Source organism: Zingiber officinale, chromosome 10A (genome assembly GCF_018446385.1).
Source record: "Zingiber officinale cultivar Zhangliang chromosome 10A, Zo_v1.1, whole genome shotgun sequence".
Lineage (NCBI taxonomy): Eukaryota > Viridiplantae > Streptophyta > Magnoliopsida > Zingiberales > Zingiberaceae > Zingiber > Zingiber officinale.
The window spans coordinates 40,152,704-40,207,361 of NC_056004.1; the positions used below are offsets into that span (position 1 = coordinate 40,152,704).

Here is a 54,658-nt window from a genome sequence, read left to right on the forward strand (position 1 = left end):
AACTTCCAAGCAAAATAAGCACGGTGCTAATTCGAATGATTTTACTTAGTATCTATCTCCTTAAGGCAACTAATCCCAGAGTCCACTCTTTAATGTTCACTTCCACTAAACCTTCTCCTTCTTAGACAAAACCCGAAGGTAGAGAAACCTTCTTACACTAAGATTACAAAGCTCTGCAGATGAAATAGCAACAATGAGAAGAAAATAAGAGATTACTATAGGAACAGTTGGATCAATAGAGGGGGGGGGGGGGGGGATATCGACTGTTATTTCTCATGCACTTTTATTCGTTCTATCAAAGTTGTTAGTATGCAGCGGAATATAATAAATCGAAAAAAAACAAAAATATGTAGGATTTACTCGGTTCCCAACCCCCAAGATCAGTATGTCTAAGGCCTATGCACTCAAGCGTGAGTCTACTAATGATCTCCTTTCTGAAAGTTTTCCAAAGGCAGAGAAACCTGTCTTATTGTTTATCAAGCACAAGCATAAAAGAATGATAAAATAAATACAACCTGTTATAATAAAAGTATAAACAAATACTTTGCTGAGCCAATATGGAAGTCTTAAGCGTAGTTCACCCTTTCTAGATCTTCCCCAATCGTAAAGCTTCGCGTCGTAGCTTTCCCTTTGACTACACGGAGAATGAGTAGTAGTAGAATTGATTTTATTGAAGTTCTGATTGTAGTCCCTTTTATAAAGTGTTTCCGGGCGCTTGGATCAACCTCAAGTGCCTGATCTCGACCTCATCCGATCTGAATTTGTCGTACGTTATCCTTTTTCGATAAGATTTTGGTCTAGGCCCCCGGACGCTCCCCAGGCACCTAGAGCAATCCAGGGCACCTAGACTCTAGGCACCTGGATCTACCCAGTCCAGGCTTTCACGCTGGTTGCCTTCAATTTGCTTATGTTTGCTCCTCCAGTCTTGCTTCCAGCTCCAAGTTCCTATAAGACAAGCATACAACAACAAACAAGCAATCTAAGCCTTAATCTTGTAAGTCTACTTGACGTACTAAGCTTACCTTTTACTTGGAGGTCTCTCCTCCACGTCTATCACCTAAAGATCAATCCCTTAGGATCAAACTGTACTCCTATAAGTATACCCAATCTATTAGGCTTCCTTTTTGCTTGGAGGTTCTTCCTCCAAGTCTACTACCTAAGGATCAATCCCTTAAGATCAAGTCGTACTCCTGTAAGTCTACCTGACCTACTAGGCTTTATGCTTGGAGTTCACTTCTCCAAGGCTTCTCATTACCTAAGGTTACCACCTCTAAGATTTTCCACTACCTATCTTCACTCACTAGGGCTTCCACCACCTAGCTTCACTCACTAGGATTTTGCTTCACTCACCAAGACTTTCACTATCTAGCTTCACTCACTAGGGCTTAGTTTCACTCACTAGGACTTTCACTACCTAGCTTCAGTCACCAGGACTTTCCCTTACCTAACTTCAAGTTAGGACTAGTTACTCAGTAGACTTCTCATCTACATAACCTTTAGTTAGTACTTGTCCTTGCTTAACCTCCAGTTAGGACTTTCCTTGCTAGTCATCTAGTCCTGACTAGACTTTTCTCTTCTAAACATCAAGTCTTGTTTGGATTAACTCTTAGTCAAACTGACCAGACTTAGGTACATTGTCAAACATCGAAACCCTAGAGGCTGATTGTACCAACAATCTCCCCCTTTTTGATATTTGATAATTTTTTTAAGTTAAGTATTTAGGGTTCCATACCAAAGTTGGGAGATTCACAATATTTCTAACTTAAGGTCACTCTCTCCCTTTGATATACATAAAAAAAATATATAAAATACCTAAGGTTGAACTTGGGCTTTACACCAACAATACCCTTTTTAAAAATACTTAGAATATTTTTGGTAAAGCATTATTTTTAAAAATAAATCTTTTAAGTAGTTTTAAGGTTTAAATGCTAAAAAAATGCTAAGTATTTGAGAACATTGTTTTCAAACTTTTTCAAATAATTTTTTTTTAAAAATAATTTTCAAGATTTTTCTAAGTATTTGCAATAATTTTTAAAATATTTATGTTGGTGCAGGGAGCATAAAATGATCAAACCTAAGTTTTGATTATGGCAAAGGGTCCAAAGTTAAGGTTACTTATTGTCTAATAAGTGTGATTGAGTTTGCAGGAAAATCCTAAGTATTCTTAAGCAAAAGTCTTAGTGGATTCTAGGCAAGTGAAAAATCCTAAGGGGAGGTAGCCCTAGGTCCTAGGGAGAGGTAACTCTAAGTAAAGGAAAGTTCTAACTGTGGTTAGGCAATGAAGTCTTGACGGGTCAAACACTTTGGGTGAAGTCCTAGAGTCGGAGACTCTAGGTGAAGATTCTGGTCTGATTCGTGACGACTTCAATAAGTCCAAGTCATGTCTCCACTTTGGTACTAGTTAAAGGTAGGAGACGGTTCGATCCGAGAGAGGGATCACGGTCTGATTTGTGTTCGGGGCCGAAGCAACCTGACAACACAATACATGATGAATGGAAACAACTATTGTTGCTATTCGGAGGCAAAGACTTCGCTGCCGGCAAGCGGCACTAAGTCTGGCAAGGGCTGAGTTCCAACAGCAACAATTGTTGGGCGGGACAGGGCTATTTGACGGCCATTAACTTATCAGGAATAGAACTTCCAGCGGCACAACAGCATGGCTAGGTGGAGCAACCCATCACCGGTGGCACAGCTCATCTACGGAGGTTCAGTAACCTCATACTAGCGGCAAAGACTCTTGGTTGGAACAGAACATGTTGGGCGGCACAACCCCTTGGGCGGAACAATTTCTGCAGGAGAGCAGCAACGCAAAGCTTCTACCAGCGAGAGCATCACCTTGGATGGAGGCAGCAACTTGGATGGCGGAAGCAACCTCAGACAACAACATCAACAATTGCTGGCATCGACAGTAGCCTTAGGTGACGCCCCTTTAGCCAGAGCAGCAACAGACGCTGAGGGTTGGCCGACGTTCAGTGGACAACAGTGACAACAAGAAAGCTTGGGCAGTGGCAACACAAAAGGCGAAACCCTTTTGTTGTGTTCTATTATGTTTGACTATAGAAAAAACAGAGGGGAGAAGAGAAAATGAGAGGCATAAAATAAAACCTAAGTTCAATTCCTCTTTATTCTATCTCTCAATATATATATATATATATATATGAGAGAGAGAGAGAGAGAGAATTAATATGCTAAGCAATTCTTCGTGCGCGACGATGAACAAAATCCGACATGGGCTATCTGACATGGCAAAAATCTAATTTTTGTAATCCCTCTCTCTCATCTACATGCAACAACTTATCTCTCTTTACTCTTAAATTAAAATAAAATTTTATCTTTTCTCTTCTATTATTACATGCAACAATTATTGTGGTACTGATGTTACAACGTTATAGTAGCTACGACAGTAGCTGCTACAACTTGTAGCAATTTCTATGCAGTAACTGCTACAAGTACAGTTACTATGCATTAGCTGCTACAACTTATAGTAGTTACTATACAGTAACTGCTACAACAGTGCAGTAGCTATTACAACGGTACAGTAGTTGCTATAACGTAGTATCTACACAATAACTGTTGCACGTTATTGCAGCTACAATACAATAGTTGCTACCATGCAGTAGTTATATAATAACTGTTACTCATTGTAGCAATTACTACATTGTAGCAGTTACTATGTTATAATGTGTAGCAGTTATTGTGTAGTAGCTACTACAACATTATAGCTGCTATACCACTTTTAAAAATCAGTACTATAGTAATTATTACATGCAATTATATGAGAGAGAAATGTTATTTATTTTAATTTAATAGGAAAGAGATAAAAGTTGTTGTATCTAGATGAGAGAGAGATTAAAAAATTATATATATATATATATATATATAACCAAATTTCTTTTAATTAAAACCAAACAAATTTGGTTTATAATTAAACCAAAGAGAGTTCAACTCATCTTTGAAAGACATGACTCATCTGCGCTTCCATTGCATCACTCTGATTACATATTTGTCTTTTGTCTATTCCAACTAGACTCAATCTCTCTCGATCTAAGAATCTAATTCTTAAACTCGTTTTATATCTCTTAGATAAACTCGTAGTGAGTGTGACCTTATAGGTTCCTAGTTATATTGGTCATCCATAATTATCCATTAATTATAGAACGATCATGAGTGACATCTAGTAGTACATCATGATTCTCAATTAACCAAAAAATCATAGGTTGATCTCGGAACCACTTTCAAACCTTTCAATAGGTACAGTAAGTTGTGTCTTGTTTCTTTCATTCGTCTTATACCCACTTGGTTCAAGACATGGTCTATGTGTCAGTTTCCGCTAGACTGACTATGTCACACCTAGCCTAAGTAATATTTTTTCGTTCTGTAAATTCAAATTACTCTGACATATGTTTAAGAATCTCATACTCTTAGCATATGATGCTTTGGCTAAAGACTTTTGAGTAATAAATCATAACGAGTGGCCACAGGCTATATGTCTCCTCGCAAAGAGCAGTGAATCCTCTATGAGCTTTCCAAACACCTTCGGGCACTTCGACTTATACCAATCATCCCGGATCCATATCTCTAAGGAGATGCTTGCTTAAGATGTCAAAGTATAAGTCTCCATGACCAAGGTGACTTGTATACCTCAAGTCAAAGGAAACTTGCACTCGAACTGTAGTAAAAGCTTCATAAACATATTTATATATATGTCGAGAACTATATGAAGTCTTACAGCAGATCACTTCCAATGAACTAGTTACCATAACTAGCATCCACGTTGAACTCTTGATATCCCAATGTCTCCGGCTAGTGAGAAACAGCTAGTTGGTTAGATCAAGGAGTATAACCCGTGCTAGTCTATCAGAATCGATGATGTTTGAACTCATCAATTCATCGACTAGGGAATATTTTAATACATTCATAATTACACATGTAGAGATACTCACAAGTTGTGATCCAATCACAAGTTTTCTCATGCTATGAATTGTATTGTGAATATTCAATACGTGAGTTTTTTTAAGATCCAATCATACACATAGAAAATGTGCACCCAAATAGTGAATCTATATTTATCAAATAAATAGTAAATCATAAGGCGATTGCCTTAGGACATCCTTCAAAAACTAACAAACTTTTGGTGTAGTTAGCATCAATGTGTAGTTGTTTTGATACAATTCTAGTTTGTAAAGAATGATCATTTAAAATGGGATGATATGAGTTTATACTTTATATTGCTACAGTTTATTTGTATATATGTTTTCTATAATTTTTGAGGTTGTATGATGTATATTAAAAACACAACAATAGTAAATTATTGTATAAACATAGTTTATTGTTCTCTAGTATGTGTTGAGAAACGATAACGATTAAAAATACAATGGTTAAAATGATAAAATGACAACGGTTAAAATTGTTGTCTATGACTAAAAAAATCATAGTAAATTAACGCATTGAAAAAGATAGAGTGCTTAAAGACAATAGTTATAACCCGTTGCCTTTGAACTTGAAACAAAACAGTTAAAAATCGTTGTCTAAGACCCAAAAATTATGATAAATAGATGCATTGAGAAAGATAGGGGAGCTCAAAGATAACGGTTAAAAATCATTATTTTTTAACATGTAGCACAACGGTGAAAAACCTTTATCATTTTAAGAAAATAATCATTGTCTTTTCACTTGAGATACAACGGTTCACTTGAAACATAATGGTTTTTCACAGTTGTATTTCAAGTTAGAAAATAATAATTTTTAACTATTATTCTTTAGCACTCTTATATTTCTCAATGCGTCAATTTACCATAGTTTTTTTTAGTTTTCAACAATGATTTTTAACTCTTGTCTTTTAGTATTTTTGTTGTAATGAAGGTTTTCCCCAAAAGGGGAAACTCTAGGAGCACCATCAAGGAGCCATCACAATGATCCGTCGACTATCAAAGCATGGAGATTCTTCCGGAGACATTGGCACCATCTCGCTAAGCTTTCTCTTCTCCTTCTTACTATCTAGAGTTGTTAAATGCTTCCCTTTTTCTAAATTCTAGGAGTAGGAAGTAACTACAATATAATTATTAATGTAAGAACTAAGTATTTGTTAAATTTCTCTATTACATGACATGCTTATTCCTTATTCTTGGTTTTATTGTGTATGCTATAAATACCATAGGACATGGAGAATTGGTTCTCATGTAGAGGTGATAATCTAGATGAACCTCCGTGGAGACAAGAGTAGTTCCGTAAAGTGGATTTTACCATTATCATTTTGAATGTAAACTGACTTGCCATGAGGGGATAACTATCATATGGCTTAATGGATTTGTCCCAATTTGATGTCAAGTAGTAAAGGGGGACAATCTAGATGTACAATAGAGCCCTAGTGACAGGAGTAGTCCTGCAAAATGAACATTCTAGCATTATCATCTTGTCAAGAGGCATCGAGTTTGGGTAGGCACACCGATATAATCTTCCCAAGTCCATATCGATAATTTGGGAATTGGGATGTGAGGAGAAAATAAGAAAGGAAGGAACCAAGTCTATTGTTATTGCAGAGAGAGGGTTGTGGTTGGGAGGTGAGGAGAAAATAAAGAGGAGAAAAAGTGAAAGGCAGGAAGCAGCGGAGGAAAGAAGAGTTTTGATACCAGTGTTAAGATAATCAAATCAGACAAGAGAAAAGAGGTAACCAAAATAAACTTCTTGATTGATAGTCTATCTTTGAGGTATACAATTTATAGATGCACTATGGTGCTTGATCAATTGGTAGATTAATAAAGAAATTGACAGATTAATAAGGACAGATCTAATCTAATAATTAATTAAAGTGTCCTTATACATTTGATCCGGTGTTATTGAATAGTTCTCTTATATAAAGCAAATGTGATAAAAGGTAATTCGCTTGCCCCAATGTTCCTTTTAAATCGTCCCTAAGTCAACACTAAGAAAGTAAATTATGGATGACTATCAACTATTAGTGCAAGTGGCGAAGGCATGGGGAAAGATATGCTCGAATGCGCCGAATTTCAATTCGAAGATCTCATATAGCAACACCTCGTGCTTCAATCATCGGACCGTCTCGGGAGACTCTTTAATACAGTACATGGACATTGAATGAGAGGCATATTACAGTTCTATATTCTATAACTTATATATAAACGGGACACAACAGGGAAATAATAGTTTAAGCCCCTCAATTAACCTCAATCCCATCAAAAGGAGAAGTTCGTTTGAGGGCCCCAAAACAGTTGAGTTGGCTCTGTATTGACGTTGTTGTTAGCAGCTGACAATGCAGATACATCAAAATGCCCACTGCGCTGGACTAAATCTGGGGCTGCATCATAGCAACCATTTTGCTCCACAATCTGTGAATAGTTACATAAATAAATAAATAAAGAGGAAAAATCAAATTTTAACTCGCATTTGTTTCTGTCTTTCTGATGATTGATATATATGGAAATTAACTAGCTAGATACCTGCTCTTGAAGAAACTCATTGGTGGCCCTCAATATACCCTCCTGCGTAATGAATTGGATTTTCGTCGAGTTAGTACATGAAAACCATTAATGTATAAAGGAGAGACACACCTTGTTCTTCAGGGATTGAATCTCTTGGAACATGATTTGCATCTGGAGTAAAAGAGTGAGACAGAGAGAGATTCATTGGGAAGATCAGTAAACCGCATATTATAAGAAACATTTATCATGAACATAAAGCTTGCTCACCTTTTTCGTCCGGATGTGACCGACCCAGATCTCAAGGTGCCTCTCTAATATGTACAATTCCTCAAGGCTCATTTGCCCATGCCCAAAACTAATTTCTCCGAGCATGTAGCTGCATGCACAGCACGATCGGTCATAATAAATTAAAGCCGTTCGTTGTTTAATTAACCACAAACAAATTAACTACTGTCTGATTATTTTTTCACTGGTTTAATTTGTAGCTTCGTTTTGCAACAATTTCAATTTATATCTGATTTGAATGATTTACCTTTTATAAAATATCGGCTTAATTTGTATATATATTACCTCAGACTCTTCTGCAGAACATTAATCTCTTTCTTCAACATAGAAATGTCTCGTTCATACTCCTAGTGAAGTGAAAAGAATGTTAATTAACCAATGAGAGAAATATTAATTACTATTACAAAATACAAGCTGGACAATGAGTTAAAATTTAGTACAACTGACCATTATCGACTAGCTATAGGTGTTTTTTTCTATTTAGATTTAGAGCTCGATCGATCGACTTCAGCTCTAGATTTGATTCTGATTTCTGATCGATTTGGTCAATTCAGTTAAATTTTAAGTAACTGAGAACTTCATTAATACTTTTGATGCTTGTCTAGATTCATTGGAAGATAGAAGAAGAAAATCTATAGAAAAAGACAGATGCCTTAGTACGTAATTAATTCTATGCTCTCTAAAAGCACATCACATGATATCTTACCTGAGGAGGATTCTGGTCATCACCGAGACACTTGTGAGCTCCTTCGGATGTCATCAGCTTGTACCTCTCGATCAAGCCCTTCATTGTCCTTGCAGGATATATATGCTAATTAGAAGCTAGCATATATATATAGAGAGTTAATCAAGGCCAAGGAATTGTGGTGTGTCCATGATGAACCTACCCCTTTGTGGCCAGCTCGTAGAGCTTGCCGTGGTTGGAGAAGACGATGATGCCGACGTCTGCATCGCACAGCACCGATATCTCCCGAGCTTTCTTCAGAAGCCCTGCGCGGCGCTTGCAAAAGGTGACCTGCCGGTGCACCGGGTTCTCGATAAGCTTGAGTTGTACCTTGCCTCGCACCATCGATCCTAATTAACACACGACCGACCACCCTCCCACTAGTTTAGACTAGCTTCGTACGTGGTGGTTGCAGTACCGTCGACCTCGGCTCGATCGCTCTGCCCAACCAACCAGGGCTGCCCTTTTATAGCACCATCTCTGCACTGAATGGCGGTGGGAATCTTTGTGACCACATTTCGTTTTCCTCCATGGGGCCTGCTCTGTGTGTTGACTGATATTCGAATGCGCAGGGAGAGAGAGATGTGAGAAAGCTATAGAGCTTTTGACTAAACAAATAGGAGTTTGGGAGTTACATTTCATTCCATCGATCGCTAGCTCTCGTGCACGCTTTGGCAGGAATCAATTCCTGCCACTTTTTTCATTATAAAATGTAAAGCCTTGAGCTGGAAGGAAGTTCATCGGACAGAAAATTAAATTAAAGGAGCCCGAGCTTTCAATTTTTCGGAGAATAAGACATTTGGTTTTGAAAATCAATCTCTCTCTCTCTCTCACACAGACAGACACAGACAATGGTACAAAACTGACTGAGACTAAGAAACAAATACTTAGACACTAATCTTTGTCCTCTTTTTTTGCTGATTGTTGGCATAAATTCTCAAAGAACTTAGTTGAGCTGAAGGTACACATCCAAATCATTTTCTACCTCTCTCTAATCAACAGATCGAACACCTGAGTGATTCTAATCTTTGATTAATTTTAAGGTGGACTATTATTTTTTCTGGCAACGAATCATAAAGCTCTCCCAGTTTAGATTAGATTTGTGGGCTACCCAAATATCTAAGTTCCATCATATCTGATCCTATGCCATTTCTGAGGACTCTAATAAACAATTAAGCTCGATTATCAGTGCGCTAGCTCAAGTTCTGCCTAGGAATGTTTTTTTATATCAGATGTAAAATGACTAATGGAGCTAGCCTCCTTGATGTAATGATAAAATTGTTATCTTGTGATATTGAGATCACAGGTTTGAGTTATAGAAATACTCTCTTATAAAATATAAGATAAGGCTATATAGATCCAATATGATCCGATACTTTTCCTATGTATCAAACTATTTTTTTTTTCAATAATTGGATGCACTTGAAATTACAGATTCCCAATAGGGCACGTCTAACTTTTAGGTTTTTAATAACGCACTAATTTTTTATTCTATTCCTCCCGTTAATCATTGCCCAGCCCCGGCTCAAGGCATAGGCCATTAAGGCCTATGCCTAGGCCCTAATTTTATTGGGGTCCATTGATTAATTAATTAAAGATATTGAAAAAATTAAATTAACATCATTAATATTAATTAATTATAAATGTCTTGCTAATTCATTAATGACACCTTATCAATTAATTCATTATCGATTCCACTTCCTATTTATACCTTGTACTTATCTTTATTTCCTCATTAATTGCTTACCATAATTTTATATGAGATTTTATTCTACCTTATTAATTGCCTACCATAATTTTATATGAGATTTTATTCTACCTTAAATATAATTCATTTTTAAATTGACACATTTCTTTCTTTTTTTATTATTACTCCGATTCCATTTTATTTTGCAATTAGTAATACTATTCTTATAAAACCTAATGAATTTTTTTCTCCTCAATATTTTTTAAAGAAAAATGATATGTTCAAAGAAAAAAACTCAAAGAAAAGCTCAAGGATAGACACATAAAGTGATGGGGCCCACAAAAAGTGAAATGGTGGGTCATGACTTTATGTGTCTATCCTTGAGCTTTTCCTTGAGTTTTTTTCCTTAAGCATATCATTGCTCTTTTTTAAAAGTCCTAATAGTTCTCTCATCAGTGCATTGTGCCCTTTTCTTTTTTCATCAGCGATTTTGCTTGTTTCTCCTTCCTCACCGATGATACTCATAGAGAATGTATTTCTCTTCCTTTGCCAATAATATTTCTTTCTTGCTCTTTCTTTTTATTTCTCGATAATAATATGAATTAGAGATTTTTTTTTATCATAAAATATAAAGTAAAATGCATTAGCAAAAATAAATTTTTTAAAATTAAAATTAATAAAGTCTTATTTGACATTCTAACTAAAAAGATTAAATAATTTTATTAATAAAAAATAAATTTATTATCAAAATATCCGTTAGAAAACTAAATTTTATATCAAAAATTAGTTTTTTTAAAAAAATAATATTTAATTCTTTTTAATAACTAATTTTAAAAATATTTTTTTTAAAATTATTATTTTCGGTCTCAAATCTAAATGAAAAATGTTAAAAAATTAAAAATATATTAAAAAATTTTGTTTTTTAATTTTTGGCCTAGGGCCTTAAGGAATCTTGAGACGGCCCTGTCATTGCCCATCAAAGAATAATTGATATCACTGTGGTATTAAATTTTAAATTACAATATCACTGTGGTGTTGATTTTAAGATTTATACAACATCAAAATGATATTAATTTTTAAAATAAAATACCATTATGATGTTGATTTTTAAAATACAACATTATTACAATAATGTTGTTCTTTCAAATCCAACACCGGGATGGTATTGATTTTTTAAATCCAGTACAACCGTGGTATTGTTATTTGAATGCATTGGCAAAAAGATAAAAGGAAAAATAAGTACGAAATTTAAAAATTAAGTGTGTAAACGAAAATTTATGTAACTTTTAAGTATGATTAAATTTTTTTTAATGTAAAACGATCCTTCACCACGAAAGTGTTGGGAGTTGGAGAAAAGCTCCAAAGTGGCGTGGGTATTAATTGCTCCGAGGACAAGGAACCAAATTCTCAAGCACTTCCGCCGATCCCATCAATCACAAAAGTTATTGAGTATATCACATAATGTTGATGTTCTCTGATCGAAATTGATTTGATGTACTCATTAAATTCGATTAGTTAAACGATCTGCTCTTTTTCTCTCAATTTGAAAGTTTGCACTATTCCTGTGATTTATTGTTGATTAGTTATTTTGATTGGTTTGCCTTGTCTGTTCGATTGCATAACGAAAGAAAAAGAATTTATTTATTCGTATCTTTTCCCAACATATTAATTCTGTGGAGAAGGATTGTTCTCCCTACTTTGGTTTGGTTTAGTCAATGAGAGATGAGACATGTTCGTTTTGAAGTTTTATCTTTTTTTTATTCTTTTATAATTTATAAATTATCTAAACTATAAAGAGATCTCATTTTGATCTTTCATCAAAGTGATGCTGTCCCTATTCCTAGGTTTCCCTTTCTATCATCTATCCCTTATTTTTATTCTTACGTATGTTTGTTTGTTTCCCCCTCGCTATCAATGTATATGTTTATTCAACTCTTATTGGGGGTAGCCATAAACTACTTCAAGTTTTATGATCTGACTATTCTTAAAAAAAAAATTGTATCGACTAAAAATACAAGTAACGGTTCCCACAATGATCCAACAATCCAATAGGATGATTGTGCTAATTTGAACAAAAAAGGGATGGGGAAATTTGGCATGTAACGAAAAAGAATAGGAAAATTTGACATTTATTAGTCTGTTTGGGAGGAGGTAAGGGAAGAGTAAGTAAAAGAAAGATAAATTTTAACTTTGTTTGGAAATGAGATGAGGGAAGAGGGTGAGGAGCTCAAAAATGACCTATTTTCCTTATATCCTAATTTAGAGGATAAGAAAGTTAACCTCTCTTTCTTTCTCTTCCTTTTCTTTTATATTAATGAACTTCCTTTCATTCCATTCAAATAGAGTTAGGGGGTATTTGGTTGATGGATTTGAAAATAAGAGAATAGAATAATTGGTAGGTTTGAAAATGACAATTTAGAAATGATTTCTAGATTTATAGGAATCAATCAAACTCATATAACTAAATGAGTTTCATTTTCATTTTACCTTATTATCAAACCTATACCCATAGTCATTCTCATCATTTAACCAAACGTCATATAAAAGTGATAATTTTGAAATAGAGAAACCTCTTTGATGTGAAATTAACCAAGATGTCTTTTGATATTTTAGATAAAAGGATGGTCTTTTACAATTTGTTTTTTTCTCCCTCGTTAATAATGATTTTTTTCCCCATTTCATCCGCTACCTACAATTGTGACAATAAATTGAGCGTATAAATATTTGACAAATCAAGTTTAAATAATCGAATTAATTGGGTAGATTAGTAAATTTCATCTCAGATGTTGCCATCATTCAGCTCATCGACAAGTTATGAAAATCCACTAAAATTTCGAAAACAAATACATGTCCACTAAATTTATGCTTCATCTTAACCTTAACGGTTTCTCTCATAGTCATACGGAACCGTTCGAAGGAAATAAATTATTGGGACTTATTCAAATTTAGCCGAGTGTTCTTAGGTGATACCATAGATTTTAAAAAGAGATAAATCATATAGGCTTATTCAACTTTAGCTAAGCGGTCTTCTTAAATATAGGGCATGCATGAGATGATCCGAAGTAATTTTTGCACTCGTCGGGTCTCTTTGATAGCAAACTCTGTCAGAATACCAACTCAGCTACACTGGTCGAATAATTTATACTTCATTAATTTATTGGAGTAAAAGAAGAAAATGTCATCTTAGTGGCCCTTATAAGGTGGTCCCACACTCTCTAAGGGAGTAAATCATGAAAATATTTGCCATAACTCAACAACCCTTAGCATGTAGGATGTTAGAGCAACTCCAATCGGTGCCCTTTTCATACCATTTTAATATAAAAGGGACATCATATTTTCTCCAATGGATATCCTAAAACTTGTACCAAAATGGTGCAAGCGAACAGTGCAGCACCAAAATGGCGCTGCATTGTTCACTTGCACCATTTTTGTGCAAGTACGGATTTTTTATTATAATATATTATATTCTTAAATTTATATTTAAAATATTCTTAAATATTATAAATTAATATTATTTAATTTATTATGTAAATTTTATATATTATAAATTTATATTAGTTATTAACTTAAATAATTAATATTTAAAATATTTGTTATATTACTAAGATTATCAATATATTAAAATTTATAATATTGATAATTTCATAACAAACACACAATTAAACATTTAAAATTTCAAAATACATAACACATAGTCCATCATACAATTTAAAGATACAACAAACAATAAAGTAAATATACATTTAAATAACTACAATAACATTGCAATACTAAACAAACAATGTTTAATATTATTGAAAATTACCTCCTAATAGATCACCTCAGTAATTGATCCTGTCCGAATGCTGAATCAACGGACGCTGGGCACGTGGCGCTCTCCGGGTTGCTGATGTAGATCTCCGGCTAGTCACACGAAGCTCCGGCGAACCTGCACAGAAGTCGGGCCGGGAAGGGGTTCCCGGCGGCGACCCTCCGACGCTCAAGTCAGGTAAGCAAGTGGTGGAAAAAGTAGCTCCAAAGCTTGTAGAACGCGTACCTCCGGCGAAGTCTGAGGCCCTTTATATAGAGCGGTGAAAGAGCTTCTACACGCCCACCAAGGCGCGTACGTGTCCGTAGCCCATACCTCGGTATATGTTTGTCAGAAAGCTTACCTGACGCCATACTGCAACAGTCTCATCGCGCCTTCGATGGGACAACAGGACACCCCGTTATCAGACTAGGAGTATGGCTTAGCCATACGACTTGACGGCTGTCAGCAGATGTTCCTGTCCCTATTTACCCACCGCCGGCTAGGATGTCCGTCCGGCCGGCTAGACGAAGAGCGCCGTCCGGACGGCCCTAATTCCCTGCGCCGGCCGGGCGGCGCGCCCATTACGTCCTGCCTTTTCTTAGGCCTTCCGCTCGGTCATTATTTACTGTTTCATTGAGCGTCGGAACCCTGATCCTTGTCAGGGCGCCTTTTACTATCAGATGTTTACTGGCAGACCGATCGGCTTGCTCTTTTCTCATGAGTCCGGTCGGCTCACCCTTCTTCGACGGACCACCTGGCCTTTTGACCTCCACGTGGCGTTGACCCCTCATTAGGGGGTCCCGGGCTCTTACCACCGGATCAGTAATAATAAAATTTATCGGAACCATTCAAAGGATCTTGGGATCCTTGTTCTTCTTCTTGAGACGAATTGATCCTAGATCCTTCTCCTTGATGTGGAGTTGATTGAGATTTTTGATTTTCAGTCCTCTTTTACATAATTTTAACTTGTTCATCGCGAATAAATTCACGCATTATCGGATCAACAATGATATTCAAATCTTTGAATAAAATTTTATTCTCTTCCTTGAATATAGCAACATTAGTATTCAAAATGTTTATGATTATGTATTATCTTTAAATATTAAATATTAAATATTAAATATTAGTATGTTTATTAAATTATTTATAACAAAATTACAAAATACTAACTTTAATTTTCTTGTAACTAAAAACATAATATCATAAAAATTAGTTATAATGTACAATAATTTTTTTAAATTTTAATAGTAATTATTATCGTAATAAAAATATTTAACAAATTAATATGTATGTTGATAATAAATTATAAGATGGAAAAATAGAATATTCTAAAGAATATTCCTTTTAGTGTAGGAAATAGTGTGTATTCATTGGAGTTGGAAAAATTTTTAGTGCTCAAATAACACCAAATTGATGTTGAAAGTGTACCAAAATAAGTTTTGTGGTTGGAGATGGTCTTAGACACCTAGCAAAATATTATGCACAATTGAGAATTGATTCTAAGATTTATTAGAGTAATTACTTATATAGATATTAACCGCGTCAATTCGTGAGAATAATTTATTATGTTTCATTATTTTTTTAATATTAAAAGATAATTACGTTCATTTCAAACATTCTTTCAACTTTATATGAAAAAAAATAAATTATGAAGTTTTATAATTAACTGTCAAATGATAAAAGGGTAATTTTTTTTTTTTTAAGACATGCGCCAACCTTAAATTAATATCTATTCTATTATAATAAATATATTATTCTTGAATTAACTAATCACTGTGGACAATTAATTGAAGGAGAGATACAGGTCTTGTGACCTTAAGGTCTTGTCTAGGTTGTAAATGGGCCGAGTCAAGCTCGAATTTGGGTGGACTCAAGCTCGAGTTTGAAAAAATTAAAGAGGTTTGACTCGCTGAGATTTGAACCCTCGATATTATGAAACACTTTAGTCATAAATACCTCCCCAACTTATTATTTAATTTTAAAATAATAATTATTTTAAATATTAAAACATTAAATTAATCTGACGAACCTCTGAGTCAGTATTAAATTGGCTCGAGATCGACTCAAATACTAAACAAGTAGGTTCGAACTCAGTCAACTCCGAACTCAGTTAACTCTGAACTCGAGTCGAATTTTGATTGAGTGATTCGCAAACGATTTAATTCATTTCCATCCCTGGTCCTGTCTCGATTTCTATTCTAGGTGAGAGACAATCGGGCATTGGAGAAATTTGGAGTCGGATCTGGAACCGAACCCGGTATGAACCCGAAACCCATTATCTTCTCTAACCCTAGCCCTAGCCCTAGCCACCGCCGCCGCCGCCGCGAGAGCTGGGAGATGATGACCGTGTCGCTAGAAGCCTCTCCTCAGCGTAGACTCCTTCCGTTGCCGCCAGGTTACGAACTCTCGTGGTGGATTAGAAGGGAGATCCTCTTTGTTGCGCCATCTTCTGCGTCTCTGGAGCAAGAACACCAGTGCCGGCGACAACAATCCTTCCCGTCCCGCAACCGTCATTTGGTCCTTCCCCTTCCCACGGTCATCCTCTTGGCTCGGACAAGCCCCGTTCGTCCAGGTGCTCAGGCCCGAAGAAGCAAATAAGCTTAGCACCTTGGTTAGTTACAAATATGTTTAAGCACTTTGTTTTATGGTGGTTTGCTAATGCCAACGACTCTAATTTTTCTTTGTATGCTTCTCATTTTGTAGGGAGAATGTTTTACCTCAGCCTAATCGAGCATAACTTGCGTTTGCCTCCTCACTTGCTTAACCGTCCGCTTGTTGATGCAATCAAGGATGAACTTGAGAGGCTGTACTTAGACAAGGTGCAGTTCATCTATACCTAATAGTTTTATTGATTCCGACACACATCAATTTGATGGTCAGGCTGCCATATGCCAGGTTATCACAAATTTGGGTCTCTGCATCTCTGTCTATGACATTCGGTCATTGGAAGGTGGTTTTATCTACCCTGGAGAAGGTTCCTCCACGTATAAGGTTTTCACATTGTCTTACTTTTCAGTTCCTACACTATTTTCTTTTTTTAAAGATTTTCTAATTGATATAAAACATATCTATTGTCAAACTGGTGCAAGCATAAATTGTATTTTCGGATCATGGATCTAGATCGAATTGATCTTGCTTGATTAGAGGTTTGTCAAGAAATTGGATGGATCACTAAGGGTTGTAATAACATGGTTGAGAATGATTGAAACTTTCCCTCATTGTTTTGAGTGTTTTACGCTTTAGGTATCAATTTTATGATGTTACTTATGTTTATGATTTGCATTACATTGTCAAATTGTATAAATTATCAATATGTTATATGTTATGTGTTGAAAGGTCACATGCATCTTCTTATCTGGAATTATGGATTGAATAGGTTTATAAATATACTTTGTTCTATATATTAAGCATTTTTATCAATATAGATTGTTTTAGTATTGTTTTAATATAAACCACATATTTGTCCTTGTACCAAATAGGTCATAGACAATTGGTTAACGCATACCACGTGCATGCATTTTTTAAACCCTTGCATTAACTCTATTTTGTTCATTGTCTACAACTTTAGTATTTGTCTCTGGTTTGATGCATGGTATTGAGATGTTGATAATCTCAATTCATTGAGTTAATAGTTGTTTCTTTTTCTAATAGGTTGTGTTTAGGTTACTTATCTTTCGACCATTTATTGGGGAGGTTATTTGTGCAAAGCTTAAAGCATCCGACGCCACTGGTTTGCATTGTATGTTGCACAACCTAATTTCTCTATTGGACGATGTAAAATAATATATCTTTATTCTCCTATATTGATCTTTTGATATTACAACAACTTGATTGTGATATAGGACATGGAGAATATTTATTTGTTTTTCTTTTTTGTAATATTCATAGACTTATCTTTCATCTTTGTTATTTTAGAGGAATCTTTTACATTTGTCACATTGCGAAACATATTTATTCACAATTATCTCAAACAAAGCCAGAACTATGAATTGCCCTTTTCTTAATTTTTAAAAAATATTTTTTAGAAAAAAAGACTTGATTATGAGAGTGAAAACCTAGACGGATTAATTGAAGCATTTGCTATAAAAATAGGAGTACATTAAGGATTAACTCATCGATGAACTCACAGGACTTATCCAAAACACTTTAACATTGTGAAGGTTGTTTGCATATATTATTTTAATAGATGATACGCGTGAAAGAGTAAATGCTAGGATCGATTCTTGGCGGGAAACTTTGGAAGTGGAAGTGAAAGATTTTGAGTTTATTATAGAAAATAAAGTGTTAGATGTAGTAAGACAATTGTTAAGATAGGAGAGTGTTAGGTTTTTGTTGTGATCGTAAAGTATCTCTAAAACTTAAATGAAAGTTATATAAAATGACGGTTAGATCTATTATATTATATTGAATTGAATGTTGGGCTATGACTTGAGCACATGAGCAGAAGATGAGAGTTACAGAGATGTGAATGTTAAAGTGGATATACAGACATACGAGGATGTACATTATAAGAAATGAGAATATTAGAGAGAAAGTCGGTTGTACCTATTGAGAGAAAACTCTAAGAGGTCTTTAAGGTGATATGAACATATATTTAGTCAACTAATAAATGCTCCAGTTGGGCAATGTGAACAAATACACACATTAAATTAAGAAGAGGAAGACAAAAAAAACTTAGTTAGGAATGGTAAAACAAGATAAAGTTTATTTAAATATAGATGATGATATAGAAGGAGATAAAGTTCAATGGTATAGGTGGATCCATATAACCGACCCTACCTAGTGGGATAATACTTTATTGTTGTAAAAAAAAAGACTTGATTGTAAACCCACAACCAATAACTCATGTTGCCACTCACACCATATTGCATGTAAGACTATAGGTCAGAAGTAAATGGAACTGCCTCGATCCAACCTATGATCCAACTATCTTACTCTGTTATCTTTTTAGTTAATCTAATAACATGGGACAGCTGCTTTTTGAAATGGATATCTACCTAATAATTTAATACTAGAGAAGTCACAGGAAAATATGAAAGCAAAGGCTCAGATGCAAAGATCACACACAGATGGAAAGATCTTAAAGTTTTATATTTTATAAATAGGATTATTTTTTCCTGGTTACATATGAAGATAGAAAAACTTATATATGCATTTTGTGACATTATTGCTGGCAAAGTATGATGTCTTATATGAATTATTTTTGTTGCAGTAACTCTTGGCTTTTTCAGTGACATACATGTTCCTGTGCATCTATTGCCAAAAGAAAGCGAAATGTAAGGATTTTAAATATCATTTAAATTTTTTGTTTACATTTTTTTATTTGTCTTTTCGACTTCTATCTCAAGTTTTTGTCTATCTTGATATTTTGATTGATAAAAAAACTGTTAGTACAATTGACATTTTGGTCTTTGATGATAAAAAGTGGTATTGTATGATGAACTATTTCTATTTTAAGGGGATTTTTTTCTTTGGCGGACACAGGGGGGAAGATGGCATATGGGTGTGGAAGCATGAATTTGGAGACTTAGCTATGGATTTGGATGAGGAGGTATATCTTTTGTTTTGATCTTTCAAGTTCTTAGACTTTTGCTTTCTAAGGAATACATAAGAAGCCTTCTCAATCATCCTGCAGGTGAACGTCCGAGTGACAAAAATTAACTATCCTTCCATCCCTGTGGAGCAAGATGCCAATGCACAACCTTTTGCTCCTATGCAGATCATAGTAAGCTATGCTTCCTCAAATACCCCTAAGCTATACTTCCTCAACTACCCCTGGATATAAAAAATAGTTGTTTATAACTTTATATGCTTTCTATGCTCGTGATGGTATAATCCTCAAATATTTTATAGTTTATATTCATTCATTAACTTCATTTGTACATTGATCCGTGGCACCTCGTTTTGATTGCAACTTCTCAGAAGTAAATGAAAGTCAAGAGATGATATTACACAATATATGACATTTTCAATTTTCATTATGTTACCTTGAGAATATCTTCTAGTTTTTTATATATTATTTTGAACCATCATTTTATGGAATAATTATTTTTGGCAAAGTTGTTTTGTTAGTGCGAATCACTTTATTGTTATCTGTTTATTGTCAAAATATATTCTTAAATTTGTATTTATTTTCTCATAGGCCTCCTGGGCTAAAATAGGAAAATAATGATATTATATTGAATAGGAACTGGACACGTGTAGAAAAGCTATTGTTTGTCTCATGATACTTGTCTTGGAGGAACGTGAAATGGAACATCATCTTTCTTTGCAAATATTACCCACAAAAAATAGGATAATGTGAAAACTGAAAAGTTGAATCCTTTCAACACGATTGAAGTTGGTGGAATGGAGAATACTAGTATGCCTAGCTAGCTCTATCAAAGATCAGCCAACTTGGTGTACGACATTGAGTCACTGTTTCTAGTAGAATTAAAATAGTTCCAATATTTTTCTATTGTATTTTTGTTTTCATCATTGATTTCAAGAACAAGAAATATTTAAAGATATTATGTTGATAATATCTAAGAAATATCTTTTTACGGAGATAGAGGTTGTTATAAGAGTTAACCTACTTTTTTTTTTGTTCCTTTCGATTTTCAATAACTACGTTATCTGGTGCTTATCTGCTGGCATCTTTCAGGGTGAGATCTATGGAGATGGCTTGGGTCTGATTTCATGGTGGGCAGATTAATGTTCAAGATAATCACTCGTACCATTGCCAACATTAGTTCAACCAAAATCTTACTTTCCTTGAACAGTGTGTGCCCCTTTTGTTTTCATAGTTTATGTATGCACTAGCAATTAAATCCTGTGCTATTGGGAACTTGCAGAACCTGTATTTTAAGGGATCTTGTTTTCATTGGCATATGTAATCGTTTGATCTAATTGTAATTTGAGCAGTTCCCATTAATTGAAAACAGATTGCTTTTTGTAGCTTGTATATTAACTACTTATTGAATTTTAAAAGAATCGATCATGCTGAAAAAGTTCCTTTCCCTTAGTTACTGTGATTAGTCTTGTGATATTTGTTCAGATTAGATTTGTTGAGCGAGTTTTTCTTAGATACTCTGATGTTGATTTCATGGTTTATTTTACGAAGCCAACTTGTTTGCTTAAGCTTGCCAATGAATGTAGTCGAATCCACCAAACAAAACTACAACGATCGCTAAACTAATGATATAGTCTTATCGATCAACTCGACTCTTTTTGGGGTCACTTGATCTATTTTTTCTGTGGCCTGTTGTGCTTACATATATAGCTAGCGTTTATTGGTGGAACCCCTCTAAAATCATCCAATTTTACAGCGTATCAAAGCATAAAATTTAGAATTGATGTTAGCTAAGGATTCAATGAAGGGCCTAGAGGAGAATGCACTCAATGTCATGGCTGTCGCATGGACATTTAACCGAGTAGAGAACAAGTTTCGTGAAAGTATTCTCTATAGACAAAAATATGATGAGGCAATATGGATGACCGAGTAAGAGGAGATGATAATAATAAAATATCAAAATTGTATAATTAAGCGTGATGTTCTTGTCAAATATGCCAAAGAATATGTAATTGAAACATTGAGTTAGTTTCAAATGGGTCGAAAATGGAAGCATTGGAGATGCTATATTCTTATATTCTCAACTTTGATTCAATGTTGCCCGGCTTGCAGTGCACCAATGGTGATTCAAGAATCAAAGTGGGCGGTAGCAAAGGAAAAAGGAGGGAACAAGTGCGGCGCGCCCTTCTCGTCCATCGATGTATTCTTCCGCAGCACCTCGTCCCTCGGATGCACTGAGTCCATTGGCTCCCTTCCCGTGCCATCCTTCTCTCTAGCTGCATCTTCTGCTCGACTTCTTATGTTCCTAAGCCCCTGTACACTTAGACACAATAATTAAATATTAACAGGACTTAACTTGACTTGGTTGATCACATCAAAACTATTATGATATACTAACAAAAACTCATTCTTCATAACTTGAGTAATATTGTATACGACGAGAAATCATTGTTATTTGAGTTTATCGATGGAGTAATAGAAGTAGTTGGATTTAGTTGAAAAATCTTATCAATTGAAATGAATTTTCCCCTAATAGGTTAAGTATCAAACTACTGAAATTATGTGAAAAGACCCACCAAATGCATGTAAAATTTGATTTGGGTATCTAAAAGAATTCGGAGCATAAAACAAAATGACAAAGAGGTAGTTAAAAAAGCAGAACTATGCATATGAATTGAATGATTTTTTTTATATAAAATTTTAATTTATTCAAATTTAGGTATGAATAATTCAAATCAAATTTAAATTTAAATCGCTTTAAATTATATTTTGATTTTGTTCGAATCAAGGTTCGAACAAATAAATCGAGCTCGAGTCAAAATTAGTTATGTTTTTTAATTAAATTTGAATATGACATATTTTTTGAATTAGAATTTAAATATTAATATTTTCATATTATGTGACTAGATTTGATTCTTTTGTACCCTTAAGTTTTTTTCCAACATTCAAACTTTCGATATCTGTCGTGAAGTCAAACTGATTGAGTACAACTTTTACAATTCTTACTTGTGTAACATTGGCAGAGGTACGAGGTTCAAGTCTTCGGTTGTTGTCCCTTAGATGTTCGTCGAGGAATCAAATTGAGAAGCGTCTGGCAATAATCACCTTTTATTACCAGGAGGACTCCGATATATTTTCCCTGCCCATCAAATTTTATTAATATTTTAATTCCTTTCATTCGATTCTCTGATATTGTTTAACTGAATAATCAGTTCCTTGATTCGTACTTGGAGTTGCGCTATCTTTTCTCTATTGTTCATCCTCAGATTTGTTAGTTAGATTCGGAGAATGTCTCACCTTGCTAACTTTACTTCCGAGGTACCTTGGTGAAGTTCTAAAAACTTCTCCCAGAGATCTTTGGCGGAGTCGTAACTGCCGATTCGATTAACCTCCTGGGTTGGAAGAATGTTGAATAGATGGAATCCTGCTTTACCGTTCGCCACGAAGTCGGCTTGTTCTTTCTTTGTCCACTGGTATTCTTCTTTGTCTTTTGGAACTATAAAACCATATTTCATTATTAATAGAATTTCGAAATCTGTTTTGAATAATACCTCCATCCGACGTTTCCATTTGCGAAGTCTCACTCGAACTTTGGTGGATGAATGCTTGTACCGGCCATTGTCTTAATCTTGATGCTTTAGTCGGCGATTAGTCCTTCTGAGACGGTTGGACTCTGATACCACTTGTTGGCACAGCGGGGTCAGTAAGAGGGCGCAACGTCTGAGAAAAAAAATATAACCTTTCTCTATTTTTCCAACTAAGATTAGTATCACTATCACAATAATTATAAACTGAAATGAACAACTAATACAATTAAAAGAGGCTAATAGGTTTTTAACTTGATTACAACCTAGGTGGTTGTTAATCCAAGGCGGTTACAAAGCTCCACTAGAAATTCCTCTTTCGTGTAGGCGGAGAAGCTTCTTACAATCTATGAAAGCTCAGAAAAGACTAAGAAATTAATTACAACAGTTGTTATTCTATTTCCTAGCTCCAGATGTCTTTTTATAGCTCCTGAAAATCATATCCGTAGATTGAGGACGCCTCCAAGATGGATGGAGGGCGCCTCCAGCAAGACAGCAGCGGATAAAGCTTTATCCGCTGCCAACGACTACTTTGGCCAGGTCAAGGGCACCCTCCATAGGCATGGAGGGTGCCTCCCTTGCTTATGGAGGGCTCCCTCCATGCTTATGGAGGGAGCCCTCCATGCTTATGGAGGGCGCTCTCCGCCTGAAGATGGCGGAGGCGCATGGGGCGCCTCGGAGGCGCCTTCAACCTCTGTTGAGGGCGCCTCCAGCAGGTTTGCTCAGCTCCTTCCGCTCTCCTGCTACTCCGATCATTTGGGTGATTGCGGCCAACCGACATAGAGCTCACCCGAACCCAATTTCTAACATTCTCCTCGAGCAGGCTTCCACTCCAACTTCTCGTCCCTCGAATGTCGCATACGTTCTTATCGTCTATCGGTGTACTCTTCTGCAGTCCTTTCGTCCCTTAGATGCACCGAGCCCATCGGCTCCCTTCCTGTGTCATCTTTCTCGCTAGCTGGGTCTTCTGCTCGACTTCCTGTGCTCCTAAGCTCTTGCACACTTAGACACAGGGATCAAAATCAAACAGTACCTAACTTAACTTGGTTGATCACATCAAAACAATCACGGGGTCTAACACTTCCAGCCCATGGAAGGCGCCTTTGACCAGGCAGATTTTACCGTTGGCAGTGGATAAACTTTTATCCACTGCACCTCGCTGGAGGCGCCTTCCAGCTACGGATAAGATTTTTCAGGGGCTATAACGAACCTAGGAAATAGATAACAATTGTTGGATTCATTTCCTAGCTACTTTTTGAGCTTCCAACGAGTGTAAGAGGATTCTCCACCTTCAAAAAATGAGATCTTTAGTGCGTTTACTTACCTTGGATTAACAACCTCCATGGTTGTAATCAAGTAGCTCTTTTGACGTTGTCTTTTTTGGTTGTTCATTTATTCTGTCTCTTTTTACTAATTTGAGTTAAAAGTTGAGAAAGTTTTTTTTACAGCTAGTTCACCTTCCCTCCCTCCGGCCTACCTTGGTCATGGAAGGCGCCTTCCGCAGGATAAACTTGGATGTCGTTGTAGATAAGAGCCGAGCTGTTCGGGATAGAGTTTGACTAGTTGAAGGCACCTTCCACGCCTATGGAAGGCGCCTTCCACAGCCTATATAAGGTAGGCTCGACCAAGAAACCTTCAACAACTGATATACGAGCTACTACGCATTCTTTTGAGGTTCCGATTGCTCTGGGCTCCTGCTGCAAAGCTGCTGCGCCCGATGACTACTCTGAGGACTTCTGATCGCAGCCAGCAGACCGACATTGACACAAGCACTCCCACTTTGATCTTTAAGTGTCGGTAATTTTTCTTTTTTAATTAATTACTACAAAAGGACAAATGCAGTGTGTTGCACTTGTTCAACCTTCTTGTACTCGATTTCTTCTTCCGGATGTACCAGAAGAGGCCTTTAGTCGATTACCCATAGATAGGTCTGAGGGACCTGTGTCTTGGAGTAGGAGTTGCCAAAGGCTCCGAACTAAGTAAACCGTCAGTGTCTTCTTGTGTTCTCATTCTTTTAGTTTTTCCATTGCGTTCGTATACTTTGATTTCAAACAGATAAGATGAGTTTTTGAAAACCACGTGATTCACCTCCCCTCTCACGTGCGATTGATCCAACACGAAGCACACGAGATAGCTGGATCAAGCATCTATCCACCGAAGTTCGAGGGGGATTTCGCCAACTGGAAGAAGAAGATGGAGGTATTTTTCAAAACTGATTTCGATTAACTGTTAATAATGAAATTTGATTTTGTAGCACACGAAGGCAAAAAAAAAAAAAAATACCACTGGACAAAAAAAGGAGAAGGTCGATTTCATGACAAACGGTAAAGCAGAGTTATATCTGCTACGTATCTTACCACCACAAGAAGTTAACCGGATCGGGGCCTACGAGTCTGCAAAAGAGCTCTGGGAAAAATTCTTGGAACTACACGAAGGAACCTCGGACGCGAAACTTACGAGATGGGATCTGCTCAGAAACTAAATCAGCAACATCAAACTGGAAGAAGGTGAAACCGTTGCACACCTTCACTCAAAGATCAAGGAGCGCTCATCACTGGACTCATGAATCTCAGAGAAAAGGTAAGTAACCGAGATTCGCTAAGGTATGCTCTTAACACATTCCCTAGAAATACTGAATGTGCATCATTAGTATATGCTTATTATATATCTAAGGATCTAAATTCAACTACTTTAGAAGAATTATTTTAAACTTTTGAAGTCCATGAAACGAGATGTGCAAGTCTGAAGTATTGAAACCCCAAGGTTGTTTTGATGTGATCAACAAGTTAAGTTAGGTCCTATGGTGTTTTAACCTTGTGTCTAAGTGTGCAGAAGCTTAGGAGCACAGGGAGTCGTGCAAAAGACACAGCTAGCGAGAAGAACGGCACGGGAAAGAGCCGACGGGCCGGTACATCTGAGGTACGAGGTGCTATGGAAGAGTACGCGGGCGGACGAGAAGGAGGCGCGCAACGTTTCTGAATGATGAGAAGTCGGAGCGGAAGGTAGCTCGAGAAGGCCGAAATTGGGTGCGGGCGAGCCTTATTTCGGTTGAATGAAGTCACCCAAGCGAGCGGAGTCGGAGTGGAAGACCCGGACCGAGGCGAGCAGCACTGGAGCAGAGGGCCCGGACTAAAAGTCAACTAGGTTGACTTTAGTGGTCCGGGCACCCGAAACCTGGTTTTTGACCGGATCGCATTTGACCGCGATCCATTGCGAAGGGGATAAAATTTTATCTCCTCCTAGGTGCCTGGAACCTTCCAGGCGCCCCGACCAAGGCTATAAATAAAGCCTTGGTCCAGAAGTTTTTCATTCATTCAAGCAATTAGCAAACCAACACTTGTGCGCTTCCATTTTTAGTACAGCTTCTATTTTTTGTACGTCATTGCTGTAAGAGGCTTCTCCGCCTGAAGGAGATACTAGTGCGGTTCATTCCTTGGATTAACAGCCCCCCCCGGTTATAACTAAGTCAAAAGTCTGGTGCCTCTACCTTTTTAGTTATTTCTTTAATTAATGCAAGTGTTCTTTTGAAAGTCCGAGAAAAGTAATTTTGTTTTTATTTGTGTAGGCTATTCAACCCCCCTTTTAACCGACCAACACGGTCCAACAAGTGGTATCAGAGTCAAGACACTTCAGGAGGACTAACCGTTGACCGATGCACCGAATCAATGGTCGAACCAAGCATATACCCGCCAAAATTCGAAGGGTAATTTGCTAGCTAGAAAAAGCGAATGCAGGTATTTTTCAAAACTGACTTTGATTTACTCTTAATTATGGAATTTGGTGTTGTAGTACCGGAGGTCAAAGAAAAATACCAGTGGACAAAAAAGGAGCAGACCGACTACGTGGCAAATGACAAAACAGAATTCCATCTGCTGAGCGTCCTTCCACCATAAGAAGTCAACTGGATTGGCAACTATGACTCAGCAAAGGAACTGTGGGAAAAGTTCTTTGAGCTGCACAAAGGGGCGTCCGAAGCCAAGCTCGTAAGATGAGATTTATTTCGCAACCAGCTCACCAGCCTGAGACTTGAAGAAGATGAAACAGTTACGCATCTGCACTCGAGAATTAAGGAGCTTATCACCAAACTTTCGAATCTATGAGAAAAGGTAAGTAACCGAGATTCGCTAAGGTACACACTCAATTCTTTTCCTAGAAATAATAAATGAGTATCACTAGTAGATGTTTTTTATATATCTAAGGACTTAGAAACTATTTCCTTAGAAGAATTATTTTCCATATTTGAAGTGTATGAATCGAGATGTGCAAGTACAAAGGAGCCGAAGCACAACATCACCCTAAAGGCATCGAGAGACGAACAAGAGTCAGAATCCTCTCTCGACGATGAAGAAATGGTAATGATAGTAAGGCATTTTAAGAAATTATGTAAATCTAGGAAAACTAACCATCCGCAGGGTAGAATGAAAAGGACGATCCACTGCTACCACTGCAATGAAGAAAGGCACATCAAGGACAACTGCCCCAAGCTAAGAAACAAGGACAAAGGAAAGAAGTCTGTCCAAAAGAATAAACACAAGATTCTGAAGGCGATGTGGGACGATACGTTGTCTGAATCGGAAGTCGAGACCTTCTCCGGACTTGCATTAATGGCAAGTCATCAAGACGAGGACTACGATTCAAGCTCGTCCGAAATGAGCATCGAGAGCATCAATGAAGGGGGAGCTACGTCGGAAGAAAACAGCAGCTCAGGGGAAGATACGGATAACGAGATCAACAAGGTAAGTCAGGTACGATCTCTTCCTCCGGATAAATTATTTAAGTTTGTTAAATTATTAACTAAGGATTGCTGTAAGTTAGAAAAAGAGATTAAAAATTTAAAAATAATTCTAGTTAAGTCTTGTCCATTAGAAGAATTAGACAAAGTAAAATCAGAAAATATAAATTTGAAAAGACAAGTAGATAACTTGAAAAATCATACATGTTCATCAAATACAAATTTTAGAAAATACAACAATCTAAATTGGTATTATAGATTTTATAAGGGACAAATTAGGAATATTTCAAAGAAGTATTTTCCTAAGAAATTCTTAGTTAATCCAGTTGGTTGGAACCTATATTGGGTTCCAAAGTCTTGTTTAACCTAAATTTAAATTAGACTTAGCGCTTTCAGTAAGAAAATTAAACAGCTAATTTATGTATGAGGCTTTGTCTAAGAAAGTGGTTGTTGCTCCAATAACCAAGAAGGCCTAGTGCCTCGCCACTGCTTGGAAGCTAAAATATTGAAATACAATATTTAATTAACTTTTTGATAAAGCATTAAAATTAAAATTAAATAATGCTTTAAAAAGTTTTTTAAACATTATGAAAATTTCTCAAAAAATATATATTTTTTAAATTGACTAAGGTTAGATTTTTTTTAAAATTTTTTTACTTGTTTTCAAAAATAAATTACTTACAAAATTCTCTAACTTGGAATTTTCTTTTACTTAAAGAATTCTTACTTAGATTTTTTTAAAAATTATTGCAAATTTTTAGTAATATCGAAATAATTTTTCAAAGTTTTCCAAATTATTCTCTTAGAGCCTTCTTAGAACCCCAATTTTTTATGTGATCAAAGGGGGAGAAGGAAAAATATAAGTCTAGGGAGAGGTAGACTATAATTTTCTATTTTTTTATACTTTATTGCAATATTATGTGTTTTTATTTTATGTCTATTTACCCTAACTTAGGTTACTCACATCAAAAAGGGGGAGATTATTGGAACCCCAAGGTTGTTTTGATGTAATCAACAAGTTAAGTTAAGTCCTGTGGTATTTTAACCTTGTGTCTAAGTGTGCATGAGCTTAAGAACACAGGGAGTCGAGCAAAAGACGCAGCTAGCTAGCGAGAAGGACGACACGGGAGAGAGCCAACGAGCTCGGTGCGTCTGAGGTACGAGGTGCTACGGAAGAGTACGCGGGCGGACGAGAAGGAGGCGCGCGACGTTTTCGAGGGACGAGAAGTCAGAGCGGAAGGTTACGCGAGAAGACCGAAATTGGGTTCGAGTGAGCCTTATTTCGGTTGAATGAAGTCACCCAAGCGAGCGGAGCCGGAGCGGAAGACCCGGACCGAGGCGAGCAACACCGGAGCAGAGGGCCTGGACTAAAAGTCAACTAGGTTGACTTTAGTGGTCCGGGCGCCCGGAGCGATTCCGGGCGCTCGGAACCCGGTTTTTGATCGAATCACGTTTGACCGCGATCTGTTGCGAAGGGGATAAAATTTTATCCCCTCCAGGTGCCCCAACCAAGGCTATAAATACAACCTTGGTCCAGAAGCTTTTCATTCATTCAAGCAATTAGCAAACCAACACTTGTGCGCTTCCATTTTTAGTATAGCTTCTCTTTTTTGTACGTCATTGCTGTAAGAGGCTTCTCCACCTGAAGGAGATACTAGTGCGGTTCATTCATTGGATTAACAATCTCCCCGGTTGTAACCAAGTCAAAAGTCTGGTGTCTCTACCTTTTTAGTTATTTCTTTAATTAATGCAAGTGTTCTTTTGAAAATCCAAGAAGGGTAGTTTTATTTTTATTTGTGTAGGCTATTCAACCCCCCTTCTAGTCGGCCAACGCGGTCCAACACGAAGAAGGAGCATAACATTGCCTTAAAGGTAAAGGAAGGCGAACAAGATTTAGAATCTTCTCTCGATGATAGTGAAATAGCACTGATAATACATAGCTTTAAAAAGTTATTTAAAACTAAAAGATTTAATCAAGTGCAGGATAGAAAAAGAAGGATAAGATGCTACCATTGCAATGAAGAAGGGCATATGAAAGATAACTGCCCTAAATTGAAAGACAAGGACAAGAGCAAGAACAAGAAGCTGACCCAAGTGAATAAGTACAAGAATATGAAGGCATTGTGGGACGAAACATCATCTGAATCGAAAATTAAAGCCATCACCGGACTTGCGCTAGTGGTAAGTCACCAAGAAGAAGGAGATGAAGCAAGCTCATCCGAAATGAGCATCGAAAGCATCGATGAAGGGGGAGCGACATCGGAAGAAAGCAATACTTTAGGGGGAGCTTTAGATCAAGGGATCGACAAGGTAAGTCAGGTACGATCTCTTCCTCCTGACAAATTATTTCAATTTATTAAATTATTAACAAAAAATTACTATAAATTAGAAAAAGAAGTTAAGAAATTAAAATCAATGCTAGCTAAATCTTGTCGATCAGAAGACTTTGATAAAGTTAAAATTGAGAATGAAAAATAGCAAAAAGAGATAAAAACTTTGAAAAATCACACATGCTTAAATATTCAACATATTAGAAAATATAGTGGATGAATTGGTACCTTAAATACCATAAGGGCTAAATTAGAAAAATTTTAAAGAAATACGTACCTAAGAGATTCCTAGTTAACCTAGTTAGAAGGAATCTATTTTGGATTCCAAAATCATATTTAGATTAATTATTTTTTGACTTAAGACTTTAAGAGAAAATTAAATATTGAATTTTTTTAAGAGACTTTGTCTAAAAAGTGGTTGTTGTTCCAATATCCAAGAAGGCCTAATACCTCGTCACAACCTGGAAGCTAATTATTGAAATAAGTATTTAATTGACTAACTGTTAAACATTTAGGGTGCGTTTGGTTCAAGTTATCATATATAACCTTGGTTATGTGATTACCAAGTAATCACATAACCAATGTTATGGGGAATAAAATATAACCAAATGTTGTTTGGTTCAATCTAAGTAATGCAACAAAAACATGTTTGTTTGAAGGTTTTAATGAATAACCTACTTTAATATTTTACTAAATTACCCTTAGTTACAAAACCAACTATACATAATAATAATAATATTATTATTATTATTATTATTTAAACTTTATTATATTTTACTATAATTTCACATTTTATTTATTTATATATATATTTTTATATATTTTTTATTTTTTTATGTTTTTTTAATTTTTAATTTTTTATATTTTTTAATTTTTTTAATTTTTTTTAGGGTTTGTTACATTTTTCTATTTTTTTTATTTTTTAATGTTTTAAAACATTTTTTATTATTTTTTACTTTTTTAAAATTTTTATGTTTTTTTTCTATTTTTTATGTTTTTTTTTGTAGTTTTTAAATTTTTTAATGTTTTTTTCTATTTTTTAAAGTTTTTTTTACCATTTTTAATTTTTTTATTATTTTTTAATATTTTTTTAAAAAAAAATTACATTTTTTTTTAAATTTTGTTTTTTTTGTATTTTTCATTTTTTTCTTTACATTTTACTTTTTTTTTCACATTTTTCTTTTATCCGAGGATATTTTGGGTAAAAAAAATTCGATAACCCCGGAATCAAGAAAAACCTCAGTTTTCCAAGGTTTTCCGATTCCTGGTTGCATGCCCCTTTTGCTGACGTATCGGGCATAGAACATTACTCAGGAATCATCGATTACCTAAACCAAACAGGGTTTTTGTTGATAACCTTGGTTATCAGGGATAACCCCCAATCAAACGCACCTTTAGAAGTTATAAAAATACCTTAATTTTCTGTTAAAAAATTAATTAAAAATATATTTTTTAATTAATTCTTATCTTTTATCAGTTAGAATTTTTTTTACTCTTAGACTTTTGAAAGTACCCTATTTTTAATGTGATCTAAAGGGGGAGTAGTAAAAGAGATTAAGTCTAGGGGAGAGTAGTACAACAAATTACAAATTTTAATTTTTGTATTTGTAAAATTTTTACTTGCAAAATTTTTATAACTATTTTTTATTTATGGTTTACCCTAACTTAACTTAGGTTTGATCACATCAAAAAGGGGGGAGATTGTTGGTACCCCGTGGTAATTTTGATGTGATCAACCAAGTCATGTTAGGTGCTATTAGTGTTTAACACTTGTGTCTAAGTGTACAGGAGCTTAGGAACACAAGAAGTCGAGCGAAAGATGCAGCTACCGAGAAGGATGACACGGGAAGGGAGCCGACGGGCTCAGTGCATCCGAGGGATGAGGCATTACGAAAGAGTACACCGGTGGACGAGAATGACGTGTGTGACATTCAAGGGATGAGAAGCCGGAGTGGAAGCCTGCTCGAGGAGAAGGTCGGAAATTAGGTTCGAATAAGTGATAACAAGTTTGTCATACTCGTAAAACAAATTAACAATGTATTTCTACTGAACCCCTTAACTACACAATAATGTTGTAATAACGAGCCCAGGATCGAACCTTGAGGAATTAGCGGGTAGGATGATAACCTAGGATTGTACGTTATTCCTATTTTTGAGATTTTTAATATGAAAATGGGGGGTTTAACTTGAATTTAAATCTAACAAAAGTAAAGCACAACAATAAAGAAATTACTCTAATGCATAAAAGAAATCTAACTAGGTGCCAACAATCAAACCATAACGCATTGTCACCCTACGTTTTGATTAAATCGCTAACACACTTAAACTAAAAATGAAATACAAAACACAAGTGAATCTAATCTTAAGCTTAGAAATAAGTAGCAAGACATCAGAAAAACCTAATCTAAAGCACCATTTAAAACCCTAATTTAAAACCTATCCACTTAACAATTAACCAAGCACAAATTAAACACAAGTAGAGCTTCAACAATGAAATGAAATGCTAAATTACTTGCTAAAAACATAACAAACATTAAAATAAATCTGTGCCAAACTACAAAACAGTAATAAAAGGAAATAAACCCTAACCGATCCAACTCACAACCAATCCATACAAACTTCACACTCTTGCCGTCACACAAGAATGTCAAAGTCGAGAACACCCAACTCCGGACCTCAATGAAGAACCTCAGCTGCGTCTCAATTCAAGGTATACTCAACAACGCCGGCGGACCACCTTCGGCGAGCTAGAACAACCCTAAACCCAAGAATGACTTGAAATCTGCAAATCTGATCTCTGAATCTGAATGGAAGCTATGGATGATGGTATGCTGTCGGATGGAGCTCAGGAACACCGGAGGACCACCTCCAAGCGTTGCTGATGGGAATCAGAGTCTCAGATTGGAGGAACACCTCCAAATCTGAGATGGAACAGAGGATTGCCGAGAGACAAATTCCATCGGAGGGAACACCCTCCGATGGCTCCAGAAGATCGGGATGAGTTATTGTAGAGATTATCCACCGAGGTTGAAGCTTGAGAGGATGATTGGAGAAGGAAAGGGGCTGGAATTCGAAAGAAAATGCGCGCGCGGGACGAAGCTGCGCTATGGAGATCGACGAAGAGAAGTGTACTGTAGCTTCTGGGTTTAAATCTGACCCAGATCTGAACGGACGACTGTGAGCGATTTGGAGCTTGATCAACGGTGAAAAGCCACCCAAAATCCGATCCGGAGGTATTGATCTTCATCAAGGGTCTGGATCTAGTCTCCCTTAGGTCGGATCGACCAGATCTTCACTGGATGATTCAGATCTGTCCAATCTTCGATGAACGGTCCATAATGCTCCGCAGCTTGATCTTCTCGTTTCAACTCCGATTCGAGCACAAATTCGGTCCAAATAGATCCAAATCCAATATCCTTTGATGCCTACAAAATAAGAATCAATTATTAGCATCAAATAATACAAAATAAAATAATTTGTAATTAAGTCCAAAATTGATACAATGCATAGAATACGATGTAACCATGATTTAAACCTATGAAATCAACATCAAACCATGCATATATGAATCAAAATAATACAATAAAATCATGGTTATCAGTAAGCCTTATTTCGGTTGGCTGAAATCACCAAAGTGATCGGAGCAGCGGAAGAGCTAAAATGGAGCTATGGAGCTGTTGGAGGTGCCTTCAACAGGAGTTGAAGGCGTCTCTGTGACCTTCAGGCAGAAGGCACCTTCAACCAGCAATGGAAGGCGCCTTCGACCAGGCAGATTTTTCCGTTGGCAGTGGATAGACTTTTATCCACTGCGCCTCACTGGAGGCGCCTTCCAGTTCTGTGGAAGGTTCCTTCCAACCACGGATAAGATTTTTTAGGGGCTATAAAAAAACCCCTGGACCTAGAAAATAGGTAACAACTGTTATATTCATTTCCTAGCTAGTTTCTGAGCTTCCAATGAGTGTAAGAGACTTCTCCACCTTCAAACAAAGAGATCTTTAATGTGTTTACTTGCCTTAGATTAACAACCTCCCCGGTTGTAACCAAGTAACTCTTTTGGCCTCATTTTTTTTTGTTTATTTATTCTATCTCTTTTTACTAATCTGAGTTAAAAGTCGAGAAAAGTTTTTTTTACAGCCAGTTCACCTCCCCTCCCTCCGGCCTACCTTGCGCCAACAGTTTCCGTCTCAATATGCAATATCTATTTATGATGAAATAAAGCTTGTATTATCTACTAAAAATTTGCTTCAATAGATGAGGGATAACGAGGCTTCAGAGTGAAATGAAGGATTTTTTTTTTTCAAATATGTTAATAATATATATTGAGAGAGAAATTACTAAAAATGTGAATATAGAAACTGTCACTGAACACTTTAAAATTTTTAAAGAAGGCTAAATTCCTTCTGATTAGAAAATTATATTTAATATTTAATTGAATATATCTTTAAAATAACTTTAGTTTTTTTTTATTTATAATATATTAATATTAACTTTGAGTATTCTATTTATCTTTTTAATTATTATATTTTATTATTCAAAACTATATACCACGTCTAATAATTATTTTCATTACTTATTATATGGCTCCCTCCCCACCAAAGTTTAAAATTCTATATCTTTCATTAGGTGAAATATGAGATCGAACTATCTATCTCAGAACTAGTCAAATGGTAAAATCTAGATACCTAATATTAAAAAAAAGTGTGATAAATTTGAAAAGAAAAAATGTGTATGTAACATTATTAACAATAAAAAAAACAACAATCACTAGGGAAGTTTGAATTCTAATAAAAAATTTGAGATTGACACATAAAAAAAAGATACATTATTGAACCTTGTAGTTTAAGTTTCATACTACAGGCAACTTTGAAAATAACCAAATCGCATAATTGATATCAATTAAGCCCCTTCAGCCATTCCCTTTCGCTCGCTGAATCAATTATTATAGTGTAATAATCGATTTGGTAAAGTTCTATAATCATGGACAGTAACATTAATCGATTTCAATTAATTTTTTTTAAAAAAAAATTAAAAAGCCTTCTATGATAAAAAATTCTCTACTCTCAATATAGTGTATCAAATTGATATTTGAGAGTATAAATATAATCAGCAGAACTAGATGAGCACATAAGACCTTGTTCCATGTCATTCTGAGCTCTCTAAGACCATCAGTAGATTTTGGCTAAAATTAACATGAAACAAGGTCCTAAGTGCTCGTCTAGTTATCCTGATTATATCTATGCCTTCAAACATTAATTCGATACTGTATTGAGAGCAACAAATTTTTAACATGAATTGGATTTTTTGAACACATTCATGTGTAAGTACCTCAAGTTGGTTTTGATGTGATCAACCGAATTAAATTAGGTCATGTGTCTTTTGATACCTTGTGTCTAAGTGTACAAAAACTTAGGAATATAAGAAGTTGAGTGGAAGACATGGTGAGCGAGAAGCATGGCACGGGAAACAAGTCGACGAGGAGCTTGGTGCATCCGAGAGATGAAAAGCTGTGGAAAAGTACACCGATGGACGAGAAGGATGCAGCAAAGCATTCAAGGGATGAGAAGTCGGGGAGGAAATCTATTTGAGGAGAAGATCGGAGTTGGTTCGGGTGAGCTCAATTCCTGACGGTTGGAGCATCACCCAAAGAAACCCAAAGAAGCGCGAGGAAAAGTTAACCATTTAGAGGTTAATTAGACGGGCTGGAGGTAGCTCCAAGCTGGTTGTTGACTCCTCTAAGATGGTTGGAGGTGCTCTCTCGCCTCTTGACGGAGGCACCCTGATGGAGGTTGGAGGCGCCACTCTGATGGAAGCTGGAGGCGCAATGAAGGTGCCAGTCCGGATGTCCTACTCGGATTGTGGGCTATGAGTGTTGATGTTGACACTGTCACTTGAGCTATTTCCTCTTTCTCTCATGTTTTTTTTTTCTTTCTCCCATGGTAAATCTGGGTTTTTTTTCCTCTTTGATTGCTATCAACCCCCGGGCTATACCTAGCGTAGGCTTGAACATAGCTTCGTCCTTGTGGAGGCACCCTCGCGCCTCTTGATGGAAGCTGGAGGCACCCTCGCGCCTCTCATGGAGGTGCTTTGGAGCTTCAATAGAGGTACTTCCAATGAAAAGTAACCGTTAGGCTACCGTTGAAAAGAGGATAATCTTTATCCTCTTAGAGGCATCCTAGATCCCTTTAGAGGCACCTCCAACTGATGTGAACCAATGGTAACTTTTTTCTAGGAGGCTAAAACAAGCTCCCTAGAGCTAGGAATTAAATATCAATTATTGTATTACTTTTCCTAGCTATTTCTATACTTTTAAAGCCTATAAGAGACAACTCCGCCTTCAACGAAGGAGTCTTTTCTAGTGGAGCTTTTTTATTACCTTGGATTAACAATCATCCCAATTCTAAGTAAATCTTATTGTTCTCTTACTTATTTTATGTTTAGTTCAAAGCAACTTTCTTTTCAGGGATATTCACCCCCTAGCTGGCCTACCTGGACATACATCGTGTTCCAAAAATTACAGCTCTCAATATGCCATATGGAAATATTTGAAGGCATAGATATAATAAAGAGAACTAGATGAACATAGATGATCTAATTCCATGTCATTCTGAGTTCTCTAGATCCATAAGTTGGAATGGACCTAGAAAGCTATGAATAACATGGAATCATGTCCTTTGTGTCCGTCTAGTTCTCCTATAATATCTATGTCCTCAAACATTATTTTTATACGTCATGTTGAGAGTAATAATTTTTTAAACATAAACGAACTTTTTAATATATTGATGTGTAGCAATCGATTATTTTTTTTAAAAAAAATAATTTAAAAAGTTTTCTATGATAAAAAAATGTATTGCTCTCAATACGGTTTATAGGATTGATGTTTGAGGGTATGAATAGTTCCATGTTATTCTGAGCTCTCTAGGTCTATCAAAAGTGACTCGAAAATGGTTGATGGATCTAAAGAGCTTAGAAATGGAATAAGGTCATGTGTGCTAATCTAATTTTTCTGATTATATTCATATTCTCAAATATTAATTCGATATATTGTATTAAAAGTAATAATTTTTTAAATATAAATATCGATTAAAATTTTTGATCGAAAGTGACGGATGAATTTAAAAAATTTAGAATGATATGAAATAAAGTTTCATGTGCTTATCTATTTCTCTTAATTATATTCATATTTTCAAATATCAATTCGATACTACACTATATTAAAGACTTTAATTATTTTAAAAAAAAATAATCAATTCCTACATTATAATTTATTATTCATGATTATATAATTTTATAGATTGATTGCTCCACTTTAGTAATTAATTAAAATATTCAATTTATATTTAAAAAATTACCACTCTGTACTTTAGTAATGGGTTAAAAAATTTAATTTATTTTACAAAAATTAATACAGTTCAAAATGACATAGAACAAAATTGTATGTACTCATCTAATTCTGTTAATTACATTTATACCCTCGACAAATAAAACTTTTAAATTATTTTTTTTAAAAATTAATTATATATTTGGTTTTTTTAAAGTTATTGATAATATGAAAATTAAAATTTAGAAATTTACGGAAAAAATAAAGGAAAAGGACGAATGCGTCACTTCGGAAGTCTCTCGAACGACTGTATGATTTCATATTAATAATCTTTTCGCATGCATTAATTTTCCTCTTCATCACACTGTTGATTAATATTTGCGTGGGATTAGTTATTAATATAGTAAATCGATTGATGATTATATAGCTAAATTTGCAAAACAAAACAAAACAAAACAAAACAAAAAATTAGAAAAACTTAATTGGCAAAATACGAATAATATATAACACTTTTGAAGTATTATCGACCTGAGTATAGATAAATTTAAGGGAATTTAGGCCTTGGAAGCTTCTACAGAAGACAAACACAGATTCACTCCATCGGAAATTCAATAGTAAACTTTGTAAAGAATGTTTTGTAACTCAACTGCCTGATCACAATCATCATAGCATGTTATTCTTATTTAATGAGAAAAAAAAAGTGTCTAGTAGGGCAAACAAAAACCTTAGGCAGTTGCCTGTTTGAGATAAGCAATTAGATCCGCACGCTCTTGCGGCTTCTTCAAACCAGGAAAAACCATCTTAGTACCAGGAATATACTGCAAAGCGAAACAGTGGCGTTGGTTAATATTACATAATCAACTCCATCTATAATGGAAATAATATCAGTTATCAAGTTGTTTTGACGACGGAAGAATCATGTGCCCAAGTCTATCATGAAAAAGGTCTCTCAACTTAGTATGAATATGTCTGTAAACAAACAGACTAGAAAGACAGAAAATGATACAAACTACTAAACTAGCATATGTATACAATGATACAAACTTCTTTGAATCAGACACAAATCTAGCACGAGTAGAGTGATACACAAAACTTACTGTAAATCTTTACAATGCTAAATGATACTAGGTTAGCACTCTAACTATCAAACTAAAAAATGAAAGCTAAATCACTACCACACTTTGCAAATCCAATTATTAGGAAGATCTTGCACATATGTTGAATCCAAGTAGTTAAGGCAATGGTGGGGTTGAAATTTCAAACAAAATTCATATTCCAATTTTGTCTATATGTCAATAATAAGAGTTATAAATAAAATTAAGATAATGATTATAGTAATGACCAACATTTATTTAAGTAGTGTTAACAGATGAGGATAGTAAAAAGAGATGGTGATAAAATGGGGAACAAACGAACTAAGATGGTATATAATAAAAAGCAGGAGGTAGATTTACAACCAGGCATATTTGTGATCAAAGAACTTGAATAAACTAAAATCTATAGTGTAACAACCAGAGATAAATAAATAAATAAAAAACCATCTAATAAAATTAAATCTGTATTAAAAGATCTAGACAATATTTGGCATGCAATTTGGCATATTACCATTACGTGTGTGTGTATGGAGAGAGAGAGGACTCATCCTAAACAACCTATTAACTCTAATACTAACTCTAAACAGTTTTTGTACGAAAAAAATATTACATTTAGCACGATAATTTTGTAATGTCACATGATTAAGCACAATTTTAAAAGCTATATATGAAGTTTGTTTTATACATCAAGGGACAGAAATTGGCATCCACGATACTGTTAGCAACATGATGCCTCATTTGCTTAGCTTTACATAGATCATGACTAATAATTCATGTTGGTAAAATGGTTTAATGTTGAAATGGTATGTATGTGTGTGTGTGTATCAGAATGCCCTGTTTACTTGAACAGAACTAGAAGGAACAAATTTTCTTACTCCCATTTCTCCAGAGGTAGTCAGGCCATTAATAAAAATGGCTACTAAATATTATTCCTTTATTTTTTTTTTCTAATGATGTAATTACCACCAAATTCATAGGCAAATATTCAAAGGAGCATACTTTCTTAGGGTTAAGCAAGTAATCGTATAATGTCTTCTCCTCCCATATCACAGCCATGTTCTTGTTAGCAGCGGAGTAAGAGTAACCTGCAGTCGTCCCAGATTGTCTCCCGAAAAGTCCGTTCAAATTCGGCCCTGTAAACATAAGAGAAAAGGCACCAGAAAAAAAAAAAAAAGGATTCAATACTAGAACAAAAGAAAAAACGATCATAGAATAGCCCAAAAAGGAATGAAGTCCTCGCGACGAGAATCCGAGATCACAATCATGCACTTATTATGCATAATCACGTACCGACAATTTCACAAACGAAAAAAAGAGAGGTGAAAACAAGAAACAAAGCGTGATCCACAACATATATAGAACAATAGATAACCCGGTATCAAACAAGGAAAGGAACGACAAGAGTTATTTTGACAAACCTTGCTTGTGGCCGGCGCCCTTTTCCACGGTGTGGCACTGCGCGCATTTGGTCTTAAAGATCTTCTCCCCGGCCTTGAGATCGCCCGGCGGAGCTTCCCCAAACGACGCCATCGATCGATCTAGGTTGATGCTCCCCTTTCGTTTTCCCTTTTCCACTTTTCCGATCCTTTCCTCCCACACGGCAATGGGGTTCTTATAAAAGCGTTCCTCCAACTGTCTAAATTGTCGGCTGACCGGGAAATTGATCGTCATACCGGGAGAGGGATATTTTGGTCATTTGGCTCGAAGATGCCACGCCTACGGAACTGGAGAGGCCCTCGAAGGTTCTCGATTTCTCGCGACATTTGCGTACCCCCAGTTACGTAATTATGTGTTAACCTTAATTAATCTATCTTACACGTAAAATTAATATTTCCGAAATTACATTTAAATTATAGTTCAATTAGTAACAAAATTAAAAAATAGAGTATCCTATTTCTTTATTTGATTATAATAATCTTCATTTGGTTAAACAATAAAATTGTGTAACTAATAGAGTAATTAATAATATTAAATTGTTCATCTAGTCTTCTAATTGATATGCCTTATTTAATATTTTCTAATCATCTAAATTAATTGATATTAAAAACAATAAACGTTGAATGTCATGATGATTGGTTAACTTTTCCTACAATAAACTCGTTGGTTAAAGTAAGCCTTGAGTAAGCTTCATTGCAACCAAGTAAATAAGATAACGAATGGAACAACCATGCCTACAAAAATTTGAATATTGTACAACTGCGTTTAGATGCGACAAAAAAAAAACATAAATGTCATTAATATGACAGCACATTTGAAGTTCTTCTTAGTATCTAGGGATTTCTCTAAGTGGAAGAATGTGCCTTACCGGTGTTGAAGAACCTGAAGGAGAACCGATATGCAGAGGGACCGACAAGCTTATCTCATCTGAGCCAGGAAGGTCATCCATGATCATCGTCCTAAAAGATATCGAGCCAGGCTTTGTAGATACATCAGAGCTCCTCCTGGTGTCCCGACTGCAGCTCTGGTTGGCTACAAGGGCTGCACTGTCGTTGTAATAATCATCATATGGAATGTCTATTATCCCTCTACCCTCTAGATTTCTTCGCAGAGCCATAGAATCTGCCACTGGCAAGTAGACCAATACAATAATGCCGACCACTGTGCAAAACAACATGTTCAAAAAGGCCAAGAATACAATCAGCTCGCATGTCAAGTTGCCTGATTGAGGTAGGACAGAGAAACCTAGGAGAAGTACCCTCGCTGGAAGAGAAAAAATAACAGAGGATACCAGCCAAAAGATCCGTCGGAGAAGCTGTTTGTTGATCACTGAAGAGTACACCCGCATGCCAATGCACGTGATATAACTGACGAGGACTGCATGAAAAATCCCCAGAAGAATAGTGCTAAACAGAGGATAAATACATATGCAATTCTCTCCGACCAAGACACTAGCTTTTGTGAAGTATTTGTCCTTCTTTCCACTACCCTTTGTGATGCGAAAAAGCCTGGGCCCAGCAAAACCCAGGGTAAGTTGCATAAGAAAAATTGGAAGGGAGAAAATGAAAATATACCCAATGGTTTTTTTGTTCCATCCCCAGGACAAAGCGCCTGATTCCCTCTTCTGCAAAGAGGCACGTAGAAGGAACAAAATTGTAAGGAGGACAGAAGGCTCTGAAAAGCCAAGATTGAAGAGGATGTAAAGCTTGCACAAAGTCCTCTGCCATGTCAAACTGAAGCCCAAACTTCTTTTCAAAAAACTTAGCCTAGCAATTTCACTTAAGCTCCAACAAATTGCAATTATAACGAGAAAAATGCGGGTGGTGTAGGGCCCATTAAAGAAACCAAGCTTGAGAAAATCCCTTTGCCGAATCTGTGAACGCAAGCGGACAACTAGGTAGATGCATGGTATAGCCAAAATATGGAACAAGATCACAAGAGATATGGTCAATGTGCCAAATGCATCGACACTGAAACCGGTCAGGAGCATCACATGGAACACCAATTCCACGCATACTCTCTCCTGGCATCAATACTTGAGAGCCCAACAAAACCACAATAAGATGCTCCCACAAAAGACCAAGACCAGTATTGCCTGCAGTCTTCAAGATGGCCAAAATTGGTCTAAGGTCTATTATACGAAAACTTGAGTCCTAGAAACTTCAGGAGGTAATATGACTTGAACACATGAGAATCTCCATGGCACATTCAAAGGCTTGCCAATAAAGGACAGCTAAGAGGAGGCTAATCGATCAATTCATGGCATCCATGCCCAGGGTCACATCACCTAGGAAAGTTTAAGCTTCTAGGTAAGTAGAATGTCAAGTAAGTTAACATAATTAAGTGTCTCAATGAAGGAAAAAAATGCATGCTTGAGTCTTCTAGAAAAAGTCACAAAATAAATACAACTGAAATAAGTAAGAATTTAGAGAGCACATAAGTGGACAAAAGAATATTTGCAATTAGTTGGGCATACAGACAACTAAGAGGCCCAATTATTCAATCCATTACATAAATATCCAAGGACATGGCACCTAGGAAAGTTTTAAATCCTCAAGGTCATGGCACTTAGGAAGGTTTAAGTTCTTTAGGTAAGTAGAACATCAGATAAGTAAACGTCTTTAAAAATATGAATAGAAAAACAAAATTCTAGTTTACGGTTTTAGTTAAAATTTCAGGAGAATTTATGTAGAATATTAAATAAATAAATGCCATTAAGAATATGAATAAAAATACACTATAGTTTAGTTGTTAGATTTAAGTTTCGGAAGCATTTTGTGAGCATTGTGTGCCTTATAGATTTAAAGGAAAGAATTTATAAGATTGTGGTAAGGTCCTCCATACATACAGAATGTTGATTTACTAAAGAAGAACAGAAAATAAATATGAATTAACCAATGTGTGAGATTGCTAAATAGAGAATTAAAAATTACAGAAATATTTTATTCAAGAGAGATAGACAGCTCCATAAGAGGATAAAATGTGAGAAAATATGAACAAGTTCAAAGAGGCCAATAAGTACTACAACAAGACGAATTAAAACAATTAGACTGAACATAGAGCGAAGCTAAAAGAAAACTTTAGTTAAGGTAATAAAATGCATTTAATTGGTAGAATATTTCTAATATAGTATTAGATAGAACTCAATGTAGAATACAATCTAAGTACCAAATAATCGGTATAATTATGGCTTTGCATCCCCTTCAAGATTATATACTTAATGCATTAATGATAAAAAACTTCAAACACTAAGGAATAGCTAGATAGTATGTGGTTTCCACTGTTTTCCATACTGGGTTGTGTGGATATACAGCAATTTGAAAAAATTAACCTGATGGAGATGCTTATACTAGCAAAGCGTCCAGTAAGCTCACTAGAGAAAAATAATAATAAAAAAAAACAGCAATAACTCTATCACAATGTTTGAACAGTGATAGGAAATAGCAATATATTGAGTGAAAAATTAGGTAGTATCTGCCTACATAATTTGACAAGAGAGAAGTGTTGAATTTTTCTCTCTATTAATGGCAACGTTGACTAATAATTAATTTTGAGTTTTTAATTAAAATCAGACAATAACAAGTTGACTCAAAGTCTTAACCCATACAGTATGATTAGATCAGGATAAATCATTTCATCGTTCCTGCAACCCTCTGTGAGAGGTTGTTTAGTACTTTGTATATAATATAAAGGTTAGGTCCTGTCTTCCCGCTCAGTTTGTTGTATGTTCAACCCATACAAGGCCATTAAAAGAGGGAGAAGCAAAAGAAAGACAAGTCATGGAGAGAACTCAAGGATCAGAAACACACAAATCATAGAAAAAGGTATGGTTTTATTTATGTATTATTTCCTCTTCTAAATATTATATGTGATTTTGGATAAAGAAATTCTCTCCTATAAGAACAAACGAATGCTACAACTTACAGTCATTTTAAAGTAAACCTCATCGCCCATCGTAGATGCATAACATTTTCACATTACATGAGAAGAAGAAAAAAAGCCACCTCTTCGGTTCATACAAATTCCAATATCTGCCTACACCATATCACATATCTTTAAAATGAAAGGAAAACGTCTAATGCATGTTGAGGACTTCTGCATACTCCAATTGATAACAGCAGACTGCTTTAACTTGAGAACTAATAACAAAAAAGGAAGGAGATCTAAAGCAAAAGAATAAACTTACACATGAGCTTCAAACTAAGCAGGCGAAGGATAGTATTGAAAGCATTTAAATCGCACAACAAATTAACAAAAAGTTAAGAACAGTGCTGTGAAGAGACACGACGAACCTGGATCGCGAGCAAAGAGAGTTCCGAGCGGCAGCGAAGAACCCCAAACCTCGAGCACCGCCGTGACCAAGGACGGAACCAAGTCCGGTGACCCGGGGTCTAGATGGGCAGAGGACTGCGAAGAAGCCCGATCTGGCGTGAAATGGAGGGGAAGATGGACAGAGGAAGCAGAATGAAAACTCTCACGGACGGCGACAGCAGAGAGATGGAGCGTGAGAGACAGCAAGGACGACGAACACGAGCGACACAGCAAAGCCACAGAGATGAAGCAGCTGGCCAGTTGGGGTTTGTTGGTTGATGACAGACCATCACCAGCTGTCAGGTGGCTCGGTGACCGCAGGATGGCTAGAAGAAATCCGAGCCGAGGTGGCAATCGCTGAAGCGACGCCATCCCGTCTCGTTGCCGCCTCGATATGTAAAACCATCTAGTTATTATAATCAAAATTACTATATAATTTATAAAATTTTTAAAAATAATAAAGCAAAAGTAGGACATTGACTCTAATTAAATACATATCGCAATTACAAACAAAGTTAACATGTAAGGCATTTTACTAAATTATTAGTGCAACTAAGTGTGTGCATAATATGCAAGTAAAGTTGGCCAGAGCAACCATGTCGTGGTCAGACTGACCCGATAGATTAGACATATAGCGATGTGAGCAGATGTTACGATGAATACTGCTTATCTTAGTAATCCATATAAAAATTGTATGAAATCGAATAGATTATTTAAAATTTAAAAACTTAAATATAACGTGTCAATTAAAAATATATATCTAAGTAGAGTTTTAAAAAGTAATAGTGAAATGAATAAAGGTAAAAAGACGTAATTTGTATATTGTATTTATTAAAAGGTGTAGGATAGTTTGATTTATACTAACAGAGGTAGAAAAAAAATTAATTCTCAATTCACCCCTCTAGCAACTTGTCAATCTTGTGTTTTCAATCATCATTTTTCAAGCATCCAAGCTACAAATTGAATTGAAAATTAATTTGTAGTTTGGATGCACGTCCTCTCAACATCTCTCTCCCTCCATCTCTCTGTCTAGTTTTATAAATACGAAAGAAATATGAACCTCCTTCACTTGTCATTCCTTCTCGTGCTAGTTGGCGGGATTGCAAAAGACCAGCTAGGGTTTAGTGATCCGTAAGAGTTTCAAGAGGAGTCCAAAAGGATAACAGCAGTTAAGAACGTCAGCGTTGAAAGACAAACTTCTAGCAAGAGTGAAATTAGTAGAAGAATACAGTTAAAGATTTAGTGATGTATGTATAGATTTATTACTGTAAAATACGGTAGTGATGTAAAAAAAATTACAGTTTAGTTGCAAAGGGTGATGCCAAAAATCATGTTTATGGTTTCATTGGATGTTTGGGAATAAATATTCAATATGATCTACTCCGATACTTAATCGATTTGTAAGGTACTCCACTATGATGTTAGATTTCAGCTAGACCTGGCTCATTCTTTCAAAATATTTTTTTTCAAAATATAATTTTTAAAACACTTGCATTTTATTTTTCAAAATAGATTGTTTAAAAAAGTACAAGAATTTTTGCAAAATAAGTATTTTAAAAGTATTTTTGAAAGTATTTTGTAAAAAGAATTTTGAAAGTAATTTTAAAAGTGATTTTTGTAACAAGTATTAGGAAAGAAATACTAATTTAAAATTATTTTCAATTGTCCTCCTCCTAAACCTAATATATTTAAAAAATATTCATCTAAAAATTTGGTCTTAAATGTCTAACCGTTATTTACTAACTGACTATCAGAAGATAGCAGTGTTCATTTGGTTACTCAAGTTAAGTAAATGTATCCATTTAGTGTTTGATTAAAATGGATTACTTAACCTGATTATTGTAATTTTGATATTTTTCACTCAGACTTGTGTTGATATACTGATATAAGCATCTGAAGTCTAGATAATAGGCTTATACATCTCATGTTGTTCTAAGTTTTAGAATACACAATCAATGTAGGCCTAATGTGTTTGTGAGATGCTCAATACCTAGATATATAGGAATATGCTTTCTATGAATTTAATCTAGACTAAGGCCAAAATTAATTTTAAAATACTAAGGACATGAGAATTTTTGAAAATATAAGTAAAGAATTTTTCCTAGAATTTGCAAATCATTTGAAAAATTATTTTAAAAATAGCATTCCTAGTATATTGTACACATTCCTAATTTTCGGCGTAAGTTGCTAAATTCGAATTCTGATAATGGTTTAGTAAATATGTCAAACAAATTTAATTTTGACTCAACATAGTTGAGTTCAATATTTCCTTTAGCTATATGATCTCTTACTTCTATATGTTTGGTTCTTGAATGATGCACTAGATTTTTTTTTAAGTTTATTGAACTTATGTTATCAATAAAGATTTTTGTATGTTTATAATTTAAGTTAAAGTCTTGTAATGTGTGCATCGTCCATAATAACCAGCTGACAAGTGATGGTCTAAGTAATTGACATCCACTTGTACTTTTTTTTTATCTAATTTGGAGTCAGCGTAAATATCCTAAAACATGAAAATTAGTTATCCTGGGGTACCATATGTTGGATTGAAAAGAATTTAGATATCTCCACAATTACATAATATTGTCCACTTTGGGCCAAAGCCCTCATGATTTTACTCTTGGGCTCTACCTAAAAGGTCTCATGTCAATGGAGGTATCTTTCTCTTATAAACCTATGATTTTTCCCATGTGTTTTCAATGTGGGACTATGTTTGCAACCTTTCAACCCCAACAATCCCCCCCCTCAAACAAAGGACCACAGGCTTCCCACGCCCGATCCTCGACCCACCAGGTGTTCCTGCCCCTCGGTCCACCCAACTTACTAGGACTTTCTTGCCTAGCCGCAACTAGAACTTCCTGCTTGGTGTTTGGTCATCTTGATCTGAATATAGGAGCCCCCAACAATCCCCCCCTCAAACAAAGGACCACAGGCTTCCCACGCCCGATCCTCGACCCACCAGGTCTTCCTGCCCCTCGGTCCACCCGACTTACTAGAACTTTCTTGCCTAGCCGCAACTAGAACTTCCTGCTTGGTGTTTGGTCCTCTTGATCTGAACATAGGAGCCCCCACTTTCTTTGTTCGAGGTCAATATTGTACCCACATGACTCAATCAGACCATAGCTCTTGTGCATAGTCGTCGATTAAACCTTCTGGCAGTTCAGGCTCTAATACCAATTATTGGATCGAAAAGAATTTAGATATTTCCACAATTGCATGATATTGTCCACTTTGAGCCTAAACCCTCATGGTTTTGCTCTTAGGCTCTACCCAAAAGGCCTCATGCCAATGGAGATATCTTTATCTTATAAACCCATGATCTTTTCCATGTGTTTTCAATATGGGACTATGTTTACAACCTTGCAACCCCAACACCATATTCCTATATTTTGTGTACCTTTTAGATATATGAAAATTCATTTAACAAGTTTGATATGAGAAACTTCTCCCAGAGATCTTTGGCGGAGTCATAGCTACCGATTCGATTGACCTCCTGGGGCGGAAGAATGTTGAATAGATGGAACTCGCTACCGCTCGCCACTGTCGGCTTGTTCTTCTTTGTCCACCGGTATTCTTCGTTTTGAACTATAAAACCATATTTCATTATTAATAGAATTTCAAATCGCTTTTGAATAATACCCATCCCGACGCTTCCATTTGCGGTCTCACTCGAACTGTGGATGAACAGGATCGCCACGTCTTAATCTTGATGTTAGTCGGTGACAGTCCTTCCTCGAGACGGTTGACTCGATACCACCTGGCTGCACAAGCCAAGAAGAGGGCGCTAAATTCGAGAAAAAAATATAACTTTCTCTATTTTCCAACTAAGATTAGTATCACTATCACAATAATTATAAACTAAATGAACAACTAATACAATTAAAAGAGGCTATTGTTTAATTGATTGAGAACTCAGTGGTTGTTAACCACATGTTACAAAGCTCCACTAGAAATTCCTCTTTCGTGTAGGCGGAGAAGCTTCTTACAATCTATGAAAGCTCAGAAAAGACTAAGAAATTAATTACAACAGTTGTTATTCTATTTCCTAGCTCCAGATGTCTTTTTATAGCTCCTGAAAATCATATCCGTAGATTGAGGACGCCTCCAAGATGGATGGAGGGCGCCTCCAGCAAGACAGCAGCGGATAAAGCTTTATCCGCTGCCAACGACTACTTTGGCCAGGTCAAGGGCACCCTCCATAGGCATGGAGGGTGCCTCCCTTGCTTATGGAGGGCTCCCTCCATGCTTATGGAGGGAGCCCTCCATGCTTATGGAGGGCGCTCTCCGCCTGAAGATGGCGGAGGCGCATGGGGCGCCTCGGAGGCGCCTTCAACCTCTGTTGAGGGCGCCTCCAGCAGGTTTGCTCAGCTCCTTCCGCTCTCCTGCTACTCCGATCATTTGGGTGATTGCGGCCAACCGACATAGAGCTCACCCGAACCCAATTTCTAACATTCTCCTCGAGCAGGCTTCCACTCCAACTTCTCGTCCCTCGAATGTCGCATACGTTCTTATCGTCTATCGGTGTACTCTTCTGCAGTCCTTTCGTCCCTTAGATGCACCGAGCCCATCGGCTCCCTTCCTGTGTCATCTTTCTCGCTAGCTGGGTCTTCTGCTCGACTTCCTGTGCTCCTAAGCTCTTGCACACTTAGACACAGGGATCAAAATCAAACAGTACCTAACTTAACTTGGTTGATCACATCAAAACAATCACGGGGTCTAACACTTCCAGCCCATGGAAGGCGCCTTTGACCAGGCAGATTTTACCGTTGGCAGTGGATAAACTTTTATCCACTGCACCTCGCTGGAGGCGCCTTCCAGCTACGGATAAGATTTTTCAGGGGCTATAACGAACCTAGGAAATAGATAACAATTGTTGGATTCATTTCCTAGCTACTTTTTGAGCTTCCAACGAGTGTAAGAGGATTCTCCACCTTCAAAAAATGAGATCTTTAGTGCGTTTACTTACCTTGGATTAACAACCTCCATGGTTGTAATCAAGTAGCTCTTTTGACGTTGTCTTTTTTGGTTGTTCATTTATTCTGTCTCTTTTTACTAATTTGAGTTAAAAGTTGAGAAAGTTTTTTTTACAGCTAGTTCACCTTCCCTCCCTCCGGCCTACCTTGGTCATGGAAGGCGCCTTCCGCAGGATAAACTTGGATGTCGTTGTAGATAAGAGCCGAGCTGTTCGGGATAGAGTTTGACTAGTTGAAGGCACCTTCCACGCCTATGGAAGGCGCCTTCCACAGCCTATATAAGGTAGGCTCGACCAAGAAACCTTCAACAACTGATATACGAGCTACTACGCATTCTTTTGAGGTTCCGATTGCTCTGGGCTCCTGCTGCAAAGCTGCTGCGCCCGATGACTACTCTGAGGACTTCTGATCGCAGCCAGCAGACCGACATTGACACAAGCACTCCCACTTTGATCTTTAAGTGTCGGTAATTTTTCTTTTTTAATTAATTACTACAAAAGGACAAATGCAGTGTGTTGCACTTGTTCAACCTTCTTGTACTCGATTTCTTCTTCCGGATGTACCAGAAGAGGCCTTTAGTCGATTACCCATAGATAGGTCTGAGGGACCTGTGTCTTGGAGTAGGAGTTGCCAAAGGCTCCGAACTAAGTAAACCGTCAGTGTCTTCTTGTGTTCTCATTCTTTTAGTTTTTCCATTGCGTTCGTATACTTTGATTTCAAACAGATAAGATGAGTTTTTGAAAACCACGTGATTCACCTCCCCTCTCACGTGCGATTGATCCAACACGAAGCACACGAGATAGCTGGATCAAGCATCTATCCACCGAAGTTCGAGGGGGATTTCGCCAACTGGAAGAAGAAGATGGAGGTATTTTTCAAAACTGATTTCGATTAACTGTTAATAATGAAATTTGATTTTGTAGCACACGAAGGCAAAAAAAAAAAAAAATACCACTGGACAAAAAAAGGAGAAGGTCGATTTCATGACAAACGGTAAAGCAGAGTTATATCTGCTACGTATCTTACCACCACAAGAAGTTAACCGGATCGGGGCCTACGAGTCTGCAAAAGAGCTCTGGGAAAAATTCTTGGAACTACACGAAGGAACCTCGGACGCGAAACTTACGAGATGGGATCTGCTCAGAAACTAAATCAGCAACATCAAACTGGAAGAAGGTGAAACCGTTGCACACCTTCACTCAAAGATCAAGGAGCGCTCATCACTGGACTCATGAATCTCAGAGAAAAGGTAAGTAACCGAGATTCGCTAAGGTATGCTCTTAACACATTCCCTAGAAATACTGAATGTGCATCATTAGTATATGCTTATTATATATCTAAGGATCTAAATTCAACTACTTTAGAAGAATTATTTTAAACTTTTGAAGTCCATGAAACGAGATGTGCAAGTCTGAAGTATTGAAACCCCAAGGTTGTTTTGATGTGATCAACAAGTTAAGTTAGGTCCTATGGTGTTTTAACCTTGTGTCTAAGTGTGCAGAAGCTTAGGAGCACAGGGAGTCGTGCAAAAGACACAGCTAGCGAGAAGAACGGCACGGGAAAGAGCCGACGGGCCGGTACATCTGAGGTACGAGGTGCTATGGAAGAGTACGCGGGCGGACGAGAAGGAGGCGCGCAACGTTTCTGAATGATGAGAAGTCGGAGCGGAAGGTAGCTCGAGAAGGCCGAAATTGGGTGCGGGCGAGCCTTATTTCGGTTGAATGAAGTCACCCAAGCGAGCGGAGTCGGAGTGGAAGACCCGGACCGAGGCGAGCAGCACTGGAGCAGAGGGCCCGGACTAAAAGTCAACTAGGTTGACTTTAGTGGTCCGGGCACCCGAAACCTGGTTTTTGACCGGATCGCATTTGACCGCGATCCATTGCGAAGGGGATAAAATTTTATCTCCTCCTAGGTGCCTGGAACCTTCCAGGCGCCCCGACCAAGGCTATAAATAAAGCCTTGGTCCAGAAGTTTTTCATTCATTCAAGCAATTAGCAAACCAACACTTGTGCGCTTCCATTTTTAGTACAGCTTCTATTTTTTGTACGTCATTGCTGTAAGAGGCTTCTCCGCCTGAAGGAGATACTAGTGCGGTTCATTCCTTGGATTAACAGCCCCCCCCGGTTATAACTAAGTCAAAAGTCTGGTGCCTCTACCTTTTTAGTTATTTCTTTAATTAATGCAAGTGTTCTTTTGAAAGTCCGAGAAAAGTAATTTTGTTTTTATTTGTGTAGGCTATTCAACCCCCCTTTTAACCGACCAACACGGTCCAACAAGTGGTATCAGAGTCAAGACACTTCAGGAGGACTAACCGTTGACCGATGCACCGAATCAATGGTCGAACCAAGCATATACCCGCCAAAATTCGAAGGGTAATTTGCTAGCTAGAAAAAGCGAATGCAGGTATTTTTCAAAACTGACTTTGATTTACTCTTAATTATGGAATTTGGTGTTGTAGTACCGGAGGTCAAAGAAAAATACCAGTGGACAAAAAAGGAGCAGACCGACTACGTGGCAAATGACAAAACAGAATTCCATCTGCTGAGCGTCCTTCCACCATAAGAAGTCAACTGGATTGGCAACTATGACTCAGCAAAGGAACTGTGGGAAAAGTTCTTTGAGCTGCACAAAGGGGCGTCCGAAGCCAAGCTCGTAAGATGAGATTTATTTCGCAACCAGCTCACCAGCCTGAGACTTGAAGAAGATGAAACAGTTACGCATCTGCACTCGAGAATTAAGGAGCTTATCACCAAACTTTCGAATCTATGAGAAAAGGTAAGTAACCGAGATTCGCTAAGGTACACACTCAATTCTTTTCCTAGAAATAATAAATGAGTATCACTAGTAGATGTTTTTTATATATCTAAGGACTTAGAAACTATTTCCTTAGAAGAATTATTTTCCATATTTGAAGTGTATGAATCGAGATGTGCAAGTACAAAGGAGCCGAAGCACAACATCACCCTAAAGGCATCGAGAGACGAACAAGAGTCAGAATCCTCTCTCGACGATGAAGAAATGGTAATGATAGTAAGGCATTTTAAGAAATTATGTAAATCTAGGAAAACTAACCATCCGCAGGGTAGAATGAAAAGGACGATCCACTGCTACCACTGCAATGAAGAAAGGCACATCAAGGACAACTGCCCCAAGCTAAGAAACAAGGACAAAGGAAAGAAGTCTGTCCAAAAGAATAAACACAAGATTCTGAAGGCGATGTGGGACGATACATTGTCCGAACCTAAGTCGAGATTTCTCCTGACTTGCATTAATGGCAAGTCATCAAGACGAGGACTACGATTCAAGCTCGTCCGAAATGAGCATCGAGAGCATCAATGAAGGGGGAGCTACGTCGGAAGAAAACAGCAGCTCAGGGGAAGATACGGATAACGAGATCAACAAGGTAAGTCAGGTACGATCTCTTCCTCCGGATAAATTATTTAAGTTTGTTAAATTATTAACTAAGGATTGCTGTAAGTTGTAAAAGAGATTAAAATTTAAAATAATTCTAGCTTTTAAGTCTTGTCCATTAGAAGAATTAGACAAAGTAAAATCAGAAAATATAAATTTGAAAAGACAAGTAGATAACTTGAAAAATCATACATGTTCATCAAATACAAATTTTAGAAAATACAACAATCTAAATTGGTATTATAGATTTTATAAGGGACAAATTAGGAATATTTCAAAGAAGTATTTTCCTAAGAAATTCTTAGTTAATCCAGTTGGTTGGAACCTATATTGGGTTCCAAAGTCTTGTTTAACCTAAATTTAAATTAGACTTAGCGCTTTCAGTAAGAAAATTAAACAGCTAATTTATGTATGAGGCTTTGTCTAAGAAAGTGGTTGTTGCTCCAATAACCAAGAAGGCCTAGTGCCTCGCCACTGCTTGGAAGCTAAAATATTGAAATACAATATTTAATTAACTTTTTGATAAAGCATTAAAATTAAAATTAAATAATGCTTTAAAAAGTTTTTTAAACATTATGAAAATTTCTCAAAAAATATATATTTTTTAAATTGACTAAGGTTAGATTTTTTTTAAAATTTTTTTACTTGTTTTCAAAAATAAATTACTTACAAAATTCTCTAACTTGGAATTTTCTTTTACTTAAAGAATTCTTACTTAGATTTTTTTAAAAATTATTGCAAATTTTTAGTAATATCGAAATAATTTTTCAAAGTTTTCCAAATTATTCTCTTAGAGCCTTCTTAGAACCCCAATTTTTTATGTGATCAAAGGGGGAGAAGGAAAAATATAAGTCTAGGGAGAGGTAGACTATAATTTTCTATTTTTTTATACTTTATTGCAATATTATGTGTTTTTATTTTATGTCTATTTACCCTAACTTAGGTTACTCACATCAAAAAGGGGGAGATTATTGGAACCCCAAGGTTGTTTTGATGTAATCAACAAGTTAAGTTAAGTCCTGTGGTATTTTAACCTTGTGTCTAAGTGTGCATGAGCTTAAGAACACAGGGAGTCGAGCAAAAGACGCAGCTAGCTAGCGAGAAGGACGACACGGGAGAGAGCCAACGAGCTCGGTGCGTCTGAGGTACGAGGTGCTACGGAAGAGTACGCGGGCGGACGAGAAGGAGGCGCGCGACGTTTTCGAGGGACGAGAAGTCAGAGCGGAAGGTTACGCGAGAAGACCGAAATTGGGTTCGAGTGAGCCTTATTTCGGTTGAATGAAGTCACCCAAGCGAGCGGAGCCGGAGCGGAAGACCCGGACCGAGGCGAGCAACACCGGAGCAGAGGGCCTGGACTAAAAGTCAACTAGGTTGACTTTAGTGGTCCGGGCGCCCGGAGCGATTCCGGGCGCTCGGAACCCGGTTTTTGATCGAATCACGTTTGACCGCGATCTGTTGCGAAGGGGATAAAATTTTATCCCCTCCAGGTGCCCCAACCAAGGCTATAAATACAACCTTGGTCCAGAAGCTTTTCATTCATTCAAGCAATTAGCAAACCAACACTTGTGCGCTTCCATTTTTAGTATAGCTTCTCTTTTTTGTACGTCATTGCTGTAAGAGGCTTCTCCACCTGAAGGAGATACTAGTGCGGTTCATTCATTGGATTAACAATCTCCCCGGTTGTAACCAAGTCAAAAGTCTGGTGTCTCTACCTTTTTAGTTATTTCTTTAATTAATGCAAGTGTTCTTTTGAAAATCCAAGAAGGGTAGTTTTATTTTTATTTGTGTAGGCTATTCAACCCCCCTTCTAGTCGGCCAACGCGGTCCAACACGAAGAAGGAGCATAACATTGCCTTAAAGGTAAAGGAAGGCGAACAAGATTTAGAATCTTCTCTCGATGATAGTGAAATAACACTCTATAATACATAGCTTTAAAAAGTTATTTAAAACTAAAAGATTTAATCAAGTGCGATAGAAAAAGAAGGATAAGAT

General features: G+C 36.4%; 4 protein-coding genes across 7 annotated transcripts; 1 reads left to right on the plus strand and 3 right to left on the minus strand.

The window, feature by feature from the left end:
* Nucleotides 1-7,048: 7,048 nt before the first annotated feature.
* On the minus strand, nucleotides 7,049-8,881 carry LOC122027881 (MADS-box transcription factor 26-like). The gene is made up of 7 exons (XM_042586896.1): nucleotides 8,612-8,881; nucleotides 8,431-8,518; nucleotides 8,010-8,071; nucleotides 7,707-7,815; nucleotides 7,569-7,610; nucleotides 7,458-7,499; nucleotides 7,049-7,346 (listed from the first exon to the last, which is right to left on the minus strand). Exons 1-7 carry the CDS (start codon nucleotides 8,791-8,793, stop codon nucleotides 7,194-7,196), a joined length of 678 nt encoding a protein of 225 aa, XP_042442830.1. The 5' UTR covers nucleotides 8,794-8,881; the 3' UTR covers nucleotides 7,049-7,193.
* A 7,349-nt stretch (nucleotides 8,882-16,230) lies between these two features.
* Nucleotides 16,231-20,914, plus strand: LOC122028088 (DNA-directed RNA polymerase III subunit RPC8-like). The gene is made up of 8 exons (XM_042587107.1): nucleotides 16,231-16,536; nucleotides 16,629-16,744; nucleotides 16,821-16,916; nucleotides 17,577-17,664; nucleotides 19,138-19,201; nucleotides 19,410-19,476; nucleotides 19,561-19,650; nucleotides 20,569-20,914. Exons 2-8 carry the CDS (start codon nucleotides 16,634-16,636, stop codon nucleotides 20,617-20,619), a joined length of 567 nt encoding a protein of 188 aa, XP_042443041.1. The 5' UTR covers nucleotides 16,231-16,536; nucleotides 16,629-16,633; the 3' UTR covers nucleotides 20,620-20,914.
* A 17,129-nt stretch (nucleotides 20,915-38,043) lies between these two features.
* LOC122026194 (cytochrome c-like) lies at nucleotides 38,044-40,452 on the minus strand. The gene is made up of 3 exons (XM_042584843.1): nucleotides 39,953-40,452; nucleotides 39,534-39,667; nucleotides 38,044-38,258 (listed from the first exon to the last, which is right to left on the minus strand). The coding sequence occupies exons 1-3, from the start codon at nucleotides 40,203-40,205 to the stop codon at nucleotides 38,166-38,168; spliced, it is 480 nt and encodes a 159-aa protein (XP_042440777.1). The 5' UTR covers nucleotides 40,206-40,452; the 3' UTR covers nucleotides 38,044-38,165.
* A 188-nt stretch (nucleotides 40,453-40,640) lies between these two features.
* On the minus strand, nucleotides 40,641-44,665 carry LOC122026193. Of its 4 annotated transcripts, XM_042584840.1 has the most exons (3): nucleotides 44,264-44,546; nucleotides 41,546-42,258; nucleotides 40,641-41,479 (listed from the first exon to the last, which is right to left on the minus strand). In XM_042584840.1, the coding sequence occupies exons 2-3, from the start codon at nucleotides 41,959-41,961 to the stop codon at nucleotides 40,798-40,800; spliced, it is 1,098 nt and encodes a 365-aa protein (XP_042440774.1). In that variant the 5' UTR covers nucleotides 41,962-42,258; nucleotides 44,264-44,546; the 3' UTR covers nucleotides 40,641-40,797. The 4 variants fall into 4 exon arrangements, with proteins under 4 accessions (XP_042440774.1, XP_042440773.1, XP_042440775.1 ...); XM_042584839.1 differs by having other exon boundaries at nucleotides 40,641-42,258; nucleotides 44,264-44,542; XM_042584841.1 differs by lacking the exons at nucleotides 40,641-41,479; nucleotides 41,546-42,258 and adding an exon at nucleotides 43,251-44,110 and having other exon boundaries at nucleotides 44,264-44,665.
* Between the last annotated feature and the right edge of the window lie 9,993 nt (nucleotides 44,666-54,658).

Bases quoted from the DNA above. Each gene is read 5' to 3' on its own strand.
- LOC122027881 (XM_042586896.1), bottom strand. From the start codon at position 8,793: ATGGTGCGAGGCAAGGTACAACTCAAGCTTATCGAGAACCCGGTGCAC. The intron at 7,816-8,009 runs GTAATATATATA...CTGTGCATGCAG, and splicing joins GTTCTGCAGAAGAGTCTGAG to CTACATGCTCGGAGAAATTA. The intron at 7,347-7,457 runs GTATCTAGCTAG...AACTATTCACAG, and splicing joins ATGAGTTTCTTCAAGAGCAG to ATTGTGGAGCAAAATGGTTG.
- LOC122026194 (XM_042584843.1), bottom strand. From the start codon at position 40,205: ATGACGATCAATTTCCCGGTCAGCCGACAATTTAGACAGTTGGAGGAA. The intron at 39,668-39,952 runs GTTTGTCAAAAT...TTATGTTTACAG, and splicing joins GGGCGCCGGCCACAAGCAAG to GGCCGAATTTGAACGGACTT. The intron at 38,259-39,533 runs GTATGCTCCTTT...TTCGCTTTGCAG, and splicing joins ACTTGCTTAACCCTAAGAAA to TATATTCCTGGTACTAAGAT.
- LOC122026193 (XM_042584839.1), bottom strand. From the start codon at position 41,961: ATGCTCCTGACCGGTTTCAGTGTCGATGCATTTGGCACATTGACCATA.
- LOC122028088 (XM_042587107.1), top strand. From the start codon at position 16,634: ATGTTTTACCTCAGCCTAATCGAGCATAACTTGCGTTTGCCTCCTCAC. The intron at 16,745-16,820 runs GTGCAGTTCATC...GCCATATGCCAG, and splicing joins AGAGGCTGTACTTAGACAAG to GTTATCACAAATTTGGGTCT. The intron at 16,917-17,576 runs GTTTTCACATTG...TTTTTCTAATAG, and splicing joins AAGGTTCCTCCACGTATAAG to GTTGTGTTTAGGTTACTTAT.